Raw genomic sequence first — 71,609 nt, 5'->3', positions numbered from 1 at the left:
CGTAGTATTTTATTATTTATTCTTAAAATACCTGCAGCGCCACTAGGGCATTACGGGGCGCGGGGAATAAAACTTCATAAGACAACTTCACAGTGTTATAGCAAACTCCATATGATAACACGTTCCAGTCGCTACTGGTTTGTGTTTGAACAAATCTGCAGTAGTAGTATGGTCAAACCTTAAACTTGTAATCATTTCGAGAAGAAATTTAATGCAGTTGCTGTAATTTGAAGCACTAGTTTGTGTTTTATTGTGATAAATGCTAAAAGACAATTCAAGCCCTTGGTTTTTCCTTTGTTCATTCAAAGGGTACCAGCAAAGTGCTTTCTTATTGGTAGCGCTGAGAATTCTGCCAATTTTCATTCAACACAACTTTTTTTTTCTTCGAAGTGCAGTAAAAATAGTTCAATTGTTCGAAAAAGCTTTCATGTCATAAAATTGTGACTTGCAGCATCGCGTCAGGTCCGTTAAAGCTCCAGAACGGCCTTGAAGGACCTTGGATATCCTTGAGAAATTTTCTATCGAGCCTGTACGAACATTGGCTGTTAGATTTAGTTACTAAAGTGCATCAGATTGTGCCTCATAATTCTGCAACTTAGAAATTTTCGTGTCATTTAATTATCGAGGGAATCCAGAGCCACCCTTCAAGCAAGGCGAGTTAGTGCATACAGGGTAGACATCCACACCCTTGTCTACAGGGATCGGGAGGTGAACCTACCGTTAGCGCCTCGGTTCAAAGGAACATCACATCCGACTGACAGCTGCATTCGCTACCAGGCACTAGTAATGGGCTGCTCAAAAAATCAAAAGGGTTCTCTGCTAACACTCGGATGAAATTCAGCATGAAGCTAAGCATTTATTGGGTGCATCGGAGAAGGCCTGAATTGGCTCTCAAGCACAGCCTCCTCTATGCTCCTAGAAACCTGAACCAGTCCCACCATAAAGAGAAGAAATAATACAATTTTCAGGAAATATGAAACTTGTTAATATTGAGTGTGGAAAATTAGAGCAAAGGCATGTGCTGGGGAGCAGGTAAGTGTGATGCATTGCACCGAAAATGCAGTACCAAAACAGTGAAGACAGGCTCACAGCTCCTGCTTGTCCCAAGCTTTATTGGACTGATTAAAATGTTTCATTTTGTGTGTGGGCGTCATACTTAAATTAAAAGGTCCAGAATTTTGATACCTGAATTGTTTAATGAAGTTGAGTTCGTTTACTGTTGTGATTGGCTACAGAAGCAATACAGGACGCCGCGTACCATGGCCCAGTGTTAACAACTGCTGCTTTTGTAGCGATAGATACATTACGGTAGCATTTTGAGCCTTCAGCGTGGCGGCGCCGCCACGCTGTCACGTGGCGCGGAGCAGCTGTCGGTGGCGCAGTGCCATGGCTGATCACATGACCAAGTCCCACTCGGCCAGCTGTAGCTATTGCGTCACTCCAGGTTTAACCAGAGGTAAACCACCGGCAATTTTTTTTTTTTACTTGTATCCTATTATAGTAGGATACAATACAAAACCAGCAGTTCACGCTGGGGTCACGATCCGCTGACGGCGAGGTTGACTGGGCCAATCATATCGACCTTTACCTTTTGGAATGAGAATTTTTTCCACATGAGCAGTATTATCAACTGGTACCCTATTCGCCTGACGCTTCACCGCCCGGACTCGACATTCTGGTCACAGAATCGAATATATCTGCCTCCATTCCCGGCTAATAGAAAATGTATTTTATTTGGGCTTTAGTTTTGTGAAAGCCAAGATGACCACCCCACAGGGATTCATGCGCAAGACTAAGCACAGCACTACGACGCGTCTGTCGTAGCATCAACTGCTGTACCTTTTTTTCCCGAGTACTTGACCTGTGTGATTGAAAAAGCCGTCCACTATGGTCATGTCTGCCTTGCCCTTTTTTTGCGCTCTGCCATGCATGCCAGAGCGACTCGTCGTTTTGTTGCTTCATACAAAATTTTTCTTTCTTGGGTTATTGTGGTTTCCTGGGTCGGAGTTTTCACTTGTTCTGTCACTCGTGAGGTGAGTATGTCAGGAGATGTAGTGTCGATGTCGCACTCCTTCTGTATCGATTCCACATCGTCGACCTGGTTGCCTGCTTGAAGGGACCTCCACTGCCCATACGCCAAGCTCTGTTTTACCCAACTCCTGAAACTGAACCTATGTGTCAGCGGATATTAGAATGTCGGTATGCGAACCCTTATCTGTAAGCATCAACGTCCACCTTCTTAATGATGTTTCTCGGAGGAGGGACAAAGGCACGAGTGCCAACTTGGCAGCAACTTTCTCACCTAATGCGGAAAAGAGGCCGATGCTCCCGCGCGTAGTGATGAGCTCTTGCGGAGTGCCGTTATCTCCGCTCCTGTGTCCACCTTGCCTTGACAGCCAAGTTGTTTCACTGTCTGCAGGTAGCGTGTGGCATCTAATTTGCTCGCTGAAACGCGCCTCCAGCTTGTCGCTGCAGGCTTGTGCCTCCTCCGCTTTGGTGTCGCCGTGCGGGAACGGGCTTTCCGGTGCGTAATGATTCTACGCAATCATCGGTAGCCCCAAATTCTTTTGTTGCACTGTAATGAGTTTTGGTTATCCCTTTAGGGTCTACACCTCAAGGGCTGCTCGCGAATTCCTTTGTCCGCCGCCTCGTAAAATGTTTGAAACATACTAGCCAGTTCACCCGCCCCAAGGCAATTCTCTCACTTGCGTAGTTGTATGTATATCGGAGCCTCTTCGTTTAAGCTGGCTTTCAGATGGTCAGACAATTAAGTAGTGCAATCAACTATAGTCAAAAGTTGCGAGCTTGCACGCTTCTGTATAGAAATGAACGTAACTATGTAAGCGCGTAACGAACGTTCTCCAGGCCTTGGTCTTCGTGGTCAAAAATCGTCTTTGATATTCGGCTGCTGACAGCCTAAGCTTGTCGAGTTTATATATATATATATATACGACAGACATCAGCTTGTAATCGCGATGTTGTTCTGGGGTAAGACAGGTCGAGAGGTAGACTACCCTCTCTGCAATTGTGGGGAACACGTGTACAATTTGGCCCTATAACGCTTTCAGTACTTTGAATGCTTTCAGCGAGCTCTCAGCCGACCAGATGGGACCCTCCCCGTCCGTTCGGCGCTTGAGGCGAATGGACATGCTGGCATGAGCTCCGTGTTTCGACAGCGATAATTTGAGCCGTCGATCTCGAATCTTTGATGAATCGGACTGCAGAATCCGTGAGAATGACGAACACACCAAATTTCGGGGCGTCTGTCTTTCTCCGCATTCTCGGATGATTGTAGTTTTCCCGACCATGGAGGAAGCTAAGCCTGAGGCATACTTAGCCGAAGGAGGCAGCGGCGAAGCATCCGGCGCAGAAGTGCGTCAACACCTGCGCCCAGAATATAAAAAATGTAGGTTGCACGGAGAGCTTTTAAATTTGACGCGAATACCCACAAAGGCCATCTATATGATCTGTTGCACTAAAATGTACCCATCGAAATCATTTCAGGGTTCTTTTAGCCAATCCAGTACGTCCCTTCCTGTCCTGCTTCCTGATAGCCGTATCCTCTGCGAAATCGATTGGTCTTCAATAATTTCGTTTACAGTGTTGTTAATGCCCATGTGTAGTAGTCTTTCTGTCCCCGCGTTCACTGGGATAACATGCTCTATTATATGCTTTCGTATTAGAACGTCCAACTTATTCTTCTAACTTTTCTTCCATTTCAGATATGGTGCTGCGTATAAGCGATCCTGCTCACAATAAGAGCCTGCACTAACTTGATGGTGTCTTTTTTCTTAAGTTCATGGTTGTGGTTTGATATCCAACTGATCATTCTCGCCACCCGCGCTGCCTCCTCGGCCCTGCCCGGACCGTCCATAGAGGCGCTACTTGCTCAACGTATGCTAACGGGAAAACATTGCGCTCGCCGAGCCGAACAGCAGCGGGAACGCCACCGTGGGGATGTCTTTTCACTTATTCACGCTAAGCAGCAGCTTAGCTGATATAATTTATTTTTACCTTGTTTGGTTGTTTCCTGTAGATAATTGTAACCTCGCAACCAAGGTTTCTCTGTAGCTGACGCACCGACACCCGTGCATACCACACGGGCTGATCAATCTTAAAAAGTTAACGTTGTCCAGTGCTCGCTTTTAGAGCAGCACGCTAGGAGTAAAGTGGCTCCGGCGTCTCTGCGGCTTGCGTCTGGCAGCATTAGCCGAGCAGATTGTGACACGAGTGTGTCGCCCAGTTCTCCACAAACACAGTGCTATATGCATGCCGACACTTGTGGTCCTGGGCTGGTAAGAGAAACGGCCCAGATTCAAATTTTTGGCGATGCAGGTTCACCTAGTACCTGCTCGGGTTGACATTCGTGATTCCGCAAATTGCACATCGCTCCGCAGATCTGCGGGCCTGTGCATTTTTCATGCGTGGAAATTATTTGGGGAAAATCACTGCAATTGTATGACATTGGTTGCGGTAGGGGGATCGGTCTCTCTTGTATGGTTTAACAAAACTTTCTGCTGGGCAGCTGTGAAACATGTCAGCGCGAAAACGGCGGCAGCACAGATTGAGTACAGCCTCGTCTATGGGTGCTTTCGTCCTCTTCTGGGCAAATGTCTGTTTGCCCAGACATGTTGTTTGCCGCATGCAATTTGCAATACAGGTAGTCACCGCCTGGTTACGGCCAATCCCCCTTATGGGTATGTGCCATTTTATGAGGCAAACAACAAATGTCTGTCGTGTTTTCGCGCTGACATATATTTTATGTCGACTTTACTGGGCTTTTCAATAAACTCTGCAAGAAAGGAAACTCGGAGACAGCTTTCTTTGCCTTAAAGAAGGAACCGTAGCCTGTGCCTGAGCACAGTTCCAGGTGTGGCAGCTTGGGCAATCTTGCGGAGGCCGATGATCAAGACACCTATAAGCACAAAGGTGCCGCCGAACATGCTGAACAAGTCTGGGTACACGTTCAGGAACACGGCCTGCGTTAAGAAGTTGAACCTTTGTACCAGTGCAAGTGCTTAGAAGCAAATGAACAGTGTAGTGAGAACTAATGCAGCGCAAACAGGGATAAGAAAAGGGAACACACGGGTGCTGTGCTCCCACAATGGAGCAATCAGCTATTCTTGTAAACAACGTAGTCATCGTGGCTGCTGTGAAAATAATTTCAGCAATTACTCTGACGAGTTATTCGTACTGAAGAAAGCTAAGGAGACAAGAATGGACAGCTTCGTAGCTGCACGCCAGGTAGACTTTTCAGCTCAAACTAAAGAAAAAGTGCAGTGTACTCGAAAAATCCTGCTCTTTTTCTCACGTCTGCTTCCCATGAAGAACTGAACGATGCATTGTTTTTTGCTACTAGTGAAAGCAGTTTATGAAAAACAGATACGATGAGCTTTCCTTTAGAGCCTAACATACCTGCATGACGAATCCAAAGATGACATCTGACGACGTCTTGACTATGGTGACCACCGATGCATTCTCGATCTGAAGCGCCTTGGTGAGAAACATTTGGACGGCGAAGGTGAGGTGCGATATGAGCAACAGGTAGCCAATCTGCGAGCCATCGTAGAAGATCCTCAGCCGACCCATGGCGATGGACACGAAGGAAACGAGCAACATCGAGAGACAGCCGTAGTGGAATACCACGACGCTCCGCGACACGCCCTTGATGGCTCGGATGCATACGGTGGTGACGCCGTTGAGGACGGTGTGGCTGAGGCCATAGGCGATGCCGATGTACTGCTCCTCGGTGAAAGAGCCCCCCGCTGTGGCCAGAAATGGCGGCTTCACCACCAGAGTGATGCCCAATATGGAGAGGGCGACGGCTGCCCCCTGGGTCCAGTGGCAGGGCTCCGCGAGAAACAGGCTCGCCGTGATGGCAACCATGAGGGGTGTGAGGCTGGTGATGATCGAGGAGTCTGCGATGGTCAGGTAGGACAGGCTGGAAAGTCTCAGCGCGGCAGCGCCTAGCGAGAGGATGGTCCGCACGATGAGCAGCGGCTGGGCGCTGCTTGGACCAAACGGTTGCACCTCTTCTGTGGCCGCCGGAAGGATGCCGATAAAGACTCCGAACGCCATGAAGGTGAGTACCTCCAGCGAGCTCACGGACTCCAGACGCTTGATGATGACGTTGACCAGGGACAGGACGGCGCTAGTACCGGCCGCCATCAGGATGCCCAAGACAAAGGAGTGGTGGGCGCGGCCCCTCTGACGCAGCACGGTGCTGCTCTCGGTGGTGCTGGCTTCGGAAGGCTTCGGGGGGCCGGCAGCGCGTGTGCGCACCAAGTCGAACATGCTCGCGGTGCCCGCGATTGAGTTGCGCAGTGTTCGCAGGGAGGTTAGAATGCGCAAGGAGTCGCGCTCCTTCGAGATGTTGCCGCTGCTCGGCGAGTGCTTCCTGTCCTTGTTCCGCTCGGAGGAGCTGCCTGGCGGAGGTTTCGTGTCCGTAAGCTGCGCGCCGATCGACGCCTTGGACTCGTCCACAGAGCGGTCGGCTTGCGGTAACGTAGGGGTCGAGTCATCGATGAGCGACAAGCTGACCTCCCGTGCCCTGCCATTGCAAGAGGCACCTTCGTGTACTTCCATGGCTTGTCCCGGTGCCGAAGCCGCGGCGCGAGTGGGCGGTATGCCACGCTTTTCGAAGCCTGGAATCCTGGCTCTCTCTTGGAACGCAGAGAGAAAACTAAGAGGTCCTTGTAGTTTCCGACCCGCTGGCGCGAGATCTAGACGCGAGAATGGTCTTCTTCCTTGTTTTCTTTGTCGGCCTTGGAGGAGGAGAAACAACTTTAAGAAAATAACAGTATTCTTTGCCTCTGCAATAGGTATATTCATGCCCTATACCAAATAGAAAAAACTTGCATGGCCTGTCCCCGACAGCCAGCCAAGGCGTCCGTGGCCCGAGCTCGGCAAAGCAGCTCGGGCCGTGGTTGGAGATTGACATTGGCCTTGCATGAGCCGATCACTGCTTGCCGACACTGGGCCATGCTCAGCCCTATGACGGCCTAACAATAAATTACCTTTTTATACCTGATAGTACTTGAAAAGTATTCGCAGCCTAATTTGAATTTTCTGTAATTTAACGAAAAAAAAAAAGACCGCAGCTTATCACAATAGAGGTGTTTGGCCCAGTGAAGACATTTGCTGGTGAAATCTGAATAGTGGTCACACTGGTCACAAACATCAATGCCTGACGTCAAGCAGATGCGACACGCAGACCAAGCACTATGGGCTCCGTGCGCTGGTATGGTGGCGCCAGCAGCGACCACATCGCCAGCGCCGCCTCGTGGCACTCGCCGCGTTAACCGGACGCTCAGTCACGGCCGGTCTCTCGAAGGGAGAGCGCGCGCGCCCTACTCGAGACTGGCCGTGGTGGTCCTGCGCCTTCCTCCATGCTCTTGTCACTTTCCGACGCTGAAATGTCGGCGCCTATCCGCCGGCCCCGCCCACTCGGCTCCTCCGCCGGCTGTTGACGCGCGCGGGAGTTCCCTCCGGAGTAGTGTGTGTGTGTGTGGGGGGGGGGGGGGGGGGGAGCTTCCGTAGATCAGTGGAGCAGGCAGTAGAGCACAGCAATGGGACATCGCGCCAGTAAGGAAAGAGGAAGTAAAGAAAGCCTTAGCAGCAATGCAAAGGGGGAAATCACCTGGCGAGGATCAGGTAACAGCAGATCTCTTGAAGGACGGAGGGGAGATTGTGCTAGGAAAACTAGCCACTCTCCATATACTTATAATATTATAACCAGAACAGCGCGCACTAAGACACGGACACGAAGGGAGACACGACACACACGAGCGCTGACTTTCAACTGGTGTTTATTGTTTGGAACGAGGCATATATACAGTTCCAACAACACAAGGAAACCAAACCATCCATTCATAGTCAATTCATGCATGTCGCACTGAACAAGGATGATAACAACATTATCATTTTCCCTTCGCTAAAAATGCCAATTCTTTAGGACTGTGATAAAGAGGGGCTACTGACGCATGCGTCATTAGACCAGGCGATGTGCGCTGCTTCGATTATTTCGCGTGTTAATTGGTCACTGTGTTTACTTAAAATTTGTGTGCTAGTGAAGTCAGGGTGGCAAGTTTTGCTTTCACAGTCTACAATGGATCCCGAGGTGCCCTTTTACTGTGTTATGCGCGTTGTTATTGTGCTCCTTCAGGCGTTCATTGAGGCATCTCCCCGTCTGACCCACATACAGCTTGCCGCATGACAATCCCTTATGAACTCGGGCGTACCAGAAGCTTGGAAGAACACTAACATTATCTTAATTCATAAAAAGATGTCAAAGACCCAGGTACGATAATTAAAAAGTTAATTAGTGGTTTTTTGTCAATTACAGGGGGAATTAGAGGGTTTTGCTGCATATTGTGTCCGCCGGGACAGTGTGTGTGATCCTGCACCTATTTTTTTGCTATATTGAACCCAATATTTTCAAGAATTTTTGAGTGTTTGCTGAAACACCCGCTTTCGGTGACTTGGCTGCCTTCGCACGCACGCACACACACACACACACACACACGAGAGAGAGAGAGAGAGAGCAGCACGATCTTGGCGCGCAACTGCGTTAATCACGTGGTTTATTTTATATTTCGCGGACTTCCTTTGGAGTTAGGGGAAAAAAGCCACAGGGGAAGGTTTCCTATCATAAATGATGGAATGGGGGTTTCTGAAGGTGCTCGACAACTCTTCAAATGCAATTTATTGTCCAAAGTCAATATTCATTAACTTAGGGAATCAAACTTAATTAACCTAGTAATTAACTGCGAAATAAAAATTGTCTGTAGTGCGCAAGATGGCTGTCACCAATATGCAACTTGTTTCACTCGCCTGTGTCTAATAATTTATTTTTATATACGATAATATATTGTAATTTGTAGTGCATAAAATGAAGCAGGAATTCAGGGAGCCTAGAATACTATATTTGTTCGAGAGCGGTTGAGAGGGCGAGCGGGAGGCAACCAACCGCTGCTTATCAACCAACCTTTACTTCACACAATGAATGCGTAGACGCCCCCCCCCCCCCCCCCCCCCCATTCTTTGCAGAATCGATTCAATGCGGCGTGCTTCGTGTATGGAATGGAAACTCAAGGAAACCGCGCACACGATTATCACAGTGTGGAACAGAGCCCCATCTAATCACAGTGCAAGCTTTTGTGACAGAGCTTCATCCGGACCACGCGGGCGACTTCAGTAGGATTCGATCGATAAAACGAGCGAGCTGGGGCTGCGGAAGCGACTGCGTTCGTCACGTCACTGGTGCGGTGACCAACATTTGTTTCTCAATCAGCCGTAGTTCTGCTTCTAACGCGTGTATAAATTAAATGACTAGAATTTGGTTGCGGCGCCTATCGGCTTTGTTCAATTTCCATTTTTGCATCCAGCTTATGCACCCGCCGCGGTGGCTCAGTGGTTAGGGCGCTCGACTACTGATCAGGAGTTCCCGGGTTCGAACCCTACCGCGGCGGCTGCGTCTTTATGGAGGGAAAACGCTAAGGCGCCCGTGTGCTGTGCGATGTCAGTGCACGTTAAAGATCCCCAGGTGGTCGAAATTATTCCGGAGCCCTCCACTACGGCACCTATTTCTTCCTTTCTTCTTTCACTCCCTCCCTTAGTCCTTCCCATACGGCGCGGTTCAGGTGTCCAACGATATATGAGACAGATACTGTGCCATTTCCTTTCCCCAAAAAACCAATTATTATTATCCAGCTTATGCCGAATTTGTGGTCAAGTTAATACATGATCCTGCGTGCAGTTGGTTTCACATTGCACTGCCTCCAAGAGAACTTGTAATGTGTAACTGGCGATTGTCATGTGTATGACGAGGCAACTGACGGCTCAGAAAAGAAAAAGGCAGAGGAAAATACTTCCAGCCGCTTGCAATTTTCAAAATATTTATTAGAGCACAGTTCCGGAACATCATGACTATTTCAGCTGCTTTTCATTTGTGGCATACTAGCCATGCAGAGACGTCAGACATTTCTGCAATGAAAACAAACAAAAAATGAATGAATCGTTTGGGGTTACGAAACTCCAATGAATATGAAATTAAAGCTGAAAAGCAGTCTTAACAGCGGAAGTACCATCAGGATTTCAGTTTGAACTATAGTTGGTGAATAGACATCGTAGAGCGAATACAATGGCGCAATAAAACAGGGACAGGAACATGCAAAACACGGGACAGGCGCCAACTACCAAGTGATTTTATTATCTAGGAAGAACCGCTTATAACCACACGGGAGAGACAAAACATAGACGGCGTGGGAAAGGAGAAGCAGATAAAAAAAAAAAACTGGCATAGAATCGCACAGGAAGGCAATCTCTTCGTCTGTTGAAACCCGTATATGTTCGTACGTTCACAGAGTGCACCGCTGATGTCATCTATGTCACCCCTCTTAGATGCGGCCTAGAATATATAGGACAAACTGGGCAATGGTTCGATGATAGGGCGAGGCAGCACAGAACGCAGGTGAGGGCTGGATATCGTAGCCACATGGCGACACACTGCAGTACATGCAGATGTTATCCTGCTTTCAACAGAACCCGATTCATCGCTTGGTCGAAAGGTAATCTGGGAAGAGAAATAACAGAGGCATACCTGATTAAGCAGCGGGGCCTCGTGTGCGTGAGTAAGCCGTCTGTGTCCCTAACAGACGAAGAGGCTGTCTTCCTGCGCGGTTCTGTGCCAATTTTTTTTATCTGCTTCTCCTTTCCCACGTCGTCTGTGCTTTGTATATATTTGTGTCTCCCCCTGTAGTTATACGCGGTTCTTTCTAGATAATAAGATCACTCGGTAGTTGGCGCCTGCCCTGTGTTTTACGTGTTCCTGTCCCTGTTTTACTGCGCCGTTGTATTCCGTTCAAGAAGTACCATAAGCGAAGTTTTGGCTGTGTGTTGCGTGGTCTCAAAGAACGTTGCTTGTGAAAGGAAAGAATGGCGCATCTTTTAATGACATGTTATATGAGGTTAACGTTGTAGTACTTTTTGTTCTTTAGCTCCCTCCCAGTCAACCAGGTAGCAGCAGAGCGCTTAATTTAGGTCAGAACATCCTATGTCACTTTAGCAAGCCCTTCGTGCGTACTAGGGACATCTTTCAGTAGGCGTCTATGTCACACTTTTGATATGTAGAAAACGACGTGCTTAAATGGCTGTTCAAATAGCGGACTCAAATAAGTTAAAAAATAAACAACATGCCGCCATAATGTGAGTGGAGTGACAATTCAATGGAAAATTATTTTTCCGCTTCGCCCCACAGCATGTCCCTTCGATGAAGTAGATTAACATAGCGCAACGGAACGTAACAAGATAGAAGAAACAAGTAACAACAGGACGGGCGCTGCCCTGTGTTTCTTCTGTATTGTCCTCGTTCCGTTGCGCTGTGTTAGACTATTTCGTAGAAAGTATGAATCAACTAGCCCTCACCAGAATTGCCATTCGATGGTTGGCGATGAGGGATATACTTGCAGCAATCTGACCGAAGGGCCGTTTTTTTTTCGAGAGTGGTTCTATTATTTCTCAAAATATTTCTCGATGTCTGTTTTGTTAACTTAGTTTCTCTTTACTATTCTATTTCAACAACTGTTCAATCTTTTTCATTTCATAACAAGATAGGCGAGCTGTGTAGGAAATATAGCAGAAATAAAAGGAGATCACACACTCTAGTTCGACGTGAAGTTGGGGACACACATAAACACCGGAGAGAATTTGTTCAAAACAGGATAAATTTAGAGAGATCAGAAGCTGGGCGTATAGAATTACGACCATAAACATTTGCGGCGTTGGGTTAACGGCTAAGGTTTTCTGCCAAGCTCGATGTCACAAGTACGGAACCCTACAGCGGCGGCTCAATTTCTATGCAGAGGAAATGTGAAATGTTCTTCTGTTATCAGCGTGGTCTTTCCAATTTGATCATAAACACTCTGCGCAACTGCTGGCGTAGCTACGCTCAGCAGCAAAAAAGTTAGTAACCGTAGACGAGGAATCAACCTAACGCACATAGTTGTATAAGCTGTTTGAGCAGAGTAAATTCGGTCTCAGGCGATCAATACCAGTTACCGACAAAGATTAATACTTACCCCTTCTTGCGGAGATAATTTCTTGAAAAGGGAAATAAATAAAGAAAAGCATGGAATGCGTTAGCATCAGAACACAAGTTGGCTTTGTTTGCAAAAAATAGTTATATTTTTGTAATCGCATCAATTAAACAGTATAGATCGTCGCTTCGAGACGACACTGCTAGTACACATAACGCAGGAAATAAAACCTGCTGAAAAATGTCGCACCAGCTAACAGCGCGCGTTTAAGCCTCGTTGTTAGCACCGACTTCTTCTGCATGCTTCCACTTAAACGCAATCACTAATTAGGTGCAAGGGACGAATTTGGTAAAGCACCCTGGACAGCTGCAGGCGAATAAATGTAAGGAAGCAAGCAGACGAAAAACCAGCACACTCTGTCTACGTACAGAAAAAAAAAAACCATACCAGTGAACAAGGCAAAGTAGCCAGCAGCCTCATAAGAGGTCAAGTACCCTGCTAGGGGCCTTCAACATGCAGAGCTCGTTGCTAAAATAAGCACGAACCCAAGCTGACTATGCCGCTGTTCCCCACAGACGTTTAGTCTGTCGCTAGATTTTCTGAGCATCTAGTGGTGCCTGCAGAGTACTTACTGTTCATTGTGACGATAAGCCCAGGAGTTATATATGAACACTGCTATTCGGTGCGACGCTAGTGTTTTAGGCGGCATAAATTAAGGGGCAGGATGCGGTGTGCCGAAAACGGGAGGGGAGCTTATGGATACAGCAAACAAGTCAAAAGTACAAGACACAACTCAGGTGTTCTAACAAAAGTCCATGCGGTCACGAAAATGAGGTGCAGTCAGCCGGACAATTGGGCGAACTTGGGTCCACAAAATGAGGAGAACTCGACGACGGCGATGATGACGTGCATACTTGGCGATCGTTGGGAACGGAATGAAACCGGCTTGTGCTTGGACTTGATTTAAACATGCGTGCTTATGAGCGAGAGTGCATTGGGGAATTACTCATGCGTGGTATCACTCGTTAACTAACACATCAGATCGTGAAAACATATGCTACCATAGATAATTCGCCCTGTGGAGCCAAGCCGGAAACGGTAACAATAAGCGCCTATTCAAAGAGTAAGAAAGGAAAACCTGTGGGTATTTATGTTTTGTGTGTAAGCGAACTTTGAGAGCGTTCACCAGCGCCACGCTCGTCCATAGCGGTGGACGTAGCACGTCCTGTAATACCGCGAGTGTGACGTATAACGTCATCTAATGGAGAGGTCGGAAACTGTGCGACAGCACTCTTATGCTACCTATGGCATCAAGACTGCCAGAACCGATACCCCCATTAAAAATTAAATGAATACGAAAAAAAAAATACGGCACCTATGAGCCGTAAAATAGGCGCTGATTACCTGCTGCTGTTTGGAAACGCAAAAAAGAAAATATCGAACATCTCTCGTGTGTTTTAGACGGGATATACGTGTAAAACAACTGCGACAGATAATATGTTGCTACTACCTGCAATGCCATATGCCAAGTTTTGCAGCGCACATGCGATTGCAAAGCATGGGGATAGGCTGACGTGCTTCTCGAATTAAAAAAAAAAAGAGAATGGAGGCTTTCGAAATTCACAGGGGAGGTGAGAAGTTTGTGGCTCTGACGTTCGGCCGCTGAGTTCAAGGTCGCAGGATCGAATCCCGGCCGCGGCGACCACATTTCGATGGAGAATTGGAAAGTATATTCTTCGCGGTTCGGGGAACATTACAGAACATTACGTGGTCGAGTTTAATTGGGAGCCCCGTGCAGGATGTCTCTCATAGATCAAGTGCAGCTTTAAGATCTTCAACCACTGACAGCACAACGTAACACAGCTTAACATAACATAACATAACGTAACGTAAGGCGAGAAGTGCGTGAGCAGATATCTTAATCCCCTACTGTAAATTCGCATGTCCCTATATCCTGTAGATTCACCAACCGCTTTTCTAGATTGTGATGACTTTGATGTCTTTTTGTTTTGCTATCATTATTGCACTTTGTAGAAATATGAGTCGACATACGTGCAATGAAACAAGCAGCTGTAAGCAGCGCCACGTCTCTTCCTTTCCTTCCGCCTTGAGTGCCATAAATGCCACAGTCTCACACACGTGTCTACTTCCTGCTCGCCATCATTGGTGCTGGCGTCACTTAGCGCCTGTTGTGCCAGACAGAGGAGCGGAGCTGTGAAGCTGCTTTGTGCCTACGCACATCAAGTGCAGAACGCGGAAAAGCAAAGGCGAAGCCGGAGCTAGTTACTGTCTGGGCTGGAAAACAGGAAGTCATTTGATAGAGGGATAACATGAGGGCATAGACATTTCCTTCCTTCAAGGGTGCGCTACTAGCTTTTCTTGTAAGATCGAGCGAAATTTGTAAGACTTCTGCGTAAGTGCTCCTCGTGATTGGTCACAGCTAGTGAGGCAATAGCCTGTCGTAACAACCAAGGTTGTTAGGACAGGCTATACCACCTCAATGCCAACCTGCAGGCCATCGCCTCGCCAGCGTTATCATACGCCAGAAATTAGTGTTCGTAGCGAAAAGAAGGTCATATTTTTTCTTTACATCAAATCGCTCCCCTCTTTCCTTCCTTCTCTTTGTCGCCTCCCTCTCTCGCTCTTATTTCCGCTTGCCGCAGCACAGGTGCTTCAGGCTTCGAAGGCAGATGCCGCGACTTGCAACATCTTTTTCTTCAGTTTTATTTATTTTTTGCCGATAAACCACTAATAATAACAATAGTGAAGAGAATGCTAGCGAATATCTGGGCCAGGTTATGAAAAAGCTATAGTACCGACACCATTTATTATGGGCGCATTTTTTCTCGCGTGAAAAGCCGTGCCAGCTTCGGAAGGAGCAGGCGAGTTCGTTAGTTTTGCTTCCGATGTGTGATTCAGCACACCTTTGCCCGAAGGTCTTGGATGCACCCGAGAGGTGCAGCCTTCTGTTTATTAACGGCAGCAGCAAGTGTTGAATACAAATGACGGAAGCCATTTTGTTGCTTGCGGGGAATATATCCCACACGCCACAGACAGAAATATCCAATAGAAACAGTGGGCACCGTAAACCACGTTCAGCAAATTTATGCGCAACTTGTTTTGAGCGTGGAAAAGTGCGTCAGTGGAAAAGAAAAGTGCGATAAACTCACCATGCTTTCCATCATGCACGTCATCTGTAGTACGTGGGCAAAGCAAGAGCGAGACATCGTTAACAGGCATGCAGAGAACAAACCTAACGGTGGGCAGTCAAAGAGAAAATGAGATTCAGAAAAGTTTACGGTACGCAGACAAAAATGCGCTTTCAGCGGCTAATCTTCACACTGCCGGCTGTGCAGCTGCCCTTCACTTAGGGATGAATGACGCATGGGGCTAATGGGGGGAGGGGGGGGGCGGAGGAGATCAGGCAAAACCCCATTTTTTTGACGAAAAAAGTCCAAAAGTACGTGCATACGATGAGGCACCCCACAACAAAAGTTGCCCTTAAATCCGCCCCTGGGCTTAAGTTTAAAAGCCAGCGTCTCCTAGAAAGACCGAAGTGAAACAGGAAATGCAAAGGTAGAAAGTAAAAAGTCAACTAGACCAGCGCACATGATGTGTTAACGCCGTATTGGTTGCTTCCGGGAAAGAAGCAAAGTATTTCAATACACTTCGATTCTGAGCGTCATGCCCAGTTTGACAATCCGCCGTTTTCAAAAAGAAGAACTTGACGCATTGACTCGAAAGCGGTAGTATAACTGTATAGAGGCAGGGAAATTAATCGGGAGAAAGGAAGTGGTAAGAAATTCCAAAACATGACCTGCAGCTTTAATTTCAGTTCAGACATATGGGAGGAGCAAAAAAGCAACAGCGGTCACGCAGTATCCAGATTTCCAGAGCGGCTGCTCACAGAAGTGGAAACAGAAGTTTCTATACGTACGAGAGCCTTCTGGTCCTTGATCTTGTCCTTGCACGACATTCCGGCCTGTAGCATATTGCCAAAATAATAGACATGAACAGGGGTGAAGCGAACTTTCAGGAAAAATTAACTGCCAGAATTTGAATGGCACTGAAGAGGTGGCTAAACGACCACCGTGAAGACGAAACGTGGAACGCTGCTTTTACTCTGGGGTACGGCTAACAAATGTATATTTGCCAGACTTGAAGCATCGTTTTGCTGTCATTTTCTGCATATGATCATTTACTACAGCTAGCCGCCGCGGTGGCGGTGTGGTTATAGCGCTCGGCTGCTGGCCCGAAAGACGCCGGTTCGATCCCGGCCGCGGCGGTCGAATTTCGATGGAGGCGAAATTCTAGAAGCCCGTGTACTGTGCGATGTGAGTGCATGTTAAGGAACCCCAGGTGGTCGAAATTTCCGGAGTCCTTCACTACGGCGTCCCTCATAGCCTGAGCAGCTTTGGACGTTAAACCCCCATACACCAAACCAAATCAATTTACTAGAGCTGAAATGCGCGACAACGCATAGCGGCTTCCGTACACATGCTGGGGTGCAATGGCTCCCCGAATTTCGGAGCAAGGTATACCGAGAAGCGCTGCTCTGACAGCATATATACTACCAGTGCTATCAGACACTGCATCGGAAGCAGCAAACAGCTTACTGGAATTGACAGGTAGAAGTAGTACTACCATTTTTAGGCGAAAAAAAAAAACAGTCAGTAAAAAAAAGACGAGGGACAAGAGGAGGAATGCACACAACTGCGACTGGACTAGCAACTGTGTTTTATTGAACGAGGCACTTTCCTAGTACGGCTCACAGGACATGCGCAGCAAAACTAAATACATCACCGGACAGTGACATCAAACAGATAAGCAGCACAACTATCGCCCGCGCACCAAAAACAAAACAAAAACAAATTCTTTGTCAAGGACGCGTGCCGAAGTTGTGCTAATGCGATCTTCACCATGCAATCCTAACGGTGTATTCTCTGCTGCCTGCAAGCTCTCGGGGCTGTGCCCGCGTATATCACGAGGCAATTCGAGAATTCCCAGTCGTCCGACGAAGCAAGAAAATGTTTTCACGAAATGTTCCACAGGCCTAGCGTATAAGTTTCCCCTCACCGGCCAAACAGGCCGGTGTATCAATGAACGGCTGCGCGAACATCACAACTCGTTGGGTTCTGCTGACGGACGAAACTTGCCTCGCCACTGTCGAGAGTGTGGCTGTTTGACAACGCTGTTTGACAACGCAAGCATTCTCCGCGGAACTGAATAACGCGAAATTTTGGAAGCCTACTACATCAGTTTGCATGGTGAAGATTCCATTAGCACAACTTCGATACGCCTGCTAGAAAAAGGACTTGTTTATACTTGAAAAGAACTTGTTGTGCTGTTGATCTGTTTGATGTCACTGCCCGGTGATGGATTTAGTTTTGTTGCGCATGTCTTGTGAGCCGTATTTGGAAAGTGTCTTGTTCAATAAAGCACAGTTGTCAGTCCAGTCGTAGTTGTGTGCATTCTTCCTCTTGTCCCTCGTCTTTTTTTTTACAGTTTTTTTCGCCTATGTACCAACTGGCCCAAATCTCAACTCTTTTTTAGTACTACCAGGCAGCACGCTTGCACTAAAGAAGAGCCACCTACAGCCGATATACCACTCAAGAATGAAGCTACAAAAGCCTCTCAAAGAAGCCCTTTTAACCTAGTGCGGTGTCAACCAATTGTGACGTCGCGGTCAACCGCCTTGCATCTGCAAGAGCCTAGCCTACCGTCATTGGATGAAAGGCCTCCTTTGGTTGGCATTTGCCACTTCGTTTTTTAGTTGTATTCAACTACAGAAGCATTGGAAAGAGCTAGCACTCGCGACAGCGTACTACCACCAGCAGTGCTTTATAGAGCAATCAAATAACAGAGAGCGCACTAGCACAAACAAATAGCATACCAGAAGTGGAAGATAAAAGTAGTACTGCTAGCAAGCGGCGTGGCAGCACCAGCAGATGTCTTGCTTGGATTAGAGGGTGAAAGTATCACTGACAGACAGCGATCTAGCACCAACACTTAATTAATACCAGAACGTGCGGATAGAACTGCTAACGCTGTAGTAGGCAGCGCATTAGCATTAGAAAACCGCTTGCAGGCTTAACAGCTGCACTAGGAGGCAGCACACTACCGCTGGATTATGACTATAGCTATCAAATTAGGTTTACAAGTCATTTGTTTCACTGTTCATGCTTACGCTAGCGCAAATGGTGCACTCGGTATTAGTGATGGGAGCTACGCGGCAGTCCTAGCTTGCAAGCGTTTCACTCTCGGGGAGGCCGTGCACTTGACCGGAGAACGGCTAAGCTCAGTGGGAAAGCAGGCGGGATCCTAGTAGCGCTGGGATTCGAACCCGGTACCTGAGGCTTTGTCATTGCGTTATGGCTGCGCCGCGTTGATATGGACATGAAATCTAGGGTAAAGCAGTGCGTCACTGCCTGTAACAGCAACTATATAGGAGATGCATTAGCAATAGTGCCGGTTTCACGTTGACTGATCTGCGGGGAGGTTGGCTCGCGTGGGGCTCGAAAATAGTAGGGCGCGAAAGACGGTTATGAGCTTACATTCTTTATTCTCTCCATCTTCGCTCCAACGTCTTTACCTTCCAAACACTGCAGGGCCTTCTGCACTTTCTTCATTTCTGTTGGCGAAGAAAGGAATATATATATATATATATATATATATATATATATATATATATATATATATATATATATATATATATATATATATATATATATATATATATATATATATATATATATATATATATATATACACGCGAGTGCTTGTTAAAAGCAGATTCCAAAGCATCCTATTTTTTTTTTTTGCACAGAACGTGCTTTATATGATATTCCAGGAAGCACAAAAATATTATGAAAACAAAAAAGAACAGAAGAACATGCTGTGCACGCGGGGTACGAGAGTAAATTGTACTGCCAGTGCGTTGATTTTTGCTTGACGGGCTACTGACGTTTAATGCTGCACGTCTTCATGTCAATCACGTTCGCAAACTTTTCATGCAGTAGTACTCATTCTTAGATCGCCATTAACGAACAAGGAGTGACCTGAAACTTTCTGTGAACATGTTTAGAAGGGAATGTCAGGGCTGTGGACAGTAAGAGCAATTAGCTGAATACAACATTATCCTGCCGGCGTTGTTGCTAGACTGGAAATAAGTGTGAGGAAACTTACCCTAATATTGGTAAAAAAAATATATCATTATTGTTCGCCGAAGGGTGAAGTGAAGCAAGTATTCATTCAGACCGAAGTACTTTGGAAGTAAATTGGGTCGTGAGTTCGGCTACATGACGGGAATAGTACAGATTTGATGTTTGCGTCGCATTTGTCCCGGGTCAACGTCAGGGTGTTGCATATTTAGCGTGCGGTCGATAGGCAATAACAGACCAGAAGAAGATGAAGTGCTTTTTGCAGGTGCTCAAAAATAGCAAAAATATTTTTTCATCATCATGATCACAGCCATGGTCAGCCCATAATTATCTCAATGACAGTGTGCTACGTATGGTTTCCTTCCGTGTTGCACAATGTAATGATTAAAAACGGTCGCCTATCGCTAACGATCGACAACGACTGTTTAATTTTATCCCAATAATGTCATTAGAATGGTGCGAAAAATATTCGTGTAGGCATCGGGGAACGGGCAGCACTGTAGCTTTGATTTTATCATGAGTAACAAGGCAGACATGACGCCCTGTATAACAGAAGAGGACAGAAGGCAGGGGGAGCACACAGGCGCGCTAAGGTGAATTTTACTGACAGCACGGGTGCATATATAGGGAAGCGAGTAGAAGAAATAAAATAAAAAAAAACCTTGATACGCAAGGAACGAGCGGAGTGCATCAGTGCGGCATAAGCTAATTTCATGCTCGTGGAGTTTTTTTTTTTTCCATTTACCGTGCACGCTTCTGTATGTATGCCTCCGCGCTGTGAATAAAATTCAGTTGATAGCGCCGCGTGGTGTACCTGTCTCATGCGCGCTTTTCGTGGATACAGGCAACCAGGAATCAGCTCTGTTGAGACCTCTCAAAGGTAGCGGCTTTGGTGCGGAGCCAACACGTGACAATGTGATGAGCCCGTAGAAAAAACAAAAACACGTGTAGTGCATGATGTTACCAATTCCCAGGCAGGTAGATGAGAGAAAAAAAGCTTCACCTTCTGGAGACTGGGCACCTGACTCGGCGACACACCAGATGAGCGCGAGGGAGCAGACACCCGTGAAGGCAAGCGCCGTCCTCATGTTTTCACGCAGGCTGGCGACGGGTGTGAAGAACGAACGAGGACAACGCGCATCGCAGCTATCGTTCCTTTTAAAGGCCCCGAAGAAAGCCCGAGGGTGATTACCAAACTGCGATTCACTGCACGCATCAGCCCCGCCCTCCCTCGTTCAGGCGTCAGTCAGGAGGCGCGTTTGCGTGGCAGGAGCCACGGGGCAGCGTGACTGACCGACGCCGATCCACACGCGGCCCGTAACTGCAGCCACGTGTCGCAGGCTGACTTCACTCCGTCGGGCAAAATGCCGTGCATTAAAGAAAAGTTGGCGGTGCCTTTGTGCCTGCTACCACAACGACTGAGGCTTGTGAGCTACCCCTGTTTGATTACTCAGAGGCAATGAAAGAAAACAGGAGAAAGAGGAGAGAAAAGCAACATGCAACACGCATTGCGCTTAGTTCTGTGCTACTCGCGAAGCCGTCTCGAGTCACTCGCAGCTTGGGCTGTGACGTCCGCTGTACGCTAATTCCCGAGATCCAGCGCTCTTGCCCGAAGCAGAAGAAAAAAAACGTTACTGTACATCCTTTGTACCCACACAGAGCCCACTCACGCTACGTGGGCGAGAACCAATAGGCCACTTTGTGTCGAACGAACAGCCGGCGTCCCAAGGAGAGGGTGATCAGAACACGCGAGTAGACGATAAGCGTGAAAAAAAAAAAATAAGCGTTTGGCTTCCAACAGAACCTCACGCTTGCGCTCTTTGGAGATGCGTCGCGTGCAGTTTTATTGGCGGCCCGCGATGTGCGCGTCCTGCACCCGAAGGAGTGTTGTTTGGGGAACGCAGCTGGCTGCAGACCTTGTGCCGTCACTTCCCACGCAGAGGCCGTGGAAGGCGGTGCTCTGGATGGACTCCAAGCGGGCGGGCAGCGAGACTGCGTTAAGTGAAAAGGTGTGCTTAAACGATGCACCGAGCGAATTCACAGGGAGATGGGTCGCGTGCTATTGTTCTGTCATCGTCGTTTTGGAAAGGGATTTACCGTGCTGAACAAAAACTAGAACTCACTGTTTGTCAGTAGTAAAAGAACCGGCGGCTGTCACGTTACATTTACCTTATGGCAACACTGTGCATAAAGTCTGACACACCTGTCTTGTGTACTGACGTCAAGCGGAACGAGTGGGGAGTAACGGCGATTGGGCGCCAGGTCCACAAACCTCCACTCAAATGTCTGGGAGTCTGGTTCTAAGTTGTAGGCGTGTATGTAAAGGTGCCGACAGGCAATGAAAGAAGGCGAGCATATGAGCGCGTAGTCCATGGCAAAACGAATCGGAGTGATACGCGGCAGTGGGCTGGCGATTACGGTTCATTCATAAGCCTGACGGGAACGCTGCCGTTTGAGGGTGCGCTTAGGAATATTAAATGCGAAGCGATTCACCAGAGACTCGACTCTATCAACATGCTGTCTTCTGTACTGAGCCCTCTAGAGGGCGCTAGTACGTTCAAAATTGAATTACGCTAGGTAAGCTCCGAGTCCTAACCTTGTAAAGTTTTAGTGAGATGTTTGGAGACAATTTTGTATTTACTTATTTATTTGTTGTACCCCAAAGGCCCCAAAGAGCATTGGGTGAGGAGACGTAACAAAGAAAAGGAATCTACAAAAAAATTAAACAACATACTAAAAGCGTAATGGACGCGGTGCAACTAAAATGCATGAAAGTAGCGCAAGTTAATCCAAGAACGAATAAAATAAAATTTAATACAAAAATTTATTAAGGCGGAAACTTGGGCTAGTTGCAAAGCATTCGAAATCATCATTTTGCTAGCACTTAGTGAAGACACGAGACAAACAACACAAATACACAGGACAGAGGCTTGTCTTCAACTGCCGTTTATTCGAAAAACATTCAATATAAGACATCTCAAAATGCTGACACTTACACACGCGCAGTAGCAACGCCACGTTTCAGGAACAACATTTCATTTCTTGATAGATTGACAGACGGGGTGCTGACGCATTTCGAACCATCTTTATCAATGCACATAGCTTGCAAAATTTCGCGTTCCGATTGAGTTTTTATTGTAAATAGAATGCTTGTATCTTGAAAGATTGGTGTGCAAGGTACAGGGTCAGGGTCGCCAGGGTGCCGTTCGATAAGACAGCGTTTGCAGTGCGCAGCGAGCTGCGCACCCGACGAGCTGCCCGACAAGCTGAGCACCCGCTGGCCAATAGATGTGTTCCAGATGGAGTGTATGCTGTGCTCAGCGCTGTGTTTTGTCCCATTCTTTTATGGCTTCGAGCTGTTGCGCTGTTTTACACAAATCATTTTGAAGATTACTAAGGAGATAAATGCAAACAGAGGTGCTTTTTAAGCTCTTCAATACTTTTGTAGGAGTGCAAGAAACAAAGAGGGTCAAAATAGATAAAACAGCCGTAAAGAAATCTGCTGAAAGAAGGTATCTTGGCAGAAAGCCGTAACGGAGAAAAAAGCCCATTGTTTGAGTATTTCCCCGCATTGCACATTCGCTGTGATTCACGGATTTTTTTTTTTTTTTTACAGTACCTCCCGGTGGATTTCAGCAATGAATCTTCCGGACAGCGTAAAAAATGGGGCACACAATCGGAAAGGAGAAATTTTAAAAATTAATTCTTTTTGCCACTTTGAGGATTTTAAACCCGCCCCCTTTCTTAGGTTACAGGAACAAGAAGCTGAAAGTTTGTCGCTGTTGTGAAGGACAGGCCGGGGTTAGCATGCCTCGCTTGAATAGATATCTTCACTTTAACCTGCTAACGCACTTTCTAGTTCAAATACCTTGAGCACTACAACGAAATGTGCTTTACTGTTTGCTATAGTAAGTATTCGCGGTTGGCCCTAATGTACCCAGAAAATTGTTCGTAAATGCTTTATTCAGGCGGAGTCGATGATGGAAAGTTTTTGACGAGTCAGCACAAGCAGATGCCTTAATATTGTATCTGGGTCAGTCGAGTCTAGGAAACTATGGGGATAATAATGTTCTATAAGCGATCCTTTCCTTCATAACCGCATTTATTTGACTTCGCTAATGCATCAAACTTCGTGAAAAACATTTTGCTCAAATTGTGCCCGCGAATACGTTTAAAGGACGTTTAATCCACATCTTGCGGTCAACATTTACCGTTTCCAGGAGTCAAGCAAAGTACTGGGCGAAATAAATATCAGTGTAGGCGACAATCCAAAGTTCTGTGAGCAGGGGCCCCAAACACGCGGTCGATAATCCTTGCCATGTGGCCTTTTAGCCAAAATGATTTCTGCCAACTCTGCGGGCAACCTCACTGGTTCTTCCTTTCTGGCCTGTGATAATTATAGTCGTCATAATCCCTCGACATCCGGTCGTCACTGCCTGCCTCTGTAGCGAGATTTTCAAAACAACGGTTTAAAAACTGAATAAGACCGAAAAAAATACTAGAAAAAAAAGAGAAAGTGTTCTTCGCCGGGGCTTCTGACTTTTGCTTACCTTTGTAGTTCGTAGTTTTTAATGAACCCTATCTTCCTCCTCCGCTGCTGACCCGCGGTGGATAGGACAGACGCTTGGCAGCTTGCACCTCCTAGTGAAATGAATTTGCGATCCCCATTAGTTTCGCAGAGCTGCTTTAAGAAACGGGGATGCCACCCACCATTTTGTTCTCAGCATATAATGACTTAAAGGGAGGACTTGTCGCCCTTTGCTGCACATGCAGGACAGCCTTTTGAATGCAAAGAACACAGATCACAGGAAAAACTCCGATGCGATGAAGAGCTATTAGTGAAGGATGGGGGTCTCTTCTGAGAGCATTGCAATTATCCGGCCCGGCAGCTGCTGACAGGTTGACTTTCGTGCTAATGCCACAGGTGTGCAGGCTCATTGGATGTGGCGACAGTTTTTACGGCGGGAAAGACAAATGTATTAGCAGCTGAGACTGGCCGCAAATGGAAGATCTCAGCGGGCTGTGCCAATACAGCTTAGGGAGGCTGTCTTCTATCGAAGCACTCACTGGAGATGAGCTGAGCACTTAATGCGACGAGAGGATAACATCCGGATTCCGCTTGAGTTACCAAGTGATCGAGATAATCCCTCTGAAAGCCCAAGGCCAAGCTTCGTTCAGTTTCTTGGTTTCTAGCCCCAATGTCAGCACGGAAATAATATTCTGTCATTTTTTTCCTTTTTGGTGTTCCATAAATTTGGCGCTTTCGAATAAAACTTCACGAAAAATAAACGGCGGCAACCAAAAGTAAAAATGCCATGATTGAAGTTTCGGCTCCCACACGGGAGCCTTGTTCGCAATCTTGCCACGGTTGTGCGCCATCCCGAACAGATGGGCTTCCGTCAAACTCCTGCCTCTGGATAAAAACACCGAGATGACTAATTCCATTATGTGTTGCAAGGAAATAGCATTCTAAGCTGTGGATGCCTTTGCCGGAGATGACTGGTGAAGCTTGTGAGACCAAGGTTGCCCTTCCCGAAGAATTCTCTTCCCCGAATCTTCCCGTGCATCACCTGTCAGGGTTGGCAGATGTAAGCTTCGCACGGGCGAGCCTAGTATGGGGACGTTACTTTCGGTCTCGTGACGTCACTAATGGTGCCCAGCCAACGAGATTTATCCGCTGTGATGACGTCACTGATGATGTCACTGCCTGCAAGACAATCAGGATTTTTCTGGACGATGCCCGGACGGCGCCCGGTTATCGCTCCGGTCAGGGTTTTGGGCCATCTCATAAAGCTGACGATTAGCCCTGCCTCATTAGTGGAGCGCCTCGACTCGCATCCTGACCGGAGCTCCGTTTTCGTCGTTCGCTGTGAAGCTGCCCACCGCAGCGATGCCACAAGACCCGCATACGCTGCTGCTACGACCACTGTGCCGCAGCTACACTTACGCGGAAAGCCGGCAATCTCTAACGTGAGCCAGAAAGTTTTGTTACACCACGGCATGTAATACTCCTCAGACTTGAAAGTAAAAGTGACTCTCGATTGCGCCCTACTTCCTCGTCACGCAGCAGCTGTATGCCTTGCACGGCGATCAATTATTACTGTTTAGCTCTGAGAAAAAGGGGGAAGTTCTCAGAAGACGTACATTTTAAAGCCGCCGCGGTGGCTGTGTGGTTACGGCGCTCAGCTGCTGTCCCGAAAGACGCGGGCTCGATACCGGTCGCGCTGGTCGAACTTCGATGGAGGCGAAATTCTAGAGACCCGTATATGTCAGTGTACGTTAAAGAACCCCAGGTGGTCGAAATTTCCGGAGCCCTTCACTACGGCGTCTCTCATAGCCTGAGTCGCTTTGGGACGTTAAACCCCCCTGAACCAAACCAAGAAACCAAAATTTTGTTTGCTACATGCTAGGCAGCAATATGTGGGATACAGGCATTGTGTCCCGGCGTCGAGGGTGCTATATGCAGCGCAGTCGCTTGTTGCCTTTTTCTGCGCCCGTGTTCGACATAAGTGTCTTCTTTCGTTCGTTCACTCTCGAAGCCTTCTGTTAGTGTCACTTAAGGATCGATGATCAGTCATACCCCTCCCCCCAGTGGGGTATGGCCAAAGATTCTTTTCACACGCCTTTGGCCTCAGGAGAGCCGACCATCAGGCCGGCGGAAATCCTGTATCCATTAGAAAACTGACGGGTACCCGGCGGCATTGGGGATAGAAACCAACGCCTCCCGATGCGAAGAAAATGGCTTACCATTCGGCCACTGCCATGGTTTCCGGCCTGGCTTCGGTTTCCTGCCTGTTCTCGGATCATAAACCAGTCAACCTTATCGAACCCTGCTCTCAAGACTGTCTACACATTTCTTCCCAGTTCTGGGCTTCCAGAGGAGTGGATAGTCTTGCCTTGCGTGCTTTTATAACCACTTTGAAGACATCAGATATCGTGCTATTCAACCAGAAACCGAAGTGTTGTTTGGATGACTTGGTTCATTCTGAATGGAAATAAACTGCTGTGCGAGCAAAAACATGCACAAGGAAATGCACATATACGATGACTTTCCATGTTCATGGTCGCGCTGATGTTTGTTATTTTTTACAAAGGACGAAAGTGTTGAATACTGTTGTCAACATACCGAACCTGCAGCTTCGGTTGTGGCCAATTTCGGAGCTGTGTTGCACACAGTTTTGGTACGCTCATTTTTTCGCTCTTGAAGTCATCTTCGCCTCTTGCCTCTTTTCACCTCATGAAGGGCGTTGGGTGCCGCATTGGTTAAACATAAAATATTCCTCAAGGTCTGTACTCCACATTTGGTATAGATTTTGAAGGCCGCACTTCGCACACAAAACAACAATTCTCTCTCAATCACTCTCAATGTATCCATGCTATGTTTTGGAATCGATCTCATTTCGAATTGTAGATTTCTCTAGTACTAACCTTACGTCCCGATGCTGGAAAATTCTGATGCACGAGCCCAACGAAGGGAAGTCTTCGGCCGTGCTCATGGTTGCGGCGAATTCTGCGTGATGGCATTCGGAACGTACCTGCCATAGTAAACACTGCGCAAATCGACGTGGCCAGTAATTAAACGCAGGGGGCATCATTCCACTGAGATAACTATAAAACCCGTTTGTCCCGTGTTAAGTAATGTGTTGGAAGGGAGATCCGTGCGGACCCCTCCCACTGTCGGCGTAGTGCGTGAAGGAGCTGAGCTGCGCGTAAAGAAGGTGCACGCGGGTAGCCACGCTTATGGAATGAAGCATTAAACGAGTGGTCCGCTTACAAGGCTAACACCTAACAGGTGTCTTCTCGCAACCCGCAACACGAAGTTAGCATGCAGATAGAATTACGCCCGATCCCGGGAAGATTGCCGACGCACTCAAATTTCCTTACTCCCAATATCCAAAGGCCCGAGCAGACTCCTTGGCTAAGGCTCCTGCTTCTGTCAATATGCGCAGCGTTCATGCTGGACATTAGCGTCACCTGTTGGACGGCTTTGGCGGGCAACTCAAATGGGATGATAATAGTCTTTTGTTGGGGCTCGTTGGTATTCGATGCTGTAGGTTCAAGCAGCGCACACAGACGAGGAGGATAGTGAAGAAAACGCACACAGCGCATTTTTTAAGTGTTATGTTCAACACTGGTATAAAAAGAAAACTCTGGGAAAAAATGATGACATTCAAATGACATAGCAGGTTCGAGCTGTATATTGGCTTTCGTTCTCAATAAATAAAAGAAGAAAGAAATGGAAAAACCTATTAAAGCATAAAAAACTGTTGTGCATTACGCCTTAAAACCTCCCGAAAGACCGGAAAGACTTGGTCGTTAGTCGAATGTCGAACCGTAAGTATGTGCTTACGCTGCCTATATGAAGAACGTAAGGGAGGGGTAAAGAGTCTCCTTTGGAGCAACGAAGGAAAAAATAGATAAATAAAGTGAACTACACGGAGAAGGGGCGAATAAAAAATTTGCCGAAATGAAAGTTTGCTGTGTCATCGCAGACTGATGCCGTGGAGAGGCAGCAGCTGCGTGGCCCTGGTGCTGACACGCTTAAGCAGAGCAGGACTCAAGCGCCAACCAAGGCTCGCGAAGGGACGCTAGCAGAGTGGTTTCCTTCGCCCGTGTGAGTAAGGAAAAAAACAGGTGCTCAGGTCTTGGAATGTGTGGTGACAACCCTTCTTGAATTTTGCCCAACAATGAGCAGGAAAAGAACGCCAACACACTTCAATTCAGAGTCGTTTCCAAATTTCTTTTCTTTTTTTCAATGGGCGAGTGCCTGCGCGCCCCGAGATTTCTCTTTCGAACTGCACCTAGTTTTCGCTTTCCAAAACGCCTCCTGGGCATTTGGGGACGAAGTAGCTTTTCGTCGTGCTTCGGCATGCCACCCCGTTGCGAATATCGTCCACGGCGCATATTCGGACTCGCCGTCCCGTGCTCCGAAGAAGAGCACCGGAACAGTTCAGGATCCACAGCTTCTCGAATCCACACTGTTGCTTCGGCACGTTTGCTTTTTTTGGATTGAAAAAAAAAATTATTAAAGATTGCGTGCTTTTATGTCAGGCGCAGTGAACCCCTTATGCTCTCGGAACTCTCTTCTTTAAGGCTGTGATACTCATGCATTGAAAAGGTCGAATAAAGTTATGGACTACGAGGATTTCATCATTGATAATTTCTTTATTGTCGAAATGTAAAAAAGAAAGGAGATTTGTGAGAAAGAGATTATACCTTAACGAAATTCAATATTTCTTTTTGTCTCAGGACTATAGGCAGCAAAATGAAACACTAATGAGCACATCAAAAGCAAAATTCGAAACTGCTCCATTTTCTGTCAGTGCAGTATATACGACCGCAGAAATTTTAGGTGGTTCTACTGTTACGGTTAACGTTTGCTTAAATTTACGTTTCAACATACTTAGTGCATCTCTGTAAGGCGGCACTTTGACCTTGCTTCGATAAATGTGTTGGAAGGGGCTGATTTTGCAATTAATTTACTACTTCTTTTAGTTCTGCAGAACAGACTTGAATCGTTCACTTTTTTACACTCTGTATTATAGGTGACGTGCCAGGTATTACAAGGTTAAATAAATAACTTCGATATTTCGTTTTAGTTGTAAATTCATGCGACAGGGGTCGAATGAAAAGTTCGGCCTTGCCTTTGCTATACGCCAATTTCGCCCAGGAAAACTGGACAAACGCTTTTAGTCTGCATGGTTTGCGACCACCAGGTGTCGCATGGCGCTGAACGCTAAAAATCACCTCCGGAATTTAGACTGTTCGATACATCCAAATTGATTTCCTATGGCCGTCTGAAAAAGCTGATGTGAGCGTAGGAGGATTTTATAGGTAAGAGTTTGCAGCCTGCGGGAAAACTCGACCATGATAACCACCATGTTCACGCAGAATCTCTCGGCATTCTCTGGCTCTCTCAAAATTACAAGTTTAAAATATTCTCATTCGGTTACACAGTGTTCGCTATTGCCGGCCAGCAGATGGCGCTAGTTGGTGTACGTCAAGGAACGCTAGGCATACTTATCACGTGACCACATGCTCGGTTTCGTGGAGAGAGAGAGAGAAGCCTGGTAGAAACGGTGCAGCCTCTGTGTCCTGGAGGCTGGTACTGCGTTCATAAAGGGTAAACAAAATCACACTGCTGAAGGGCATCTTTTATTCTGCTTGGGAGCATTCCATTGCTGGAGAACTCAGCGTTGGGTGGTTTACGGTATTCTAGGCGTCTATGGCATCCACACATTTCTGGAATCAGAAGAAAACAAAAAATAAAGCGTGCTGAACGGGCGGTAGACCTTTGAACTCTCTTCAACAGGTTCAAATGTTACGTACGAGCGTGAAAACAGCAGCACCTGGTCGGGGCTGTCGAATAATGGGATCTAACGAGACTTTTAAGCGTGCTCGTAATGTACCTAATTGCCCCCACCTCTCTCTCATCGCGTTGTTCGAGAGCGGCTCCCACTTTTTAGCAGAATGAAGGTGCGCGGTTGGGCTCTGTGCTTAGATTACAATTTAGCATATCGGGTTTTTGGGGAACTTTGCAAGCACTGATGTTTCCCTGCCTTACAGAACGCGGCTGACGTGAGCCAATCTGTGGCAGCCTTGTGCACAAAAAAGAGAAAAACTAAAGTGCGGGCACATAATCTTTTTTTTTCCTTCATTCATCGAAAAATTTTTTATAGTGGAAAGCAAAAATAATACGCCTCACACTGTCTACAGAGAGGACACAGAACCGTCAACATCATCGAACATCGCCTAAAGAAAACAGAAAAAATCATAACGTGGATTCTTGAAAACTGAAATGCTTTGACAAAGCTGAGGCCTTTGGCGAATCTATCTCTTCATTAATTAATAATTTTTCGCTCAGTACAGGCTCTTCCTATTCTAATGACTGGCGGCGTGTTATAAAGGGGGCCATCAATTGCTCGTTAACAGATGTGACCTGAGATTTGTGCGATTTCCTCAAAGCAGGAGGAAACAGGTCAGCTTAGTTTTCAAGTCTGACTCAGTTAGGTAATGTTTTTTTCTTTACTATGCTGAAAATAAAGATGCAGTCTCGCTTTCAGGCAAGCGCTGCTGACGTGATGAAATAAAATAGTGCTTCCACAATTAGCGCTGAAGTGAAAACAATGACCTTCGCTATCCTGCTTAGATGAAAGCACCACTGACTGCATCACAACTGTGACAAAGTTAATAATAATAATTGGTTTTTGGGGAAAGGAAATGGCGCAGTACCTGTCTCATATATCGTTGGAGTTGTCGGAAATGGAATTCGCGGGAGAGGTACCTAGCAGTTGATTTGCCAGCCGGCGAAAGTGCTGAGAGTTTAACTGAGACGTGACCTGTGTCAGCCGAAACTAATCCACACTACAACTTAGGAGTGCGCACGAAGCATGCTATAGCTGTTTGAGCCATCCGACCTCCCTTGCCACTCACAACGAAAAATTTATGGCGTCGTTTTGCTTAGGGATGCCTCGCGCACACCTCTGAACACACACACACACGTGCATGCCCCCCCCCCCCCCCCCCCCCCCCCTGCCCATACTACGCATAAAGCAGTGTTGCCTTTTATTTATGAAGTTCGAGAATGCTTTTGTTCACCACCTGCAGCGTAAAAAACAAGCAGTGAGCCAAACGAAGGGAGGCAAACTGTCAGCAGCATGCATGCGTGCGAAAGCGTCAAACGCGCACTTCGCCGAAATGCAGCGGTGCCTATTTGACGTCAGCCATTGCACGTTTAATATCTGCATCGAAAACGACACGGAAATTCTGTCATCAGCACATAATCCACCGTTGAGGCAGCGGAGGCGGTACTTAATTGTTTATGTATAATGCCTCTGTTCATGCACGCCATATAGAGGAAACACTATTCTTATATTATTTTTGCGCTGCGGTTTGACTTCCGTTTAAGTTGTGTTTGACGCAGTTGTATAATGTAAATTGCTTTATGGTCATTTAAAGGGTTCCAATTTAAGTGCCCCAATGTAAACGAGGCATTATTGCACGCAACTTCTGTGAAAGAACGGCTTCTCTACTTACCTATGTATGGCTTGCGACAGAAACTTACTCACAGCATCGCTAATCAATGACGTCAGTAGCGAGGTAGTTTCATTAAAGGAACACTGAAGACAAATTTATTCAATTATTGTTGTCGGTAAAAATTGATTCTACGGCTCTTTTTGGCTACGTGGATGTTTGGCCGGCACTAAAAGTCGCATTTATCGCCGAGAAAATTGGATGGAAAAAGCTTCCCGCCAGTCGACTCGTACTCGCGACGTCCTTCTGAAAGCGACCTCCATCGGCGGTGCTGCGTACGCTCTGCGTCCTTCTCTTATTTTTTTGCTTCGAAATGAAGTTGTTACCAACTCCGGCAGAAATCGTTGTCGACGCATGCATTTTGCTCGCAAAATCGAGGGCGACACCTGCATTTCCCTGCTTGATATTTTCTGGCTTATAAAAGCTGCGCTTTCGGTTAAAGTGGTCTCTGTCATTCCTTAGTTGCACCCTATCGATACAGGCTCACTTCAGTTTCTGCTCAGGGTCTTTGTAAGGCGAAAGTTCAGGAGAAAATAGGCACACTACCTTTTCACCCTCCGACAGCCCCTGCAGAACAAAGTAAACAACAGGAAGAAAAAAATCAACTCCGAATACCCTGGACAAGCGCATATTTCAATGGAAGCTAGTTTAAGAAAGCAATTTTTTCATACGCCGTAAGATTTCACTGTAACAATCAATATACCCGCAGATGTCCTCTCGGCAGGATTGCATTTTTATTACTATTAACGTTTTTGCTACCGCCAAGAAGGTTCCCCGTCGCCATTCTATGGCAGTCTTAAATGTTCGATGCGAGAGATGGGCACACTTTAAAAGCAATATTTCTCAAAGAACCCTGAACATGGATCATTGCCTTGCGGGGAAAAAATAAGAACAAGCAAGATAATCAGACACTTTGATGACCACCTGTCACGCACTCTTGCACTAGAGCGACGGCTTTTAGACGCCAGCGCATGTCCTAAACAGAAGCCTGCGGCAACTGCCTAGTGGTAACGTCAGTATTTGAATGCTTAGTTGAAAACTGCAATTTCTCACTCATAGTAACAACTCGAAAATAGTTGTTATTGCCCCTGAAAGAGGCACTTCGAAACAATTTGTTTTTCTTTTTCCGAGGTAAATACGGAAAGCGCATTTGCGACGGTCGAGCTTTTTTCGGCATTGTTTTGGGATTTTTTTGTTTATATGATATTTTGCAATTGAGCCGTCTCAATTTTCTCTTGTTAACTTGTCACAGAAAGGGACTGTCGAGGTAAACCATATCTATAGATCTCTAAATTTTGTAGTTCGTTCACACTCGAGTGTGCTCGAGATGAGCACTATCTTACATGAAAGAGCGAGATGAACAAAGGCAAAACGACTAATACAGTTGTATGAAATTGTGTTCTGTAACTTCAGGGGCAGTGCAGGTAGAAAGAAGGGACGAGGTAGGACACAAGAGTAAAGACCGCTGTGGCAGCGCAAGAGAACAGGCACGAATAAAAGAAATGTGCAGGACACCCAACAATTCTCGACAAAAGCATTTTTGAGCGGGAACCAGTTTATGGACGCAATTTTTTCATATAATGCAAGATTTCACCATAAAATATCCTCAGATATATTGATTAACCAGCTCTTATATTTCACAGATTTTATTTGCCTTGCTCGAAAATATTGGCTAACGTTGCTTCAAAGGAGTACGGTTTTACGCCTGATCAAATATCTGTTAATATCCAGCCCCGTCAGCTGTATGGAAGTTGAGACTTTCTTGTATTCGAACCATTTCCAAACTGAATGTCTTTAGGATTAAAATTGAAAAGTATCTAACGATTTATAAGGCTCATGTTATCACGATCTGCCTAAGAGACATGTTAAAACCGCAGCAAAAGATAAAATAAACTTACCAACTTCTCATCAATGCACTTTTTCTGTTTTTCGTGAAAAAAAATTATATTTGAGTTGACAATATATTAACCAACGACGGACAATGCGACAAATACAAATGAAAATAGATTATTTCATCTGCTGAGGATAACTTAAGGGGTAAGATGGGGAAAAAAAAAAAAGCTTCTGTTATGTGGCTTGAAAAGCTCCTCATTCGCTTACAAGAAGATCAACAGTGTTGTACATATATAAGTTATTACGTAATAAACAACAAACTCAACAATTCCATCGATAAACAGCTTTCTTCATACGTGTGCATTAAGAAATCATTTTAAAACAAAATTTTCAATATATCTGATACTCCCAACATTTTGCGACGCTATTTCTTAATAAAATAATTGCATGCTGAATAAAAAGAAACAATCTACACAAACTGCGTTCAAAATTAAGGGAACACTTAAGCTCCTTCATTAAGGGTGTGAAACGATAGCGTTAATGGCTCTCTTCAGCGGTTTCTCTTCACACACAATCACTCTTCTATGTCCACGTTCAGACATCGTCGCAATTATCGCAACACAACTTCCACACTCTTGTCTTTGAACTCTCCCACTCTGCAGTTTACGCGCATAATGTTGCTTCTACATGCACACTTTGATTAGAACTCACTGAACAACAGACACAATCACTTGGCCACAAAGGCGCGTTCCAAGAGGACGCGGATGCGGTGTACATCAGATCGCAGGAGTTTTCTGGTGGCCGCCGCCTGCCGGCGCCACTATGCCACATCAAGCAAAGAGGATATGAAACACTCCCCGACATCCAAGTGTGACGTGGGTTTCTCGACACAACGATGACGCCGCCTTATCCGCTGAACGAAAGCCTTCACGCTATTTCTTTAAAAAAGAACAGCAATATTCTCAACATTCGCAAGAAAACACACAACAAATATCAATAGCAGAGATGGCAGCACAGAAAAATTAATAGCTGTTTATTTCGAACAAATGCGAGTGGGCAGTAGAAAAATAAAAATTGGGGCGCTTAAGCTGTGCCTTTAAAAGTATGACGCGATAGTGTGAATGGGTCCCGGCAGCGGATCCTCTTGCCCACTCAAACACGGACACTCTGTCCATATTATGTGAAAGACAACAAGACGTGCATATAAAGCTACGTGCCTGTGTGGCCTCTGAAGCCCGGCGGAGCTGGTCTTTAGGACTTGTTTGTCCATCAGTTTGTTTAAAGGTTTTTCTTTTTGAAAGCGGAAAACCATACCTTCCTCGTAGCTGTGCTTACACACGATGAAGCGCCCATTTGACTTTTCTGTTTGGGCCCACTGGTCATAGACGTGAGGAGCATTTTTTCTTAGAGCAACTAGAGAGTCTCTCCAGAAAATAGGTCACAAAAGTTCTGATTGAAACGTTATTCCCTGTACAGATGTATTGGCAGCCTTGAATCGCCTTTCCAGACAAGAGAATATTAAAGCAGGTGCAGCGGATGTGGGTTCAGTTGCCGCCAAGACTCATTTTTAAACATCACACGTCGACCTCACCAGTAAAAAACGTGGCTTCGTGCTAAGGGAATGTTTGTGCCATGGTATGTGAACTGCCGCCTGTGTCAGCAGCCAGAGAATCTTGATAATTTATTTGTGTTTTGTCGTTCACCAACAAGTGACTGTCAGTGCATAGTGATTCTGTATGCTTTCTTTTTAGTTGTTTTTTTACTTGTTGCGCTTGTTGTTCTGCTTGGATCTTAACATGATCTGCAGTATGAAATAAATAACAAAAAAATACGTTAGGACGGCCGAATCTGTAACAACGGAAGGAAATTGTTGGCGGTAGAAAGTCAGGTGAAATTACAAGTTTAGGAAATTTGTTGGGATAAGTTAGTCGCGATTGCCACTCGGCAAAGCTAATTGGAAGTCAGTGTGAGGGGCCTTTTGTACTGCACTAAAAGCCTGCCTGCTCCTGCTAATAATGACAATGAAGACAAAAGCTCCCGTTGTAATCCATGGACCACCACAAATTGTTCCTGAAACTTTTCATTCCTTCATTTATTTTTATCTATACTCTAGACCTCGCTTGGTGGTAACTGCAGGATGTTATGCTATAAAGAAGCGAAAAATGAGTAAAAATGTCGGGGAATGACAAGGAAAAATATAAAACAAGAATGCACATCAACCTTCTATTTGCCTCGAAAGCAGTTAGAATGAAGTCAAAATGCTTTCACTCCGGAAACAACATCGGTGTCTGTGTGCCTTTCCCTCCTCCTCTTTCTTGGTCTGCAATTGTTTCTGCACGATCACTGGACACAGTTATGCTATAAAAAAAGAGGGGAGGTTTGGAAAGAATCTTGCGAGTAGAGTGGTGCCGCTGCAAGTGTCTTGTATTTTAAGGCTTTCACAAAGCACGATGACGAAGGTATACGGCAATACTAAACATACCATTTCCTCCTTGGCTGTCTGTGCTTCTTTGCAAGCTTTGACCGCCTGTTTTATAGAGAAAAATGCAAGAAAAATAAGATATCAGGTTAAACAACGTCAGATAAATAATTTGAAATCATTGTGTCTTATTGGCATAACAGTGTGGGGCCTGAGTGAATATTCATTTACACTCGTATGCCACTTTTCTGTCGCCCCTCTCACACAAACACTTCTTTTTTAATCCAAATTTTATTTTGTTCTTACCTCTCTGACCACCCGATGCTTTACAGCAGGCTCAAAACACGCTACCTGTCTGTAAATATCCCCATCCCCCAAATTCATTTTTCTATATATCTATATTTTGCGTTGAATGTCGTTTGACTTCAAATTAGCGAGGCTTCATGATGCCACTGTTTATCGGATACTATTACCTTTTTTGGAGAGTCCGCGCTAACTCTAGCGCTGGCAGTGCAGTGTTTCTCAGGCACTCTGGTTGTGTGTAAAACTCACGCAAGTACGCGTTTTTCTCTTCAAACCTTTCTTGTTTGTAGACACACTGCATCTGGAATTTCCTGAAGTGATCAATGTTAGACGAGCGGTCATGTGCTTCTGCATACTGTCTTCTGAACATTACTTTTTTTGTGACCTTTCGTTTTTCTGATGTCTGCCCTGACGCTCGCCTTGTCGACGGCATAGACGCGCCAATCATCCATCAAGCTGTTGGCTTTAATTGCCATTGTCTTGAGGAAATTTCCTTAGTATGAAAAAAGTAGGGCGTTAACGTAATGGAATAGCTCTGTCACATTGACTGACTAAGAGTTTGTGTAAAGCTTTAGGATATCTTGGGGGCATGTAACGATGTCATTTTGTCATTGCCAGCACCTTCCTATCGTTTTCTATTATGCATGGAAGTTTTCTATGTTTGAAGTCCTTTCTGCTTTTCTTGTCCGAGTACTTAGTGACCACACTCTGCTATGTCTGCCGTATCATTTTAAGCACTAAATTCGTACTGAATCCATAAATTTAATACAAGAACGTCTTTTAGTGTCAAAAATATGTAAGAATGCCGACTGTGATGTTCTTCAGGACAGCGATGCATTTCATGAGGATAGTTTACCTTCCAAGGATTCAATTTCGTGCACAACTGGTACTGCGATGCGCCTTTAAAAGTGCGGTAAATGTCATTGCGCCAAATAAACTACCACCGAGTCATCGGATTCCATGTCATCCATGTCATATTTTTGGTTACAGGCGCGAAAACAGACACAACACAAGGTAGAAAGATGGGACGGAGCGCCACTCAAATGTCAACGGATTTGTTTCTGGACTGTTTGACTCTCACTATTGTCAAGGAGTATCCGGAGGGAACGTGATCAGGTTACCTCTTTCATGCGGCCGGACTTCGCTTCGTCGTCACTTCCTTCCAGGCATGCCTTTACCTTCTGTCCTCTCTTCCTGTCTGTGAGGAAAGAAAAAAGTTGAATGGTCTTCTAAAAGAATTCGAACTTCGCTGACGTGCACATCACTCAGTGCGGTATAGGGTGGTGTAAACGGCCAACTCCCCTCTAGCGAGACACCCTCTTCTCTTTAGAAAAAAAGACAGAAACCAACCACTGAACGAAGACTATCCCGTGAAACACTTATTGCGTGCGTGAAACAGGATATTTAAAATTATTAAAGGACGATGAGCGACAAAGCACTTTTCTGAAGCATTGCCTGTGTGATTTCGCACAATGAAATGTTCGTATGTTCTCCAAACCTGGAATGACTAAGCAATTACTATGCTTTGGCGAACAATCTTACATTTGTGCTCCCAGTGAGCGCACTTATGTATGCATTATATTGAAGTCCTACCGCGAAACTTTATGTGATGCCTCCCGATGGTTACGAAAACTGCTAACGTGATGGACAAAGTTCCTCTCTGGCCGAACTCAGTGAGCTAGTTGCACGTTATTCGTTCTTCAAAAGAACTTCACCAGAACTTCAAGGATGGAGCTGTAGAAAAGAATATCTTTGAGCTAACGCAAACTAACTCCTTCAATGGAGAAATTAAACGAGGCACAGTGCACGCCGGAAGTTATCTCCGTGTGAGTCCACCGCGTTCACCGTTCCTCGTCTTCTGATGAGCTGCGACTCAAAAATATGACCGAACGAGCCCAAGTTTCTACGTTTACTTTATCATATGTGTACAGCCACACATTATACAAAATGCGGAAAACATCGTACGGAAAACACTGTGCACTAAATGTGGTAAAGAATGCGGAAAAAAAGTCATGATTCTGTGGCTTGACAGGCCGCACTTCCCATCCACTTCGGTACTTGAAAAGTTTGGGCAAGAAATCAGCTATGCTATCTCAGATTAGGAGGAGCATTGATTCCACAAAACTACGCCGACAGTGTCCAGATCGACCCTAAAATGGTATCACTTTTATTAAACTATCTAGATTTGCGGAACTTGTTGCTACGGACAGGGCCCCGCCACTTTGTGCTACACGGCCGCCACTGCTTGGGCTCAAAGCTGCAGTAAAGAGCAGGCGCAAAAAAAGGCCGCCACCGTCTGGAAGACGTTGAAGTAACGAGCGTTAGCATTATCGACCATGCGTAAAACGAAGTCTTTGCGCATTCAGCGGGGCCTGCGAAGAAAACCCCGAGCGGTTCGGAAAAGTAACATCTTTTCCACCTAGCGGAACGATCGATGCCTAGCGCCATCTATCACAGAAATTACGATGCACGTCTACCCGTTGTCGAGTTACACCCCCTCAAGATACGACCCAAACGGAATTTGCTTCGTTTGGGGGTCGAGGTCGGCCTAAAATTCGGCTTGCGGTGCAATATGGTAACGCTTCAATTAGTAATTGCATGTATACGATGTTTACGTGTTATTTGATTGTGGTTTTATGTCTATGCCACAACCCATAGGGTTTTATCTGCCTACCAAATTCGGTACACAACTGTCCCCTGATGGGTGCCCGTTGTTGGTGGAGTATATATAGCGGAACGAATTCACCTACCTTATTGGACCGTGACGTCATCATTGGCACGCGGCAGGTGGTTGTGTCTACAAAGCTTTTGTAGAGTGCGTTACAAGTCTCAATGTGAGATGTGCTGTATTGTACTTGCTGCCACAGATGGCGCTGTGATCTCAGGGTGGTAGCAGACCCTACGAAATCTCGAAACGTGACGAGTAAGAGCTAACGTTCTTAAAATTCCAGGGCAAGTGGTTTCGGAGCTAAACGTGTAATTGTATTGCGGTATTGACCTAATTCACTAACATCTAAACTTCAAGGCGTGTTGGTTCATTCATTCAATGCAATAGTGCATAAGAGGACAGTTAAGGGACGAAAACGAGACGCTGGCGCGCGCGCGCGCACACACACACACACACACACACACACACAGCGCTAATTGCAACACTTTTTTAGAAATACGTTTTAACGCAAGAGCGTGAAGTCTGTCATTCTGCAGAAAATCCGGTTTTGTCATCGTCGGCGTTGTGAGCGAAAGATTCCCGGAGAAGCAACCTTGGTCACGTGACCTTGCGGCGTCATAACCAGCTGCCCACCGGATTGTGAGCAAACTGACCACCGTGGCAGGTGGCAGTTAAATTAATGACTGCTCGGAAAGAGCCACATGGGTCTCAAAAGCCAGTGACAGCACCTGCCACCGCAAGGCAGCGGCGCATCTCTCAACAATTAAGGAGCCTAAGAGTAAAAGTGAAAAAGTTTGCTATCCAACATTAGCTAACCAGACCGTAAGTCAGCACATCTGAGCTGTATTGTGATGTAGTACACCGCTGACACTGGTCTGCCGAAGAAAGCGCTCTTGTAGCTCAAAAAGCCTATTTTTTAAAATTGTGTAAAATCTTGGGTGAAAAACCCTGTATACGTTCCACGGAGGGCGCTCCATTGTGAAGATGAGAATACGACTTACATTTTCCGTAAGCATCACCGCAGTCCACGGCACTGAGGACGAACGCGATGGTGCCAAGCGCAATAAGGAGAGCTGCAGTGTTCATTTTTAGCTTGTAATGAAGGACACCAGGGTGCAACTCTCCGTCGGTAGCGGTGGCCGGCAAAGCTGCAGCACTAAGTGACGCGTCCTTTTAAGAAACAGCCGTAATATATTCAGGGACAGCGAAAAAGCGTCACGACAACGCTCCGTATGCCGGGCAAACACGCTGATGACTTCGTCACGCTGGCCGCACGCGTGACGTGCTGTAGGCGCTACAAGGTCTGATAAAGGCAAGAAGCGCTTTGTGTGAGCCTGTGCGCACGCGAGTCTTTACACACGGAAACAAAAAAGCGTGCAGCTTTGCGGCAGCTATGAGCGCCGTCAGCTCGTCGGGGACAGGGCTAGCAGCGCTGTTCGCACTTCACAATGAATGACTCTCAATTGGCAACTTCTGATTGGCTGTCCTATCGCAGGCTGCGATGACCAATCTCCGACCAATCACGATAGAGTCGAAGGCTACGGTAGTCAAACCCTAATTGGCCAGCACAATAATAGCTCTCTATGATTGGCCCAGACCTCGGAGGTTTCCCGACGGTCGCGCCCCTTGGGGCATTCAGATCAACTTCTCAGGGCCGCTTAACAACATGGTTCTGACATAGAAACAAAAGTTGCAGGAAGCCATCAATACACAGCTGCTCGGCTCATCCTTGCATTTACTAACCTGCAGAACTGGCTATAGGTGATTTTCCTGATTTTGTCTGAGGGCTCGTAACTGATACAATCCTTATAATTATAGTAAAAAAAAAAACTAAATGACGAGCCATTGCTACTTGCGGCAGGCCCGCTGTGCATTGGGTAGTAAAAAGTGGGTATATGGTACTGGATGTGGATTTTGTGGCGAAAACTCTAGCTTTCACAACTGTTTTAGTGGACTAGCGCGTAGATGTTTTCGCGGTCCTCGAGGCAGTTGTCTTTTGGGTTCTGGGGAGGGCTTTCTATAGTGTGTATCTCTCATGTTCTACGAGCAGTTGTTGGGAGCCGTCTCCTACAGCGCAGTGTCGAATATGGTGGCGTCCTTGGGCCTCTCTGTGAAAAGGTCTTGCCACGCGAGGGGACCTCAGACGTGTAGACAGGTGAAACGTGCGACCTAGTGAAATAGAAGAGAAATAGACTCGATGCGGTCCAGGTTCTGCGTGTTTGGGCCTCTCCATTGCGTGTAACGCTGGCGCCGGGATTTCGCGCGGACGTTGCGTTTGTGATCGGCTTATTTGCTGAAAACAGGTGGCTTAGAATGCCTGGACTTGGCACGCGATGCCTAAGTGAAGGTCGGGTCAAGGGAGCCAGCGGCAGACTAAAGTCTCTGCGGCATCGTACTGAATGAAATCGTGAATTGGTGACAGAAGGGCACGTTGTAATGGGTGCTATATTGCTCTGTATACAGCGACGTTTCTCATTAATTCAGCTGGGATTCAGAACCTTCGTATACTTGGTGGTGTTATTATATGGGCAGCGTTTTTGGGAAATTTAGAGAGTTATTCCTCATATGTAGGCCGGTAATTATGCCTCCAGCGATGGATCGTGTGGTGAGAATTTTGCGTGCGTTTGGCATCTCGGGCTCCCCGTCATGCAGAATCTCGGATCGCAAAGCTGCCCCCATGAAGTAACGTGGTAGAGAGGTTTTACTAAAAACCAGTGCCCGGAAACGCAAGGAACAAAGATAGACAAGAGAGTAGAGGTGCTGATATTTCACTTTTATTTCCTAACGTGGGCAAATATATGTCACATTGTATTTCAGAAAAGTAGTCTTGGTAAAAAGGCTTAAGGACAAAGGCTTTACACTTCAGCAGCATAATTGAGCCATTACGGTACTTTAAAGGCCGAAGGACTTTGAAATTCTAGCAGAAGGTTTCTTCTTGTGGTAGAGAAGCTTCCTACCTAACTTGTGTTTTGAATGATCCGCTGCACGGTGCATTCTAGGGGCATTCATTTCGCGGCAGGCGAACGCTGTGGCCTGAGGACTTTTGACGGGGGCTGTACTCGACCATATCCCGAGGCGAAAAATAAGGACCTTCTTATTGAGAACAAATATAGCAAAAACGAAAATAGAGACGAAAAGCAAACAGCAAATGACGAAACTCATAAGTAGGAAAGCAAGGCAAGTAAGAAAACAACTGACACGCACAGTCGTTCACACAGCTGTGTGGAACGCTCGAAGGGCGCACCGAGGAGCACACTTTTTTATCATTTACGAATGGCCCAGGGCTCTGAAGCTGAACTTGTCGCGTGCACGCACATTCCCATGGTTTAACTCCTGATTTTGTTAAAAGATCTGTTGGGCAGCGATGATTGTCGTACCTGCAGAACAGAGCGCGCTGTTCTGCATGTATGCGAGTCACCGCTGCTTGGAGTGCCCGATAGTGTGTTCGAACGCTCTAGACAAGTATGTGGGCGACTGTACACGGCTTACGAAGACGGAACTAATATTGTGAGGCAAAATAAAAGAACAACCGATGTAGACGCTACGTAAAAAAAATAATAATCGGCAGGGTAAAAACGATCACGGAAGGAAAAATACGCAGAGACAACGAAACTAAAGGCTGTCTAAAACACGAAAATGAACATGGCAAAAATATAAAAATACGAAGAAGAATAAACAGCGAAAACGAAACCGAAAAATCACGTAAAAAGCTAACGAAGAAACAACGAAAGGTGCACATTCGTGAAGTAAAAATGACAAGAAGCCGGCCTATGCCTTCTATGATCTTTGTCCTAGTACATACAAGTACATATTCGAGCTCAAAAATCAATGCGTCGATGGAACCACAAATGTGTACCTGCCTTAAAATGAACCAGCTCAAAGTAACAACGTGAATAATGACTAATAATAACTTGTTTAATATTTTCATAACTGATGGGGGAGACTGCTGGTAAAAGTCGCTTGACAAAGAGCGACTTGATTGAAGCCCGCAGCCTTCCTTATAAAGTAGGCAGCGACAGTTCAATATATCCAAGATACAAAATCATCACAATACCGAATCCTTACAACGCAAGTTATTAAAACGCAAAATATGCAGAATAATGCACTTTGACATGAAATATTCACAGAAGTAACAAAGAAAAGGAAAAATCGCAAACTTTATTTATCGTGTAAGGATGGATGAAATGTTCGCTTATTGTTCGCACACAAGTTTTTTGTAAATCAATCTCTGATTTATGGAATGAATTTAAAGATGTGGGCAGTGTGTACGATATCTTTGTGTAGAATAATTTGCCCGTGCAGATGCCACATTCCACTGTTCGATGTAACGAGTGGTGTATGAATATGTTTATTATCGTGACCCGAAACCCCATGAAGAAACTTCAAAAATTCTTACACTTCCTGCTTGAAGGCCACACTTAACTTAAAATTATAAAGATTAATACGCGTAATATATTTGCTTTCAAAAATAAGCTCAATGTTTGGGGATTATTTGGTACATTGAATAGTGTTCCAACAACCTTCTTTTTTTCCAGCATACGCATTTTTTCGATATTTGTGACCGGCTTTTCATATTTCTCAGGAGTGCTTGCCGCACAACGAAATTTCTCCTCTTGGTGCACGATAAGCTTCTGGAGCCAGCTTGGACGTGTTGAGGAGAAGACAGCTGGAAAAGCGCACGCGAAGACTGTGCACACGAAGTACGTAAGTTCTTCCTGTGTCTTCGTCGGAATACGTTCAAGCTATGCGCCCCAATATAACGTCAGCCATCTAGTCCAATCGCCAGCGATCCTGGCTCACGAGCCTCGTCGTCATAATGGCGCGCGCAGAGAGCGCGTTCAAAGAGGAAGAACAAACGCAAGCTTCATCGTCAGCGATCCGCCATGTCTCGGTCGTCGACGTCCGGCGAGGGCGACGTTACGGAACCCGCGTCGCCCACGCCGCCTGAGCACCAGCAGCAGCAGCAGCAGGAACAGCGCCAGGAACAGCGCCAGGAACAGCAGCAGGATCCGCAGCAGGGGCAGAAGCAGGAACAGGAGGAGCCGCAACACCACCGGCAGCAACCTCAACGTCAGCAGCTGCAGCATCAGCGCCCAGAGTACCAGTACCAGCAGCAGCCGCAGTCCCCACCAGCGCAGTGGCGGCTGCCGCCGTCGTCGGTGGTGCACAGCTTTCCCGACTGCTCGATGGAGATGCGCGCCAGCCAGGCTCGCCAGAGGCCCTTCCGCAGCCGCACCACCGAGCGCCTGCTGGAGAAGAACGTGCGCGTGTGGCAGCCCTCGTCGGTGCTCCTGAGGAAGGTGAGCGCCGAGCACACGGGGGCGGGATCGAGTCAGCAGTCTTCCACCACGTTCCAGCGCATTTTGGTTTGCGCTAGTTGGTGGTAATGGGACATGGCTGATGAAATGCAGCGGCTCGAGAAACACGGCAAACCACGCATGGCACTCGCCCTGCACAGTGTGCGTTTCACCTTTGTTTTCTCGCGCTATTGCATTTCATCAGCTGTGCCTCTACGCTGCGGTGTCTTGCTCTCCCTACTTTCATCCCTTCCTTCACAACATGAAAACCGAACTTGAAAAAGAGGCCCAATGAATAGTTACTACTGTGTATCGCGAGACTCAGCGACAGCTGTTAAGGTATCTATCCATATTTCACGATATATAGAGGGGGGGTATGAGAGCGACTTCACATCTGTATAGTCGTAGAGCGCTCCTCGGTCGACAAGCGCTCCTCTTCTGTCCGCCGCTGACCCTGTTCTCGGGCGGTGCGTTACGCAGCGGTCGCCGCACATGGACCGCGCCACATTCCTCCGTTCTCGCCGTAATCTCCCGGCAGACACCCTCCGGTTGCCTATTCCTCGCACTTTGCAACCACCTTTCGGTTACGCCTTCTTACGCTCTCGCTATACTCCCTCCTTCCACGGCAACCACTCAACGGTTACGCATACTGCTACTTCTACCACTACACCGACTCGAAACACCGGAACGGACGCCGAACAGCTGTCGCATTCTCAAACTATATTCGCGCCCCTTCAACGAGAAGGGACAAATACATTTGTACAACAGTGTGTCTTGAACATGGGAAGGAAGTTTTTTTTTTGTTCTTAGCGGTGGAGAGAGCCTTTTTTGGGGCAAGAAGGGAGGCGTGAAATGACGTGTTTTCTTCTAATACTAGTTGTGGTATGGCATGAATAGCTTAAGGTGAAAAGTTTGGGCCAGGTGTATTCTTAGAGCCGCTGGGTTAGAAGGGCCACACTGACTACTGCAGGATAACATTGTGCAAAAGGGCAAAACAGGTTAAGCGTCTTTTGTGCCTCCCATCTGTGGTATTTCAACGTGGCAGCGTTAAGAGTCCTGTGCAGTGCGGAAACCATGGCAGTTTCCTTTCGCGTGTCGAGAAAATTGGAATTGGTCGAGAGGGTCGTGACGTCGCAATCACATGGCCTCGCGCTGGTAGTCCAAACGCCCTACAACGATCACACAGTACAACAGTGATGACGTCACTCAACAATTTTACATTGGTCTATAGGGTCGTGACGTCATTCCACCGCCATTGCGTATTGCCGCTGAGAAAAGAAACGCAACTGCTCTGAAAAGGAAAATGGTGGAGACTCGAACAGCTGCCCCTTGGTTCGTGAGCCGGGCGCTCTACCGCTCAACCACAAAGGAACGTTCGTTAGAATTGGTCAAAGGAGACCTTGTGTGTCTTGTGGTAAATAAAAAAATAAAGAACAGCGTCCATGTCTGGGAAGTAATGCGCGAAGAGGAACCCAAGTCGCGGAAGGCACCCGTTAATGCTATCGTGTCCTACCCTTAAGGCAGAGTTTAAGTGTCCTCCGAATTTTCACCAGGTTGTTGTCAATCGCTAATGAGCCGGAAGTTATCTGGCACAAGCACTGAGGGTTTGCATTAAAACCAACATGCCCAGTTGTCTCTTTTGCAGAACTCATTTTACTGAGCGTTAATTGACATTGCCATTTGAGGACACTGGTGGTGTTCGAGCCCACGGTGTTTCTCGCGTGGTCCTTTGCAGGCGAGCTAAATATATGGTTCATAGTTTCAGGAAGTAGTAAGCGCATTCGTAAGACCGACAAAAATGAGAAGAAAGACGCGGGGCATCGGCTAACTTACTTCATTTACTCTCTTTAAGGCTGAACTGATGTATGTTGAACGGTATGCGCGAATGGGCGTTGATCACGGGAATTCATGCTGATCATGTATTGCTCCATCCTTGCATTTGTTGGCCTGGACTGCAAATAAGGTCAGATTAAAGTTAGCGCTTGTACCGTGTTCTTCTCATTGGTGTCTGTATTGCGAATGCTCTATAGTATTTCCGGGAAGGTCATGACTTCGCCTTCTTGAATTATTGTACGGTGCCCTGCTGTTTTTCACCCTCAGAATTCACCGAATTATCGAGTAGCAAATAGAATAATGGGATTTTTCATGCAATACTCCTCGGCTGGAACGCTGCTTGAGACTGTGCTGTAGGGAACGGGCTGGACAGGCTCCTCGAAACCCAGGACTGCCTCCGGCGCCCTGTTTGGGCCAAACAGTGGCCTGCAGTATTCTGAAATAAATATAGAGCTTGCCAGCGGCGCAGGAGGAGGAAGAAACTAGTGCAAAGTGCGAAAATTGATTAAACGAGGGTTTTTATTCGGGTTCTTAACTTATCGGAATAATTATACACAGATTACGTTGGCATAATGCAGGAGTTAGTGGGAGAATAGAAAACGGAGAAAAGTGGCTTAGACTAATTAACGGATTAACTGAAGCTTTGACGTTTCTTTATACTGGATGCGCGTTCTCGGAAAAAAAAATGTAGCGCTTCATCGGGACTCAGTCGTCTGTTATTAATACCAGCTAATGCAGCCTGCCCTCATCTCGTATCCTCTAGGCGATAGGATTGTGTGACTTCTATGACACAATTTGTTTTCCTGCAGACCCGCGTCCCGTGAAAATTTCTACTGAACGTACATTGAACTAGATGCTAACTTAACTGTGCGAATGAACCTCCCTGCTGCGGGGGCTTTCAAAATAACACATCGCTCGGGAAGCTGCGAGTGGGTGGTGCTGTGCTTCTCAACAGGTGGAGGCCCTGGCGATCGATCTTGGTAACGCGGCATTTATTTCTGTCCGTAACGCGATCACTTCGTTGAGTGACTCTCCTATCCCGTGTTCGAATCGAATGTAAGGCCTCCCTCCATGCTCGAAAGGCCACGAGCGTGCCTCAGCGCACGAATTTGAGTCCCGCAGTCTAAGCGCACACGATCAGCTTCGACTTCTTTCCTCACTGACTCAGTGTTGCTCTGTATGCATATGATTTCGGTGAAACGCAACCGCCACCAGCCACGCATGAAAATTGCAAGAAGCGATTGCGATGGAGATTGCGCAAATGTTCCCGTGCCGTGAACCGAAACGTGAATCTTTTTAGTTCATTCCAATATATTCAAAACGAAGTTATCCTATGAAGCCGATTATAGGCGATACCGTCGTTCAGCGTAGTGCTTTAGAAGCTTTGTCATATATATATATATATATATATATATATATATATATATATATATATATATATATATATATATATATATATATATATATATATATATATATATATATATATATATATATATATATATATATATATATATATATATATATATATATATAGTCTTATTGGCGTACCCTTTGAATCGGGGCGGTGGAGGGTGCCACCATTCCGATTGAATTAAAATGGCTGTTTTACTTATTTCGCTGTTCTTTCATTTTAAGTCTCTTCAGTTCTTTCACATTCCAGCCTTTTAAAATTTCTAAGCTATATTATTTTGATTACATTCGGTGTCAAGTGACGCCTATCGGTAAAAGGAGACTTCTTCAGAAATGACGAAACGGCTGCGTATGCCCGGCTGGCTGATGACAGGGATTTGAAGGAAATGGCACAACAATAAGAAATGAGTCAACAATCGCATTCATGGACAACCAAATCTCCGCCACCCACACAGATAAACCTTCGTTAAACCAAAGAAAATAAGGGGGAAGAAAAGTACTGCCGTATGTTAGTTGTCTGCACGATATAACACGTGAGTGCCTTTCCCGGGTTTCTCATTTTTGATCTACATTCTTCTGCGCGCTTTTCAACTAGCTAACACACACGCTTTCAGTACTGCGTCTGTCATCTGGCTCAGCAGCTCCCTTCAGGTTTTGGCCTCCCTCCAGCGCCAGTGACTACCGTAATCTTTTAGCCGACTCTCAGACCTGGAAAGACTCGACAGTTTGCCCGTGTCGCGCTATAAACCGGTGCGCAATAAAGGAGGGTGCCTGTGCAGCGAGGGGAATAGGAAACTTACTAAATCCCTTCAGAAGACAGAAGGAAAGAAGGTGGGATTCTTTTCGGCAGTAAGCAAAATGAACGAGAGTACTTCCCGACCGTTGTTCATTATTTTTTTATGCTGTCATAAATTTTCCCGCAAGATGCGTCCTTGTTACCTGTTTCAGCCTCCATTAAGATCCAGTTTGGCTCTGCCATCTACAGGGTATTGCATGGAAAGAAAGGATACATTAAGAAGAGTACAAAACTTTTTAAGGAAAAAGTAGCAACTCCGACTTTTCGTCGTCCGTCGTGGTGAACAAATGATGATGACAGCTGTCCCACACTTCTCCGCTAAAGCGTCAACTCCCTTGCTCGGCCAAACTGCACGACCAAAGACGGAGCACTCGAGTTCTTAGCGGCCACAAAGTAATGGCAGAAGTTCTCTGTTACGACAGACGACGCCGATGCAGTTTACAACCGAGAAAGTGTACTTATACATGCAGCTACTGCTCCAAACAGTCTGAACTTCGGGGGTGACTCGAGGCTGGGAGAGCGGTTGGTGGTGAGCTTGACAGCGGTACCGTTTTCCACACAACACGAGAGAGCACTTCGAGGCCTTTCTCCTAGCCGCCATTTTGCAGTTTAGACTCCCGAAGGCGCAGCGTCGGGGGGGGGGGGGGGGGGACATTTCGGAGCATACACGTACACGCACGCACTGAGCAGGCGGCGCGTAGCAGTGGCCCGTGATGTCGGGTCGTGTTCTGCCGGCGCGGAGACGCGTTCCCAATTAATGCGTCTCAGAGGGGGCGCTTGATTCCGGCGCGTACATATCGATCCTCGTTTATCGCCCCGGGACGCAATGCGTGGACGGAATTAGGTTGACTCCATTAGTGCGTACGAACGGACGCCAAAGAAGAGCCCCCTCCTTCCCTCTCCAGCCCTGCCCGTGTCCCTCACTTTCAGGAAACACAGCATGCATCTCTCTGGGGCCTCGGAATTGGGCGCAGAGACAGTTAGTTGCCTAGCGACAGCGTAGCTGGGAAAGTCTGTGCAGGTTCGAAAACACGATCGGAAAAAAGTGCGTTGAGCACGAAGGACGTGTACCAAAAAATGAGCTTGGCGAGGGAAAGGGTTAGGTTTTTATTCAATTTTTCGCTTCGAAGTTTGAAGTTTATTTTATTTCTTGCAAATAAGGAGCCGGTACTAAAATATGTGGCAAGTTTGACAAAAAGATCCCGGCTCCTTTAGACAACTCACAGTACAGAAGGAAGATAGCGGCTACATAAGATTGCAAAGAAAGACGACAATTGTTATGCAGTATTTAATAAAACTGCAAACGAAGACAAGTATCTCTTTTACGACGAAGTAATACATAAATAACTCTAACTACAGTAGTCACTCCTGAAATTGCCACATATACACATGGTGAAAAAATATAGAAATAATACGCGATGCCACAAAAAGGGCGGAAACCGTAAATCGCAGTGCAGATTCCCGAAACCGTTTTCCTGCTTCAGATAAATTCCGTCATATCAGATAAAATCGGCGACAGTTGTTACCAGTGCCGCAGCGGTCACATCGCCACCAACAATTTTTCTCAGCAACAAATGGGTCTTTTGTTGCTGAACACATAACATACGGACAAAGAACCATGGTATCAATTTTTACCAAGAACAAAATTAGGCTTAAGTGCACTTTTAATGCCAGGACCGCGACAAATTAAAGGACAACTTTACATTGAAATATGCACGTTACAGTCGTGATTAAGAAAAAAAGACAGACAAGGACGAGCGCTTTATTACTCATATAATGACCAACTCGACCAAGCTTCAGTTTTGGGATATAACTCATCTCCTGGCTCCTCTGTTGTTTACTGTCACTCTTGTTGCTGAGAAACTGACCGTCACACCAAGAAAAATTTATTGGCTTTATTCGCAGGCGTAAACAACTCACCATCATGTTGAACCATCACCGTACGTCTTACCGGCTACGCTTTTCGTTGTTCGCTTCGACTGCGACGGCCTGCCTGCGCATCAGTTTCTCGAAGGCGGACAGCAAAAGATACCCAACTCCGGGGAACACATCTGTGAAACGGGATTTATGTGGCTTTGTTTACTAAAAATAATAAGCGCTGAGCGGGCTAGCCCGTGTATGTGGATATCCAAGGGGGTCTCTTGCGAAACGCTCTCGAGGAGGAGACGAGCAAGATGAGATTAAGGTCAGCTCGTTTCCACTTCTCCCGTCTGAACGACTCGGAGACGCGGGTTAGGCTCTGTTGCACGCAATTGCCGAGGAACTGGGCACACTGTTGCACGCGTGCGGCGAGAATCCCGGCGTAACGAGATCACGGGGCGCGATGAAGTGATCCCTTGGGAGCACTAACTACGGCTTACGCGATGAAGATCTCCGCCCTAGCGACAAAAAGGACAACGTCCTCGCTGAGGATATCGATGGAGAGAAAAAATAAATAAGAAAGCATCGTATTTCAAGCATAGCGTCTGTGCGATGAACAGCGGTTGCAAAATATCAGATTTATTCGGTTCCCTCTGCTACTAGCGACCGTAATAAAAACATGGTTGGACCGTGTTTCTAACGGCGCATCTCGAGTGGTGCTCGGGTGGACAAACTTTTTTCATTTTTTTTTGTTATCTGACTTACTTTCTTCTCGAGAAGGGGAGGAGTTCGGGAGAGATTCCGGCTTCGAAGACTATCACTAGACAAGTGCGGTTCGGTATGTATACTAGTACCTACCGAACAACGGCAACTCCACTCACTGTCAATAGCGCATCAGTAGCTGTTTACCATACAGTAACGCTGTGCGCGTATAGGTTCGAGGTAACTTCCCCTAACTGCTTGCACTTCAGCCACATGTTTATCTTCAACTGAAGTGAAAAATTTGGAGGACGCTTAAGCTTCACCCGTAAGAAGAGTGGACTCGATAGCACCTTCTCCTCTTTTTTCCTTTTTTATTCCTTTTCTTTCTACTTTTTCGCCGATTACCAATCCACAATCACGTTGCCGATCACGGTCATCGATTACAATCGTACTTACTGATCACATTACGGATTACTAATCAGATATCACAGTTATCGATTGACAAAAATCAAGCACTATCTAGGTTACACTGCGCGGAATATTGCGCCACTATATTTCATGAACATACACACCATTTGTTTCAGTACAGTGAAGCACCATTAGACTGCCTTTTCAATGCGCTCAATTTCTGGCGCCTACTTAGCATATTTATATATTTGGTTTCATTTTTGTAATCACCGTAACGTCCCCAAAACACATTACTAAGTCGCACACCACAAAGCGTTCTCTAGGTGCTAATCTAACACGCTTTAACCAACGATCCTTCGTGATCTTTGCGTGCCCGCCTGGCACGCAGAGGGCCTGGGTTCGAATCCCAATGCCGGCTCATTTCTTTCTTCATTTGAAACTTCAGGAATTTTTTCCGACTTACGTAGGACGACGGCCGACTCCGGGTTTTTATTAGAACGAGCGCCTTACGCTATCGCGTGACAGGCGATCTCTATCGGCCGATCCGACGGAAATGCGTAGCATTAGACTTTTATTCGCCTTTGCATCCCCTTTGCATGACACGACATGTCACATACATTCCTTTACAACCACCTTTTTGTACACGTAGTCTTCTTTGCACTTCTTTACACTTGACTCCCTTCCACTCTTCGTCTTGTATTCAAGAGAGCTTGGACCTAAACTGCTACCCAGTATAGCTTTGCAGTTCCGCGCAGAATGAATCCGCTTCCATGTATACATACAGGCTTGTGCGCTGCGTGCCTGCAGGAGTTTCTGAACATCATGTTCATCACGGCCGCCGTGTTCACGGTGACGGGTGCCGTGGTGGCGGTGCGCTCGGCCTTCGGCTCGGAACCCGAGGACGCGTGGGCGCTGCCGCTGGAGGAAGACATGCAGGCGACCCGCAAGCGGCTCTACTGCTTCTTCAACCACTCGGCCCACAGGAGACCGGAGCCGATGCGCTTCGGCGTCGAGAACATCCACGTCGAGCTGTGCGACGACGTCGTCTACTGTTACCTGGGCGTCGATCCCTCCACCGCAAACATTGTCAGCAAGGTATAGCTCACGGCTGGAGCCTCCTTGCTTTTGCCCCAACCTTCTACAGTCAAGAGCCGTTGTTTCTATAGTAATACATTCTCATAAATGTTTATTGGGACTCAGTGGGCTGCCAAACGGGTTTGTGCTTTTATTCATTTGAAAGTTTACAAGAAATCTCGGTGTGGAAAAGAGGCGGGGAAGGTGTTTGCATTATACCTCTGCCATCAGCTTGCAGAGATGCGGTATAGTGCGTTTTAACACGTTCTAATTAATGACTCGCAACAGCATGCATATATGAGCAGAGCCAGGTTTCTCCGAAAAAGATATGCGCTCATTTACTTCTGCCCGTAGGACAAGTAACTTGGCTGAGCTTGCGCATTGGCAACATGGGTGCCTCAGGGCACGGACATATCGTTGTCTCTACGCGCTGCAGTGGCTATGCAAGGAGAATAAAGTGATCCAGGGGACACTTGAATCCCAAAGTTTTCATGTTTCGTTGAAGCTAAAACCACTGACGGGTGCGCAAACTGCCCGGCTGCTCTTCCATTCTCTTGGCGAAAGAAACGAGACATAGCTTCATATCGTAAGATTATAGGTGAGACGAACGGTAAGGCAGAGATCGCATTTTACTAGAGACAGAGAAAAAAAACGGACACAGCTTTTCAAACTTCCAATAAATTTTGTCTGAGAAACTCGAACAAAATTAAGAGTTTTGCAATTTATACCTTCTTGAGCTAACGATTTTCTCATATGCTGTATATTATTTAACAACAGCTCGAAAAAGAGTGAGTGGTGTTAAATATCATTTCACCCATTATTATTAACTGGAAAGAAGGAAAGCTGGCGACCCTGCACTTCATTCGCCAAGGACGCCCGACGCATCTTGGAAAGATATAGGCTTCGGACTGACATATGGTGGCTTGTTTAATGTGCTACGGATTGGACTTCTTGGTTGTTCAGTTTCGTTTTCATTGATGTTTTGTGCGCTTTGTGGAGGTGTAGTTATCCAGCTACCCACGCAGTTCATTTGCGGTCCGAAGCATGCGAAGGCGTTCGAACTGAGCTGAGCGCAGTGTCTGCTGCCTGCTAGGCATGAAGTCCGTTTGCCTCATCGCTTGAAGTCATTAACGCAGTAAGCTGGGTTTGCTCAGTGGGAAGCTGTGCTGCCTGGGAATTGAAAGGTTAAAGAAGGAAACAAAGTTTTGTTGTGAATTTAAAACTAAACAGTCTGCTACGGTGACTGCTGGGCACATTTCTCGTAGGAGTCTCGGGGACACTTATAAAAGCGTAGCGTACTTCGACAAGCGCACCTTATGTTAACCGAAGTCAACGAGGATTGAATTTGCCTCATTTTTAAATCTGGCGATGGCCGTGCATTGCATGCAGGAAATACTACAGCTTCATGAATTAATTCGCGCAAATACCCGCATGTTGCATTTGGCAGCGTGAACATTGCCGTCACTTACGGGTAGGACGGGTTTCCGCTTCCTAATTCATGCTTTTTTTTCGCAAAATCTCTAAGGGCAGCGCCAGGGCATAGTGATAGCCAGCAGTTAGCAAGCACAAACTAGTTTCTCATTGAAAAGTGGGGGTTCGGGCAAGTTTCTCATGGCGCGAACAATAGCCTATGCACGAACCCGCAGTAGCATACGACACATTCCAAAGTGTACTACTTCAAGCGCGGCCAATTTTTTTGAAAGGTTATTTGGTCTAATAAGCAAAAAATATTTTACACTGTTCGATATAATTGCCGACATGAAGAGAAAGCCCCTTCTCAAAATGCGCAAATTCGGGACTCGTTTACGCCTACCTACTTTCCTGCTCATTTATTACAATGTACAATAGGCATATTTTATTGCAGGACATAATGACTGTGAAGCAACGTTTCCTTGCAAAATTTATTTTGTGAAAAATTTTATTTCTGCAGTCGTAGTCATGTTTTAGAGCTAACACTAGCCAAGCCAACTACGATACTTCTGTCTTCCCGGCATTCCCACGGTGGATAAAGCACCCTTCAAGATACTCGCATGGACGATGGCGCCAGTTTTCCCTCTAGGTAATATCTAGGAACTTTATGATTTCACCCACATTGATGATAAGGCAGGGAAGGTTGTGAACTAGGCATAGCTGGTCCAGGGCTTTTTACACTCTGATATCAAACATTTTGAATGGGTGTTTCCTATTGTGAAAAACTACAACTTGCCTGTCTTTTTGCAGGATCCCAAGTTCGATATCCAGCAAGAAGGCATCCGAAAGTTTGCCAGGCTTAGAGACAAAGGTGATTTAGAATCTATCTAGCCTCACCTATCTGGTCGTAAGAGTTCAGTAGTTGTAGCGTAAATATGTTATGCAAACGTGACGAGACGGTGCCTCCTTCCTTTAAGTCATCCCAATCGTCTGCTATTGTGAACATGCTACAGTATATTCATTTGTTTTGCATTGTCTTTTTATGCAGTCCAGGCACATCCAGGCGCTATAATGCAATTTGCAATGAAGCAATGTTCCATTGGTATACATTTGCGTAACTCAATAATTGCAAGGGGCGCTCTAGAAGAGGGAAAGAAAATTATTTTCCGCTGCTCCGTTTATCTTCTCTGCCTGTTACCCTAGCCAAGAGGTACGTACTGCAGGAACGAAACATCATGCTGTGCACTTGGTTCAGGCAGCGTGTTTTGAGCAGAGTACGAAAGGAGAATGAACAGAGCGAGCAGTCGACGCCTGGATTATTAAACGCGTACGTCAGAGGAAGAAATCGTAAGATTAGCTACGTATATACTAGTTTCACCGTAAAAAATGTTCCCGGAAATATTCTCTTGTGCCCGAGATTTGCTTCTTGATTGTTTTCTTTTCCTGGTAGTCGTGATTCTGTAGGGTGTTTGGCCGCGATTCTTCTTGGGGAACTTTCGGGTTCTGTGGCGTGTTGCGAACGTTGCAACAAATTATCTTGTCGGCAACGCTCTTTACACTCCTTTCAAAAGTTTAAAAGGGGACTCATTGACTCACTCAGCTATGTAAATCATCGAAGTGAGCAACAATAGGCTAGAAAGCAGCTTTAGGTAAAGGGTACTAATGATGCAGTTTAGTGTACCTACGCCTCACCTCGGCTACAGGAGACGCCATAATTAATTTCCATCACCTGGAGTTCTTTCCCGTGCACAGACTTCGCATCGTACCGCACACGCGGGCGTTATTGCATTTTCTCCACTGAGCCCCTGCGGCGGTTTACTTGGTCGAGGAATGTGACCTAAAGGTAATACGAAAGTGTTAAGAAAAGGCAATCACCAGCGCCACATTGCCGTGGCAGTGGTGGTTGAAACAGTGGCTTCCTTTGCTGCTGCAGACGTGAGCCTGGTGATCTGGGCCGCGGTGGGCGGCCGCCGGTCGGATGGCGAGGCGTTCCGCAAGCTGTCGGGCCTTCGCCGCTACCGCGTGGAGTTCGCCGAGAACGCGGCTCGCTGGCTGCTGCAGTACGGCTTCGACGGGCTGGTGCTGCACTGGCCCGGCCCAATGGGCGACCAGGACCGCCAGGCGCTGGGCGCCTTCCTTCGCACTCTGCGCAGGCGCCTCTCCTCGGACGGGCAGCGGCTGGCCATCGTGGTGCCCGCGGACAAGGCCCAGCGCGCCGCGGGCTTCGACGTCCAGGACATCATAAACGTGGGTGGACCGTCCTGTTTGTTGTCAGCAAACTCTGTATGCTGCCCAGTATAGTGTGTCACGGTTTAAATGATTTCCATTATGATTCACTGTTCGCAGATCAAAGATAAGCAACGGAGCACGCATGCAGGCTACAACATAAAATTTTCCATGTTTTGCTGATAAAAGCCCGACACAAACGTATAAAGTTAGAGAAGCGACTATTGGCTTTACTTTTTGTCATACTTAGTCCTTAACCTAATAGTTACAGCTCTAACTTCATTCGTTATATTTCAGACTTCAGTTCGTTGTCAAAAGGAAAAATGTCAGGCATATTCCGTTGCTTAATTTTTATATTTAGAACCCGCAATTAAAATTCAGGTCATTGAAGCCGTTTGCCTACTGAGGCACCTCACATGTTCTTTTTTAGTTTTCACGAGTCTCTAACTCTACCGCTGCATTATTTGAAGTGCACTGCAGAGGGAATGTTGGGGAAACCATTCAAGACTCAGTGACATCCCCAGCTGATTTCGCAAGACAGGTTAGACCGGACGCTTTAGGGTCCCTAAATATAGCGCAACAAGCGTCGTTGGCGACGCATCTGCTCTTGGTGTACAGACTGCGTGAAATCGCATACTTTCCATTAAAGGTTTCTTACTGTATAGCGGCAGCCTTTCTAACATTCTGTAAATAAGCTGCTTCCACGTCGCGAGTGAAATTCGCTGTCATTATGGGTGCAGATTGAGTAATCACAAACCTTTTGTAGCGAAAGTGACCGAAATACTTAATTTGAATGTTTATAACTTTACTAGACCGTTGTGCTCTTAATTTTAGCTTCCGATGGACTAAAGAGGTGAAATATGCGTTGTGCATGGAGCACAACTAAGCTTGCCTTTTCACGTGAATAGCGGCTGTAGAATTATCATTTGGCTTTTTGAGTGCATTACGGAATTATTATTTAATATTATTAGAGCGGAGTCTCTTTAGTGCGCACTGCGCAAAAAAATAAACGCCCTCATTCACGCTGTAGAGGACGAGGACTACGAACGTGCTCGAAGGCTCGGGGTATAAAATTAGCTGAACCAATATTCCGAGCCCAGACTTCGCATACGACGCTGGCATGCGAAGGAAGCTCTGCCTCACTAAGATCCATGTTAAGGCGATGCAAGCTTCGCAAGAAACTTTGCGAACCAATATTCCGAGCCAATATCTCGCTTACGACCCTGGCATGCGAAGGAAGCTCTGCCTCATTAAGATACATGTTGAGGCAAAGCAAGCTTCGCAGGAAACTTTGCTGAAAATGATATCTAGCCGCGGTGGCTCAGTGGTTTAGAATGGAATGGAATGGAAAACTTTATTGGTTCTTAAGATATTAGCGAGTTGAGGACGAAGTCTTCATTCTTGATAACTTTGGGTCCTCTTCAACCTTGGGTGGGCCCCTAGTTCAGGGCACCACTGAGTCGGGCCACCTCGCTTGCGTGTGCTATGAGGGCCCTTTGGACCCCTAGCTCGCAGCTGGTGAGCCGGCTCTCCCATTGCTCCGCACTTGGTGTTGTATGTTTGTGGAATGTCTTGTTTCTCTCGCATTCCCATGTGACGTGATATAGTGCTGGTCTTGCTCCGCACCACGGGCATACGGCGCAATATTGTGTGGGGAACATCCTGCTTAGTATGTAAAGATTTGGAAAGGAACCCGTCTGCAGTCTACGCCATCCTGCGGCTTCCTCCTTCGTCAACGCTTTGTGTGGTGGGGAGTATTGGAATCTTAGCCCTCTATATAGGCTCAGTGGTTAGCGCGCTCGGCTACTGATCCGGAGTTCCCGGGTTCGAACCCGACCGCGGCGGCTGCGTTTTTATGGAGGCAAAACGCTAAGGCTCCCGTGTGCTGTGCGATGTCAATGCACGTTAAAGATCCCCAGGTGGTCGAAATTATTCCGGAGCCCTCCACTATGGCACCTCTTTCTTCCGTTCTTCTTTCACTCCCCCCTTTATCCCTTCCCTTACGGCGCGGTCCAGGTGTCCAACGATATAAGAGACAGATACTGCGCCATTTCCTTTCTCCAAAAACCAATTATTATTATTATTATTAGCTTTTGCTTTATCATGAACTAACCACGCGCGTAACCTGTACTACACATTTCTCATTGTGTAAATAGTTTGTGTATATTACCTCTCCCCCATCCTCTCTTCATGTCCCCTCACCTCTTTCATTTAATTTCTCCATTCTGCATGCTATCCTTTATTCCCGTTGCCCCAGCTCAGGGGCTTCAGTATCGATGGCAGATGCCGGGGCTAGCAAAAAAAAAAAAAATAAACCACTGCTACTAGTCTTCCTTTAGATGTCCGTGTTTTATATGACCTTTTTGTTAGCGACAAAATGCTTTTATTCTGACTGCTTTCTTTTCTAATGTTATGCTTTCTGCGCTATTGTTTTCCGCTATTGTGGTAATCGAAGTAGTAATAAAATGCAACGCAAAACGAACGGAGCAGGGTCTGAGATGATCAAAATTGCCTGCTTGGCTCGGTTTAGAACGCATTCGTTTGGAAATAACTCATATGCATAGTTTTAACGGGAAGCATTGTGCAACTGGTGAAGTTATTAAAAAAAGATTTACTCGCTAGGAACTGACGACTGGAAGGTGGGCAAGGTGGTTCCAGTACACAAGTCTGGAGATGTTCACAGCCCTATAAACTACAGACCAATATCATTAACTTCTATTAAATGCAAATTACTTGAACATGTAATCTATTTTGCCCTCATGAGTCACCTTGAGTCCAATTCTTTTTTTACAGCCCATCAGCATAGTTTTCGAACAAATGATTCATGTTCAACACAGATAACCGCATTTGCTAATGACCGTTTTGCAGCTTTGGATCGTTCTTCGATTGTTGATTGCATATTCATTGACTTTGCTAAAGCCTTAAATAACCTGTCTCATCCTCTTGTACTTCTCAAACTTAGCAAACTAAACAAAGTGAGTGTTTTTTTAGCCGGTCGTACTAAGTATGTAACAGTTAATGACCATAATTCTGATCTTTCTATAGTAACATCGGGCGTTTCTCAAGGATCTGTTCTAGGACCTCTCCTTTTCGTCATTTATATTAATCATCTTCCTGATCTCATAAAATAATCTATCAGGTTGTTCGCTGACGACTGTGTAACATAAAGAGAAATTTCCAACCCATCTGATACCTTGATTCTTCAAACTGACATTAATAACATTTCTGCTTGGTGCGACACTTGACTAATGAAGCTTAATTTATCTAAATGTAAATCAACTAAAGTAACGCGAATACCTTACAAAGCTAACCCGCATCCATATATTATAAATGGCTCCCCTTAGCTTGTGCTTCTGCATATAAGTATCTTGGCGTATACATTGCCAATGACCTCTCATGGAAAACGCATATCGAACACATAACTAACAATGCTAATCGCATGCTTGGCTTCCTTCGCCGTAACTTTTCACTTGCTCCGGTTATTTTAAAACTACGTCTGTACAAAACGGTTGTCCGATCTGAAATAAAACATTCGTATTTCGTATGGGACCCTAACATCAAGTCACTGATTAATGCTTTAGAATCTGTTCAGAATCATTCAGCCCGTTTTATTTTGACCAGCTACTCTCGTTCGTCTAGCGTCACATTCATGAAGCGAACTCTAGACCTTCCAGATCTTTCTCTGCGGCTTCATCTTTCCAGACTTCTCACTTTCCACAAAATATATTACACAAATGAATCGCTAAAACAAAGATTTTTTTCACTGCTCCAAGTTATGTATCATCCCGTATTGATCACCGATTCAAAGTGAGTGCTCCATGTTGCGGAACTAACCAGTACTGTCATTCTTTCCTGCCCAAGATCAGCTCAGACTGGAACCCCCTGCCCGCATGCATCGTCTCCATCCCAGAATCAGAAGCATTCAGATCTGCGCTTCTTCGTCATCTATGTTAATATGTCTCCTTCTGTGTTTGATTTTGATTACTTACTTACCACTCCTATCTTTAATGCCTCAACGTCCCTGATAGTAACGAAATAAATAAATAAATAAATAAATAAATAAATAAATAAATAAATAAATAAATAAATAAATAAATAAATAAATAAATAAATAAATAAATAAATAAATAAATAAATAATATGGCCTTGCATGAGATGTCGAGCACCCGGGGAGGCTAATGAATGCAGAAATTAGCGCAGCAGAACTAAATAGCTTGCCGCAGATCGATCCTTGTCCGCACGTAGCGTCAAACCTAATTTAGCAGATGGAAGCTGAAGGAGGCGACGCTGTGCAATGTACAGTGGGAGAGTGTGCTGCAGTTAAACGCTAGTCGTGATCGGCTGCGGCGATAGCACAGTGCTCTCGCGCACTGGCCTGCGAAACTGATCTGTTCGCGCCGCCGCGGATTCGAAATCGAGTCGCGACAATATTTATTTTATTTCTGCACCGTCAAGGTCAGGGACACACACACGATTCTTGGGTGGACTTCGTTAAGTAGTGCTTTCGCACTTCAGCGAAGTATGCTTTCGGCGCGCGCCAGAGGCTCGTGCTCTCCCCACGCCTGACCTGTCGCCCTTCATAGGTGACATGGGACTCTTTTTTTGTTTGTAGCGGTGTGAAACAACGTTCACTGTTCACCTGTTCACTGATTTTTTGCTCTTAGCCCGTGGTTTAATCGGCACCGCCCCCCGCTCCTACGCCGCCGGAGAGCTCAGCAGGAGTGGGCTCAATGCCTACTGGCGTAGCACTTCAATAGTTCTGTTGCTTTGGTCCAGGACTTCTGTGACGCACAGAAAAACATTGGGGAACCAGACATACAAAACGTTCTGCGTTGACAAGGAGAGGTTCGCAGAGCCTATAATGGACTTCAGGATGTATATCCTCATGTAGTGGTGACGGCAGTCAAGCAGTCGGAATGACAATGAAAAGGCTTTCAAAAGAAACTTTATGTGGCTGATTTGCGCCCAAAAATAACTGAACAACTCGGCGGCGGCGATAGCAACAAACGTGCTCGGCGGTCGTCGGAGGACAAAATCCCCGGCGATTTCGGCCGCGCTCAATTTAAACTTGGCAAAAAAACTTCCGAAATACGGCGCGCAATGCAACCACTACAATCTCGAAAACCGTAGAATTAATTGTGCATGACTGCAATTATTCTAAATAAAACTGGTCGCATCTGGCTCCACAAAAAGTTATATGGTTGGCTGCTTTGAGCATCAAGAAACAAACATTACAAACATTTGTGGCAATATTAGTGCCTGGAACTTGCTTCTTAGCTGGAGGCTCTTTTGGTGGGTAGTGAAGTGAGCAGAGGTGCTTTATTGTCACGAAGGACCCATGGAAAAGCGCGCACTTAACGTTCTTCTGTGAATCAAGGACTTCTTTTCGCGGGTGCAGGTGGTGGACGTGATGTTCGTGGAGACGCACCGCACCATGGAACCGGCCACGTTTCCCGTGACGAGTTTCTACAGCCCGCTGCGCGTCAAGACGCAAGCCAAGCGCAAGGGACAGACGGGCCTCTCGCACGTGCTGGGGGACATGTCGCTCGAGCTCACCCAGATGGACAAGGTCGTCTTCGGGGTCACGCTCGCCGGCGCCTCCTTCACGCTTAAGAACGCCGTGGCCAACAAGGTATGTGCGCGTAAGAGGCCACGAGAAGCTGAATGAACCTATGAATGAACTGCTGTGGAATGCACAACGCGAAAACGGACGAAGCACCTGGTTTATGCCTAGTTTATGAGAGTTAGGTCTAAACGTGAGACATAACATCGCCAGGGAAGAAGTTGAGGAGATCGACGCTGCCTCACTAGTGAGCGCTGCGTGCCCAAATAGACCAGACAGTGGAACGTGCAGTCTGACAGTGCACACCGGCAGGCGTATTTGTCGGCGGCCACCTTCGGAACAACATATCACAGATGGACAAGAGAGAGCACAGCCGCCACAATAAGTGTGGTGCCCCCGCTTTCTGTTGTCCTTTCTCTCGCGCTCTCCCGCAGAAGTTTAAGGCTAGGCAGATGTCCAGCTTTGACAGTATGCCAAAACAAGGCAATTCGTATTGGCTGCAAGGTTGCAAGATCGCACATGTTTCGAGTAGCGCGCAGAACAATGGACTGGGAACAGTTACGATTGACCTCAGAAAATTACGCAGTTTGCTTAAAGTCGATTGCATTAGTGATAAGTATTCTATTAATGAAGCCTAGCTTACCAAATTTATTTTTCCTCAGCATGCTGTCATTTGCTTTTCTATCATTGCTTGTTCGTTAGCAGCACTTTCATCAAAGAAAACAGCTAGCGCTCCCAAAAAAAGCACGAAACAGAAAGTCATTGCCATCGAATACTGCCTTAGGAATCTTAATTTTCAGCTGTTTCATTTTTATAATTTTTCTCCCCTCTATATCATAGATCAGCAATTCCTTCGATACTGCAAAAGGTGGTATACTTTTCTTGCTATCTATTATAAAGGACGTGACACATGGTGGCTACCGTCGTGAAGAGAATAATTTTGAAGTAAGGTCTCAGTTCTCTATCCTTATACTGACATGCATCTTTAGACTGATAGATTTTGTTGGGTTCTTGATTGTACGGATCTTTGGCCAATAACGAGCCACTAGCTGCCGTGATTGTACAGCCCTCTAGAGCCGGCAAAACACGAATGGTAGAAACAGATCTGTGCATATGATGTCACGAATTCATGGCTGTGAATCCAGAGAAACCCTGAATACAGCCTTGTAAAGTCTCTATTTATCCACATTACCAAGGGGTGAAAACAGCGGCGTCTGCTGTGAAACTGTTAAATTCTGAATTCTGAAAATAGCTGTGTTTGTTGTCCCGACTTTTGGTTTCGTAACACTGGACTGTTGCGAAACTGCAGTGTCTCTCATGAGAGAGCGGGCAGAGGTGCCTGTTGTGCAAGTGGGCGTGAATTTTTTGCATTCCGTGATGTGATCCCGTTTCGTAAAGGTGTCACCTCAGAGTGCTCGTGCCTTCTACCTTTTTCGCCGCCACCGCTACGCACACACAAGTGACGCGACATGCTATGTGTGTATGTGCGTGCGTGCATGCGTGTGTGTGTGTGTGTGTGTGTGTGCGTGCGTGCGTGCGTGCGTGCGTGCGCGCGCGCGCGTGTGTGTGTGTGTGTGTGTGTGTGTGTGTGTGTGTGTGTGTGTGTGTGTGTGTGTGTGTGTGTGTGTGTGTGTGTGCATGTGTGTGTGTGTGCGTGCGTGCGCGTGCGTGCGTGCGTGTGTGTGTGTGTGCGTGTGCGTGTGTGTGTTTGCGCGCGCGTCCTCTGAAAGGTGGTGGTTGACAGGTGTTATCAAGATCGGTATTTGTTTTTTCTATACAGTGCTCTAAACCAATCTTTCCATATTAAGAGTATTATCTATAAATTCGCCTTTTAAAAAAAAATTCGGTTGGATTTTACGTTTGAATAATTTTTAATATCGCACTTCGGTCCTTAACGTTACAGCCTTTCTTTTGAGACAGCAATGTTCCAATCATAAAAAGAAAAAGAAGAAACAAAGTTCGTCTGCCCTCTGGCTGCGATGAAGATTAAATTCGCTGTGGTCAGATTACGAAATTCGTTTGCCCAGCTAACGCCGACGCTTTGAGAGACAAACACAATGCGGTGGAACAATTTTTTTTATTTCCTTAAAAAAAGCTATGTTGTTCGCTGACGTTCTTGTACTGACGCTAACCTCTGGTCTAAGCGTATTTTTTTTCTGAAGAAAGAAAAATCTTGTTCGTTAAACTGGTCTCTTTTCATGAGAGTGGGCTGTTTCCTGCAGCATATACCCTCTAGAAAACGAGGAAATATCGATTTAGGAAAAAAAATTAATTTTTCATCGAGGCGCGCAAAAGCAGAGCCGTAAACCTGTGGGATTTTGTAGGGGGTTTTATTTCTTGCTGCACAGTTGTGTAACACAAACTGTAACCGCCCCCCCCCCCCCCCCCCAAGAAAAAAAATTCTCCCGCGAAGCTGGCCTCGTCAGCAGGATACAACCTACATTACTTGACCCTTTCAACTTGAGCTTTTTCTCTTACTTAGGCCAGAGTGCCATCCCATTCTGATTAAAGATTTTTTGTCCCATCGCGAAGTTGCCGGATCGATTCTCGGTCACGGCAGTCGTATTTTGATGGAGGCGAAATAACTACAAGAATGGGAATGGGGTGGAGGGCATTTGGAAGGCTCTCACAGATCATGAGTGGCAGTTTACCAATGTCCCTCAAGAGAAAAGTATAAAACAGCTGTATCTTACCAGTACTCACCTACAGGGTGGAAACGTGGAGTCTAACGAAAAGGGTTCAGCTTAAGGACAACGCAGCGAGAAATGAAAATGATAGGTGTAACGTTAAGAGACCAGAAGCGGGCAGAGTGGGCGAGGGAACAAACGCGGGTTAATGACATCCTAGTCGAAATCAAGAGGAAGAAATGGGCTTGGGCGGGGCATGTACTGCGAAGGCAAAATAACCGCTGGTCCTTAAGGGTAACGGAGTGGATTCCAAGAGAGAAGACAAGCGTAGCAGGGGATGGCAGAAAGTTAAGTGGGCGGATGAGATTAAGAAGTTTGCAGGCATACGGTGGGCGCAGCTGGCAATGGACAGGGTTAATTGGAGAGACATGGGAGAGGCATTTGCCCTGCATTGGGCGTAGTCAGGCTGATGATGATGATGATGATGATGATGATGATGATGTATGGCGTCAGTGGAAGTTCAAGCACCCGATGTGCTCCAAATTAATATCCGGAGCCCTATGTAACACGCAGTATTCCCTAAGCGAATGGAGTTTGCCAGTCATGAATAAGGTGAAGACAAAAACAATGTCAAATTATCGTCCAATATCTATTCTACCTGTTTTTTAAAACTGTTTTGAAAAGAGCTTGCTCAAACAGATGTCTAGTTTTTGTGAATAATATAACATAATAACGCACAGTAAGCATGGTGTTAGGAAGAACTTTTCAACCGAAAGCGCGCTGCTAACACAAAAAGAGCTGATTTTAGAGTCCTTTGAGCAGAAACTTCTTGCTCTTAATATATTCATTGACTTTTCAAAAGCGTTTGACCGCATCAGCCACAAAATTATTTTAGCTAAGCTCGAGCACTACGGTTTTCGCGGACAGTTGCTTAATATAATTCAGTCTTATTTAAGTTCTTGACCGCTAGAAGTTATAAAAATAATGATTTATCTGATATTAGACACATTGTTTCAGGTGTTTCGCAAGGTAGTACCTTGGGACCATTGCTATTTCTATTTTATGTGAATGACATCGTCTGTATTAGTAATCTTCCAACTTTCATCATTTACGCTGCTGACATCGCTTTACTCTTTAAAGCGGCGCAGTTGCCTGATCTTGACAAAAAAGCCACAGAAAGTTTACATTTCACTCCTAGAGTGGTCTCAGAATAATTTATTATACATAAACACTGCAAAAACAAAGCCCGTGCGTTTCAGGCATTGTAACAAGTTGACAAATATTGTTTAAGGATCGGTACGTCACTCATCCAAACGGTTCCTGCGGTAAAAAGTTTAGGCATTATTTTTAATGAGAATTTGAGTTTGAATGATCACGTCGAAATGGTGACGAACAAGCTGTCAAGGGTTGTCAGTATTTTGTGTCGACTGAGATACTTCGTGCTAAAGCGCATTAAGAAAATATTATATAATGCGCTGTTTTCTTTTGTTGTAAATTATTACTTTTTGGTGTGAGGTAGCACATATTTTACAAATATTAGCTGCTTGTATCTCCTTCAAAGGAAGCTGTTCGAAATGAATGCTCCTCCATTAGGGCACACAGAACAGATTATCAAGGAACTTGAAATCATCCGCATGCCACAGCTGTACGAAACTTTACTCCTACGACGCTATAAAGCCAGAGTTAATTAAAACAATAGCGCTATGATAAAGGTGTCATGGTTTCTAACGAAAAGATTCAAAATACTCTACATGTACTACTTTGAAATGGTTTGTACCTAAGATCCCAACGAATTATGGTTAAGGGATGTTGAGCTACACACTCCCGCATCGACTAAATAAGGAGTCCGGACTGATGTTTAGCTAATGCCAAATCTGTTGTTTTTGTTGTTTTTCTCTGAATGTGCTATCATGTTGTGTACCACTGCAATACCTCTGTGGGGTGCGCCAGCCTCATCAAGCCTTCTTACTTGCTTTTTGTCGGCGCACCCAACATCGTCATAATGTTAAATAAACATGGTTCTGATTCTGAACAATTAGGCCCAAGCAGGAGGGGCAGTGCATAAGGATGCAGAAGTATACAAGCGATGATACGAGAAACGATGTTCAACAAAGCATTGAGAGCATACATATGGTTCACTCTACAATCGATAAAATGACTTTGCAACATTTGCATAAAATTATTACATTCAAAAACATCAATGAGGAGAGAATTCAAACGTGAATCTGTGGGCAGGAAGAAGCTGCGCCTATGATAGTTTGTTTTGACAAAAAAATGGATGCCAATGAATACTGACGAGCATGTCCAGTTCTTCTGGCACTGATTGCCTTCACGGAACTGAAGAGTTGGATATTTATTTTGCTTGAAAGACTGTGGTAGAGTAACGGAATACGGCTGATCTTCATTCTTACTTTTAATGTTTGGTTACCATATTTTAGCATTAACTTAGTTCGTGAATCATCCCTTATATATTTTTACCAAACGTTTATCTTACCGCCTTTCTTTGAACTAGCTCTAATTCACTAACATTTCTATTAGTACGAAGGTCCCACCATACTGCTGCATATTCCAGTTCGGATATTACAAGAGAATTATCGACGATCGTCTTAGTATTTATTGGAGTACATTTAGGCTTTCTTTTGATGAACCACTATTTCCTTATTGCCGTTGAACAAATATAGGAAATATGTGGTGACCGTGTGAGTTTATTAGAAATCGTAATTCGCTTATGCCTCTCGAGTTCTGAAACAGATGTACCACACGGCATATAAGGGAATGTAACGGGGTACTTTTGCTTTGTAATTCGGAGCAGTAGTTTTTTCTGTGTTCAGTTCCATTTCGCAACACGTGCACCAGTTAGTAACTGGTGCACGCGTCAGCGCCTTTGTGTGTGTTCCCTTCGTTCTTCTTCCTGGTTGCTTAGCACTGTTTTAATATTATGGAGCATTTCCAACTCGCCCAATCTGCCGTTCTTCTACAGTTAGTAACTGTTTCAATAGATTTCCGCAATAAATCGTGATCCACTTGAGACGATATTTCTTTAAAAATGACGGTCATCTGCGAAAAGCTGGATGAACATCATCTCTGGAATAATGTCTGCCATATCAATGATATAAATTAAAAACAATAGCTCTAGCACACTGCCCCGCGGAACACACGAAGTAACATGGCGAACACTGCATGGAGCGGGTATTTCTAACAGCAAACTGTTCTCTGTTTTTAAGGTAATCACAAATCCATCGAATAACGCCAGAAAGAATGCGCTAGATACTATAATTTCTGTATTAATTTTCTAAGGGGTACCTTTTCAAAAATCTTACCAAAATCTAAAAACAAAACATATACTTGCCCAGACCTATTTAGTATTTCCGAAAGTTCATGTACTGTAATGGCGAGTTGTTTCACAGTAGAGAAACTTCTCCTAAAGCAATGTTGATGCTCAGATAAGACATTATGATCTGTGAGTAAGCCGTGAATAAATCCTGCAACAACGTGCTCTAAATGTTTGAAAGGAGTACTTGTAATTGAATCTAGCTGGTAGTTTGATACTAATAAACGCTCACCTTTTTTGTGAATCGGCACAACACGTGCTTTCGTCCAATCTAAGGATATTATTCCGTCTAATGATGATAACGAGAAAAAATTTAGTAAAACATTGACCCATATACTCGGCATAACGCTTCAAAAAATTTGGAATACCTTCTAGCTAAGTGGATCTTTTTGTCTCAGCGTTTAAGAGCATTGCCGAAACACCTTTCTGGGAAATTACAAGATCGTCTACCGGGGCCGTATTCCGACCACTCGATTCAAAGTCAGCTACCAGAAAAAACCCTGAAAGTAAATGTTGAATTGCTCCGCAACGCTAGGTGCTCTTGATATAATTACACAATTACTTTTTGTTTTTTTCTCTCTCTTGGTTAGTTTGGCCTAAATGCAAAATCATCAAGGTATTGGCTTAAGTATCAATCTCTAGCAAGTTTCACTTTGGATAGTAAATCACGTATAACTTTTTGCTGGGCTAGTTGGTGCGTGTTACTAAAAAAGAAGCGCCAACAGACAAGACGTAAGAAGTGACACGGACAAGCGCTTACTGACAACTGATTTTTTATTCTGGGAAACACGCAATATATAGGCGAACTGTACCGGTGATAATCAGAGGCGGTAAACGTCACATGGTGTATAGGGCTAGAAAAGCGATAAAAGACTTGCATGGTGAATATGTAAAAACGATAAAAAAGAGCAATGACACGTGGTGTACAGGCCACAAGAAAAGGAAAGTATAAAAGGTTTTTAAAAAACAAACATGAATTTGTTTTTTAGGCATGCGCAGATGCCAGCTTTCTACACATGTTCCAAATTCAACCGCGGCCTTCTAGGAAAGCCAGTTCACTTTCATAGAGCAATTTTGACGGGTCACTTACGCATTCCAAGCCCTTTCGTTTGATGAAAAACGCCTCTTTTGACTCGCGAGCTAAGCTGTCTCGACTTCTGTCTAAAACAACAGTATCTTCTAAGCGAGGCATGCACTTACATTTTTTACAATGAATCGGAAGATTAGATCCAGTGCCCTTGTCAAGTGATCGGCCATGTTCCCTCAAACGCTCGTTCAGACACCTTCCTGTTTGGCCAATGTAAACCTTGCCGCATGTGAGCGGGATCTGGTAAACCACCCCTTCATTGCATCCGACAAACATTCGAGCATGCTTGGTTCCACAAGTTTGGTTTTTGGATTTTGGTTATTAATCCGAGGGCACAAGGATGCCAGCTTACAAGGGGCGGAAAAAACTACAGGGACCTTGAACTTATTCGCCACCTTCTTCAAGTTATGTGCCACACGGTACGAATACGGGGCGACTACAGGTTTTACCCTCCTGTAATCCTCCGGAATGTGATGCCTTTTTGTGCCTTTTAGTTTTTGAAGCAAGGACTCAGTTACTGCCGACAAGACGGTCTGATCCTGCCCTTTGCAGCCGTTTGATCTGGAGTTGAATGATCATTTGCATACAATGTTCACATGACCTCTTAATCGAGTATTCTAATGCTGATATGGCTATGGCTCGTTTGACTGTTTTTTGAGTGGAATGAATTATATGACAACAGATCTTTTTGAGCCCGTGGGTGGTACATCCAGCAAATTCCATATTGTACCAAGGTCAGTTACAAGTCCAAAAACTGCAACTTTTTGCCTTCTGGATGTTCACAGGTAAATTCCAATCCATGGCTTTGCTGTCTAAATACTTCTAGAATATCATTAATGGTGTCAGGGTATGTCGATGGGTCCTGTTTGTTTAAGACGACTAGAAAATCATCGACATACCTGAGTCCTTGCTTCAAAAACTAAAAGACACAAAAAGGCATCACATTCCGGAGGATTACAGGAGGGTAAAACCGGTAGTCGTCCCGTATTCGCACCGTGTGACACATAACTTGAAGAAGGTGGCGAATAAGTTCAAGGTCCCTGTAGTTTTTTCCGCCCCTTGTAAGCTGGCATCCTTGTGTCCTCGGATTAATAACCAAAATCCAAAAACCAAACTTGTGGAACCAAGCATGCTCGAATGTTTGTCGGATGCAATGAAGGGGTGGTTTACCAGATCCCGCTCACATGCGGCAAGGTTTACATTGGCCAAACAGGAAGGTGTCTGAACGAGCGTTTGAGGGAACATGGCCGATCACTTGACAAGGGCACTGGATCTAATCTTCCGATTCATTGTAAAAAATGTAAGTGCATGCCTCGCTTAGAAGATACTGTTGTTTTAGACAGAAGTCGAGACAGCTTAGCTCGCGAGTCAAAAGAGGCGTTTTTCATCAAACGAAAGGGCTTGGAATGCGTAAGTGACCCGTCAAAATTGCTCTATGAAAGTGAACTGGCTTTCCTAAAAGGCCGCGGTTGAATTTGGAACATGTGTAGAAAGCTGGCATCTGCGCATGCCTAAAAAACTGAAATTCATGTTTGTTTTTAAAAAACTTTTTATACTTTCCTTTTTATGTGGCCTGTACACCACGTGTCATCGCTCTTTTTTATCGTTTTTACATATTCACCATGCAAGTCTTTTATCGCTTTTATGGCCCTATACACCATGTGACGTTTACCGCCTCTGATTATCACCGGTTCTGTTCGCCTATATATTGCGTGTTTCCCTGAATGAAAAATCAGTTGTCAGTAAGCGCTTGTCCGTGTCACTTCTTACGTCTTGTCTCTGTTGGCGCTTCGGTCTTGTATTGTAACCAGTTCTGTCAAAATAAAAAGAAAAGAAAAAAGAAAGAAAAAAAGAAAGAAAAAATAGTAAATCACGCTTTAGCCCTGCGAACTGCGTTGTCCTTATTTTGTGTTTTTATTTTAAATGTTTTCATTTTACGTTTTGTGCGAATGACATCTCTGGTAATCCAAGGATTTAATCGCCGCTTTCGAACTTGTCTTGAAGGGACAAAAGTTTAATGAAGAACTTAGCGGCATCCTGAAACCGCATCCGAAAATCTCAGCATCGTTGTTAACAATACGGAGTTGCTATCGAGGTAATCAATCACTGCAACGCCATCTGCCGACACAAATTCCCTATCATAGTGCATCTTACAGACTTGTGTTGACCACTAACCTTCTTCTCGCCGCATTTCGGCCTCAGCTGACCGTTCATCGTGAAACTTGCCATCATCATCATCTTCATGCCTCGCTGAGAGCGGGCCCTCCTCGTCGCGCAGGCGGGCGACCCTTCGGCGGGTCCCGGCAAGCCCGGTCTGTTCACCCGGCAGCCGGGCACGCTGAGCCACTACGAGCTGGAGCAGATGCTGGCGCACGACCTGAGCTGGTCGCGCCAGTTCGACCGCGTCGCCCAGTGCTCGTACGTGGTGAACGGCGACCAGTGGGTGGGCTTCGAGGACGACGTGTCGCTGCAGAGCAAGGCGCACCTGCTCCTCTTCACGGGCGGCATCGCCGTCTGGGACATCTGCATGGACGACTTCCGGGGCACCTTTGGCCGACCCCTGCTGGCACGCGCGCGCGACATCCTGCTCCGGAACCACACCTTTGGACGAAGCGTGCGCGCAAAGGCCCGCATGGGCTAACGATAGAACAGAGTTATGCGGAGCATCCTTGTGATGCACTTAAAAATTCCGCGCACATTTGCAGACTGCGAACCTATTCCCGTTATTTCATATGTTAGCATATCCGTGTATGTTCTTGTTTATGATTCTATATATTTCAATGCGATACATTGTACATTCCTCTGTGAAACAACCTTGTTAAGGCGCTGGCTGACGCTTGAGACAGGTGCTGGTGCTCTCGTGCCCATTCTCATTTCGTTTTCTTGTCGTGTCACGCAAGGCACGAAGAGTTTACAGAAATAATTCTTTTTTTTTTTACCCAATGCTCGACAATGGAGCGCTATGTCTTCGTTTTTCGTTAGAATTGCTAGACGAGATACTCTCGACACGTTAATAGCACCATTCTCGATCACGCGGTAACTAACATCGCACATTCACCGGTGCGCTCGCGTCTAAAGTTGGCGGCTTGGAAGTAAAGCCGACGCAGGACGCTTCAACGGCTTCCGCCCGTTTCCGGAGGTACGGGGTCCACTGGATCGGGCTCTCTCGCCCATTTGCACGTACCTTCAGATGTGTGCTTTGAACGGATTAAATTAGCCGAGAGCTCGAAGAGAACAGCTCCGCCCAACTGCCGAAGCTATTGAATGCAGCCGCAAACAAACGAGTTGGAGGAGCGCGGAGTCACGGTCTCTGCAGGTTCCAAACCTTTTTCTTAACTACCTTGCATCTTTTCTCCCGTCCACAATAGACGATTTCCATTAAGTAGTTTGAAGTTGACTGGCACAGCAGGGAACGTTTCGCCGGATGAGGGTACGAAGACACAAGTGTTCTTTATACTGCTAACTGCCTTGTACGATCACCGACCATCGTGCCATCATAGTTTTTCATCGACCGTGGCGATCATCTGAGAA

The 71,609-nt window shown here is 45.8% G+C and overlaps 2 protein-coding genes and 2 long non-coding RNA genes across 4 annotated transcripts; 1 reads left to right on the top strand and 3 right to left on the bottom strand.

The window, feature by feature from the left end:
• Positions 1 to 4,829: 4,829 nt before the first annotated feature.
• On the bottom strand, positions 4,830 to 6,886 carry LOC144120457 (solute carrier family 35 member G1-like). The gene is made up of 2 exons (XM_077652865.1): positions 5,416 to 6,886; positions 4,830 to 4,979 (listed from the first exon to the last, which is right to left on the bottom strand). The coding sequence occupies exons 1-2, from the start codon at positions 6,829 to 6,831 to the stop codon at positions 4,830 to 4,832; spliced, it is 1,566 nt and encodes a 521-aa protein (XP_077508991.1). The 5' UTR covers positions 6,832 to 6,886.
• A 3,020-nt stretch (positions 6,887 to 9,906) lies between these two features.
• Positions 9,907 to 20,308, bottom strand: LOC144118325 (uncharacterized). The gene is made up of 6 exons (XR_013312011.1): positions 20,199 to 20,308; positions 18,590 to 18,666; positions 15,973 to 16,017; positions 15,206 to 15,229; positions 12,078 to 12,098; positions 9,907 to 9,984 (listed from the first exon to the last, which is right to left on the bottom strand). It is a non-coding gene; the product is annotated as an uncharacterized LOC144118325 (long non-coding RNA).
• Positions 20,309 to 29,349: 9,041 nt separating this feature from the next.
• LOC144118324 (uncharacterized) lies at positions 29,350 to 39,620 on the bottom strand. The gene is made up of 6 exons (XR_013312010.1): positions 39,453 to 39,620; positions 36,905 to 36,981; positions 35,544 to 35,588; positions 33,127 to 33,150; positions 31,775 to 31,795; positions 29,350 to 29,437 (listed from the first exon to the last, which is right to left on the bottom strand). It is a non-coding gene; the product is annotated as an uncharacterized LOC144118324 (long non-coding RNA).
• A 3,687-nt stretch (positions 39,621 to 43,307) lies between these two features.
• LOC144119508 (chitinase-3-like protein 1) lies at positions 43,308 to 70,719 on the top strand. Its single transcript, XM_077652097.1, has 6 exons — positions 43,308 to 43,751; positions 51,568 to 51,855; positions 54,055 to 54,115; positions 55,178 to 55,491; positions 60,869 to 61,102; positions 70,357 to 70,719. Exons 1-6 carry the CDS (start codon positions 43,335 to 43,337, stop codon positions 70,717 to 70,719), a joined length of 1,677 nt encoding a protein of 558 aa, XP_077508223.1. The 5' UTR covers positions 43,308 to 43,334.
• Positions 70,720 to 71,609: the final 890 nt, after the last annotated feature.

Source organism: Amblyomma americanum, chromosome 2, assembly GCF_052857255.1.
Source record: "Amblyomma americanum isolate KBUSLIRL-KWMA chromosome 2, ASM5285725v1, whole genome shotgun sequence".
NCBI classification, from domain to species: Eukaryota; Metazoa; Arthropoda; class Arachnida; order Ixodida; family Ixodidae; genus Amblyomma; species Amblyomma americanum.
This window is presented reverse-complemented; position numbering and strand designations above follow the sequence as displayed.

What these genes read in the sequence shown, in the direction of transcription:
- LOC144120457 (XM_077652865.1), bottom strand. Translation starts at nt 6,831, where the DNA reads ATGAATATACCTATTGCAGAGGCAAAGAATACTGTTATTTTCTTAAAG. An exon ending in TCTTTGGATTCGTCATGCAG is followed by an intron (nt 4,980 to 5,415) that starts GTATGTTAGGCT and finishes TTCTTAACGCAG; the next exon opens with GCCGTGTTCCTGAACGTGTA.
- LOC144119508 (XM_077652097.1), top strand. Translation starts at nt 43,335, where the DNA reads ATGTCTCGGTCGTCGACGTCCGGCGAGGGCGACGTTACGGAACCCGCG. An exon ending in CGTCGGTGCTCCTGAGGAAG is followed by an intron (nt 43,752 to 51,567) that starts GTGAGCGCCGAG and finishes GCGTGCCTGCAG; the next exon opens with GAGTTTCTGAACATCATGTT. An exon ending in TGCCAGGCTTAGAGACAAAG is followed by an intron (nt 54,116 to 55,177) that starts GTGATTTAGAAT and finishes TTGCTGCTGCAG; the next exon opens with ACGTGAGCCTGGTGATCTGG.